The 68,736-nt window shown below is 56.8% G+C and overlaps 1 protein-coding gene across 1 annotated transcript; it reads right to left on the minus strand.

Annotated features, from left to right (window-relative positions):
* Positions 1-16,580: 16,580 nt before the first annotated feature.
* On the minus strand, positions 16,581-32,427 carry LOC140404640 (PHD finger protein 23-like). The gene is given in 7 exon segments (XM_072493251.1): positions 16,581-16,717; positions 17,180-17,415; positions 24,287-24,823; positions 24,826-24,862; positions 25,850-25,942; positions 29,777-29,808; positions 32,013-32,427. Coding segments are annotated over 6 exon segments (918 nt in total). The 5' UTR covers positions 32,032-32,427; the 3' UTR covers positions 16,581-16,717; positions 17,180-17,215.
* Positions 32,428-68,736: the final 36,309 nt, after the last annotated feature.

Here is a 68,736-nt window from a genome sequence, read left to right on the forward strand (position 1 = left end):
GGCTGGGATGAGAGTGTGTGGGGAGTGTAATGTGTGTGCGCGGCTGGGATGAGAGTGTGTGGGGAGTGTAATGTGTGTGCGCGGCTGGGATGAGAGTGTGTGGGGCGTGTAATGTGTGTGTGCGGCTGGGATGAGAGTGTGTGGGGAGTGTAATGTGTGTGTGCGGCTGGGATGAGAGTGTGTGGGGAGTGTAATGTGTGTGCGGCTGGGATGAGAGTGTGTGGGGAGTGTAATGTGTGTGCGGCTGGGATGAGAGTGTGTGGGGAGTGTAATGTGTGTGTGCGGCTGGGATGAGAGTGTGTGGGGAGTGTAATGTGTGTGTGGGGCTGGGATGAGAGTGTGTGGGGAGTGTAATGTGTGTGTGGGGCTGGGATGAGAGTGTGTGGGGAGTGTAATGTGTGTGTGGGGCTGGGATGAGAGTGTGTGGGGAGTGTAATGTGTGTGTGGGGCTGGGATGAGAGTGTGTGGGGAGTGTAATGTGTGTGTGGGGCTGGGATGAGAGTGTGTGGGGCGTGTAATGTGTGTGTGCGGCTGGGATGAGAGTGTGTGGGGCGTGTAATGTGTGTGTGGGGCTGGGATGAGAGTGTGTGGGGAGTGTAATGTGTGTGTGCGGCTGGGATGAGAGTGTGTGGGGAGTGTAATGTGGGTGTGGGGCTGGGATGAGAGTGTGTGGGGAGTGTAATGTGTGTGTGGGGCTGGGATGAGAGTGTGTGGGGAGTGTAATGTGTGTGTGGGGCTGGGATGAGAGTGTGTGGGGCGTGTAATGTGTGTGTGGGGCTGGGATGAGAGTGTGTGGGGAGTGTAATGTGTGTGTGGGGCTGGGATGAGAGTGTGTGGGGAGTGTAATGTGTGTGTGGGGCTGGGATGAGAGTGTGTGGGGAGTGTAATGTGTGTGTGGGGCTGGGATGAGAGTGTGTGGGGAGTGTAATGTGTGTGTGGGGCTGGGATGAGAGTGTGTGGGGAGTGTAATGTGTGTGTGGGGCTGGGATGAGAGTGTGTGGGGAGTGTAATGTGTGTGTGGGGCTGGGATGAGAGTGTGTGGGGAGTGTAATGTGTGTGTGGGGCTGGGATGAGAGTGTGTGGGGAGTGTAATGTGTGTGTGGGGCTGGGATGAGAGTGTGTGGGGAGTGTAATGTGTGTGTGGGGCTGGGATGAGAGTGTGTGGGGAGTGTAATGTGTGTGTGGGGCTGGGATGAGAGTGTGTGGGGAGTGTAATGTGTGTGTGGGGCTGGGATGAGAGTGTGTGGGGAGTGTAATGTGTGTGTGGGGCTGGGATGAGTGTGTGTGGGGAGTGTAATGTGTGTGTGCGGCTGGGATGAGAGTGTGTGGGGAGTGTAATGTGTGTGTGCGGCTGGGATGAGTGTGTGTGGGGAGTGTAATGTGTGTGTGCGGCTGGGATGAGTGTGTGTGGGGAGTGTAATGTGTGTGTGGGGCTGGGATGAGAGTGTGTGGGGAGTGTAATGTGTGTGTGGGGCTGGGATGAGAGTGTGTGGGGAGTGTAATGTGTGTGTGGGGCTGGGATGAGAGTGTGTGGGGAGTGTAATGTGTGTGTGGGGCTGGGATGAGAGTGTGTGGGGCGTGTAATGTGTGTGTGCGGCTGCAGTTTGTCAGCCTCCCGAGTGTCTATCACGGACCCGGCCAATCCCGCACCGTTTTTCATTGGAATCGAGGTTCCACACGGCGCTGGTGCCAGCCCCACAACGGTAGCGGAATCGGTCCAGGTGCGGCGACGGCTCTTCTGTCATCAGAGTCCACAAATTCTGCGTCAACACTTTCTCCGAAGCGGAGAATCCCTCCTCGGGTTGAAAGAGGGATTCGAGCGAGAACCGATTTAATATTAAACACAAACACGAGGGTCAGCTTCGAAGAGGTCCGTCTGCTCCCAGCTCCCTAGTGTTAAAACAAAACTAAAAGCTCGACAAGACAGTAGAAACTGGAAGGATTTGCATTGAGAGGACGCCTTTCCGCGGCACGTCCCCGACACATTTACAGTCAGTGGACTACTTTTGCAAATCAGTGGTCATTGGCGTAATGCAGCCAATCTCTACACTGCAGGCTGGTCCTAATTTGTCGTCTGTACCCCGCGTTTTAGAATCTCCAAGCGGTGGAAATAGTTTCTCTTTATCTAACCTGCCTTTTCCCGTTCATATCTTGAAGACTTCGACCGGATGACCCGTGGGCGTCACGGTAGCACAGCGGTTAGCGCTGCTGCCTCACATCGCCAGGGTCCCGGGTTCGATTTCCGGCCTGGGTCACTGTCCGCGCGGAGTCTGCACGTTCTCCCCGTGAATAATAAATTAAGAGAATAATAATCTTTACTGTCACACGTAGGCTTCAAATGAAGTTACTGTGGAAAGCCCCTAGTCGCCACATTCCGGCGCCTGTTCGGGGAGGCCGGCACGGGAATTGAACCCGTGCTGCTGGTCTTGTTCTGCTTTACAAGCCAGCTGTTTAGCCCGCTGTGCTAAACCAGCCCCTAAAAGCCAGCACTTCTTGCGGGGCGGCACGGTAGCAGAGGTTAGCACTGTTGCTTCACAGCGCCAGGGACCCGGGTTCGATTCCCGGCTTGGGTCACTGTCTGTGCGGAGTCTGCACGTTCTCCCCCGTGTGTGCGTGGGTTTCCTCCGGGTGCTCCCGTTTCCTCCCACAGTCCAAAGATGAGCAGGTTAGGTGGATTGGCCGTGCTAAATTGCCCCCGAGTGTCCAAAAGGTTAGGTGGGGCTACGGGGATAGGGACTAGGTAGGGTGATCTTTCCAAGGGCCGGTGCAGACTCGATAGGGCGAATAGCTCTGCTATTTATCAGGCTCTCAGGAATACCCTCTGCCGCACCTCTGGACAATACTCGGAATGGCCACAAAGCATAAAACTAATGAACCTTGTCTGGTTTGCTCAGCCTTTCCACTTCCCCCCTCGAATTCTGGATCCATTGCGTTCCATATCGCAAAAAGTTGGTATACAGGTGCAGCAGGTGATTAAGAAGGCGAATGGAATTTTGTCCTTCATTGCTAGAGGGATGGAGTTTAAGACTAGGGATGTTATGCTGCAATTGTATAAGGTGTGAGTGAGGCCACACCTGGAGTACTGTGTTCAGTTTTGGTCTCCTTACTTGAGAAAGGACGTACTGGCACTGGAGGGTGTGCAGAGGAGATTCACTAGGTTAATCCCAGAGCTGATGGGGTTGGATTACGAGGAGCGGTTGAGTAGACTGGGACTGTACTCGTTGGAATTTAGAAGGATATGGGGGGATCTTATAGAACATAAGATTATGAAGGGAATAGATAGGATAGATGCGGGCAGGTTGTTTCCACTGGCGGGTGAAAGCAGAACTAGGGGGCATAGCCTCAAAATAAGGGGAAGTACAACAAAGAACAAAGAAATGTACAGCACAGGAACAGGCCCTTCGGCCCTCCAAGCCCGTGCCGACCATGCTGCCCGACTAAACTACAATCTTCTACACTTCCTGGGTCCGTATCCTTCTATTCCCATCCTATTCATATATTTGTCAAGATGCCCCTTAAATGTCCCTATCGTCCCTGCTTCCACTACCTCCTCCGGTAGCGAGTTCCAGGCACCCACTACCCTCTGCGTAAAAAACTTGCCTCGTACATCTACTCTAAACCTTGCCCCTCTCACCTTAAACCTATGCCCCCTAGTAATTGACCCCTCTACCCTGGGGAAAAGCCTCTGACTATCCACTCTGTCTATGCCCCTCATAACTTTGTATACCTCTATCAGGTCCTCCCCTCAACCTCCTTCGTTCCAGTGAGAACAAACCGAGTTTATTCAACCTCTCCTCATAGCTAATGCCCCCCATACCAGGCAACATTCTGGTATATCGCTTCTGCACCCTCTCTAAAGCCTCCACATCCTTCTGGTAGTGTGGCAACCAGAATTGAACACTATACTCCAAGTGTGGCCTAACTAAGGTTCTATACAGTAAATCGGGAAGTAGATTTAGGACTGAGTTTAGGAGGAACTTCTTCACCCAAAGGGTTGTGAATCTATGGAATTCCTTGCCCAGTGAAGCAGTAGAGGCTCCTTCATTAAATGTTTTTAAGATAAAGATAGATAGTTTTTTGAAGAATAAAGGGATTAAGGGTTATGGTGTTCGGGCCGGAAAGTGGAGCAGAGTCCACAAAAGATCAGCCACGATCTCATTGAATGGTGGAGCAGGCTCGAGGGGCCAGATGGCCGACTCCTGCTCCAAGTTCTTATGTTCTTATGTTCTTATATCGTTCTCCCAAGATTCACTCTGCTCTCCTTCAATTCGCAACTGTGAACACTCTTTATTGAAAACTAATAGACGAATGAAAGGTCTGAAATTCTATTGTCTCTTTTCCAAAATGCTAACTGTTATGTTTTTGCAGGCGCGATACACAAAGGTTAATGTTGACGCCATGAGACAGGGTTTTACAATACAGAAACAGGCCATTCAGCCCACCATGGCTGTTCCTGCTCCACACCAGCTGATCCACCCCCCACTCTTCATCTCGTCCCATCTAGTCGCGTTGTGGTAGAGAATAATCGCCAGCGGAGTGCCGCACTGTCAGAGGGGTCAGTACTGAGGGAGTGTCGCACTGTCAGAGGGTCAGTACTGAGGGAGCGCTGCACTGCCAGAGGGTCAGTACTGAGGGAGTGCCGCACTGTCAGAGGATCAATACTGAGGGAGTGCCGCACTGTCAGAGGGTCAGTACTGAGGGAGTGCCGCACTGTCAGAGGGGTCAGTACTGAGGGAGTGCCGCGCTGTCAGAGGGTCAATACTGAGGGAGTGCCGGCACTGTCAGAGGGTCAGTGCTGAGGGAGTGCCGCACTGTCAGAGGGTCAGTACTGAGGGAGTGCCGCACTGTCAAGAGGATCAGTACAGAGGGAGTGCCGCACTGTCAGAGGGTCAGTAACTGAGGGAGTGCCGCACTGTCAGAGGGTCAGTACTGAGGGAGTGCCGCACTGTCAGAGGATCAGTACTGAGGAAGAGCCGCTCTGTCAGAGGGTCAGTACTGAGGGAGTGCCGCACTGTCAGAGGGTCAGTACTGAGGGAGTGCCGCACTGTCAGAGGGTCAGTACTGAGCGAGTGCCGCACTGTCAGAGGGTCAGTACTGAGGGAGTGCCGCACTGTCAGAGGGTCAGTACTGAGGGAGTACCGCACTGTCAGAGGGTCAGTACTGAGGGAGTGCCGCACTGTCAGAGGGTCAGTACTGAGGGAGTGCTGCAGTGTCAGAGGGTCAGTACTGAGGGAGTGCTGCACTGTCAGAGCGTCAGTACTGAGGGAGTGTTGCACTGTCAGAGGGTCAGTACTGAGGGAGTGCTGCACTGTCAGAGCGTCAGTACTGAGGGAGTGCAGCACTGTCAGAGGGTCAGTACTGAGGGAGTGCCGCACTGTCAGAGGGTCAGTACTGAGGGAGTGCCGCCACTGTCAGAGGGTCAGTACTGAGGGAGTGCCGCACTGTCAGAGGGTCAGTACTGAGGGAGTGCCGCACTGTCAGAGGGTCAGTACTGAGGGAGTACCGCATTGTCAGAGGGTCAGTACTGAGGGAGTGCCGCACTGTCAGGAGGGTCAGTACTGAGGGAGTGCTGCAGTGTCAGAGGGTCAGTACTGAGGGAGTGCTGCACTGTCAGAGCGTCAGTACTGAGGGAGTGTTGCACTGTCAGAGGGTCAGTACTGAGGGAGTGCTGCACTGTCAGAACGTCAGTGCTGAGGGAGTGCAGCACTGTCAGAGGGTCAGTACTGAGGGAGTGCTGCACTGTCAGAGGGTCAGTACTGAGGGAGTGCCGCACTGTCAGAGGGTCAGTACTGAGGGAGTGCCGTACTGTCAGAGGGTCAGTACTGAGGGAGTGCTGCACTGTCAGAGGGTCAGTACTGAGGGAGTGCCGCACTGTCAGAGGGTCAGTACTGAGGAGTGCCGCACTGTCAGAGGGTCAGTACTGAGGGAGTGCCGCACTGTCAGAGGGTCAGTACTGAGGGAGTGCCGCGCTGTCAGAGGGTCAGTACTGAGGGAGTGCCGCACTGACAGGGGTCAGTACTGAGGAGTGCGCACTGTCAGAGGGTCAGTACTGAGGGAGCGCCGCGCTGTCTGAGGGTCAGTACTGAGGGAGTGCCGCACTGTCAGAGAGACAGTACTGAGGGAGTGCTGCACTGTCAGAGGGTCAATACTGAGGGAGTGCTGCACTGTCAGAGGGTCAATATTGAGGGGAGTGCCGCACTGTCAGAGGGTCAGTACTGAGGGAGTGCCGCACTGTCAGAGGGTCAGTACTGAGGGAGTGCTGCACTGTCAAAGGGTCAGTATTGAGGGAGTGCCGCACTGTCAGAGGGCCAGTACTGAGGGAGTGCCGCACTATCAGAGGGTCAGTACTGAGGGAGTGCTGCACTGTCAGTTAGTCAGTACTGAGGGGGTGCTGCACTGTCAGAGGCTCAGTACTGAGGGAGTGCTGCACTGTCAGAGGGTCAGTACTGAGGGAGTGCCCCACTGTCAGAGGGTCAGTACTGAGGGAGTGCCGCACTGTTAGAAGGTCAGTACCGAGGGAGTGCTGCACTGTCAATGGGCCAGTACTGAGGGAGTGCCGCACTGTCAGAGGGCCAGTACTGAGTGAGTGCCGCACTGTCAGAGGGTCAGTACTGAGGAGGGAGTGCCGCACTGTCAGAGGGTCAGTACTGAGGGAGTACCGCATTGTCAGAGGGTCAGTACTGAGGGAGTGCCGCACTGTCAGAGGGTCAGTACTGAGGGAGTGCTGCAGTGTCAGAGGGTCAGTACTGAGGGAGTGCTGCACTGTCAGAGCGTCAGTACTGAGGGAGTGTTGCACTGTCAGAGGGTCAGTACTGAGGGAGTGCTGCACTGTCAGAGCGTCAGTGCTGAGGGAGTGCAGCACTGTCAGAGGGTCAGTACTGAGGGAGTGCTGCACTGTCAGAGGGTCAGTACTGAGGGAGTGCCGCACTGTCAGAGGGTCAGTACTGAGCGAGTGCCGCACTGTCAGAGGGTCAGTGCTGAGGGAGTGCTGCACTGTCAGAGGGTCAGTGCTGAGGGAGTGCCGCACTGTCAGAGGGTCAGTACTGAGGGAGTGCTGCACTGTCAGAGAGTCAGTACTGCGGGAGTGCTGCTCTGTCAGAGGGTCAGTACTGAGGGAGTGCCGCACTGTCAGAGGGTCAGTACTGAGGGAGTGCTGCACTGTCAGAGAGTCAGTACTGCGGGAGTGCTGCTCTGTCAGAGGGTCAGTACCCCCCCACTCCAAAACGCTCACTCTGTCACGACCGGCCACTTGGCTGAAGGCGTCGGGAACCCGTTTTGCCTACAGCACTATTCCCCAGCTAGAAATCGCGTCTGCTGGGATTGTAGAAGGGAAACGCTCTGTCCTGGATGAAATGAGGAGCTCGCTCCCTGGGAGGTAAGACTCTCTTGCCAGATCTGATTCATCGCTGATTGTTCCGAGCAGTTTAAACGACTCCCTCCCAAAATGGACATCTTGATATGTATCTCGGCCGGTGCTAATTAGCGGACACCCCAAGTCTATGCCTCCCCTCTCTCCTCTTTTGTTCGTCTCTCAGATTCCTGTTTGCTGCCAATGTCCTGACTGATTTGAGAAACCTCCAGTGCTTGCGCCTAATTACAGGAAGAGAGAGGCTTTGTAAACAAGGCAGGGCGCAGACCTGCAGAGACACACGTTTGCAAAGCTCCCAGGGACATGTGCGTTGCCGCTCGATGTGGTCTGTGCCCACGCCCGCACGAAGCAGGATAAATATAGCCACTGTTGACAAGTTTGTCAATCGTCCCGGCTCCGCTCTCTCAACCATCTGAGGGCCCGTCCCAAGGGCCCACCCCAATTTTCGCCTAATTGGCTCTCATTTGAGTGGGCAAGGTTAGCGATTAAAAGCTGCAGATAAGGGAGGGGTGCAGCGGCTCCCAGTTCTCAACATTGAGGGCCATCATGTCCTGCGATGGGAACTACCCGACATGGTTCATTCCGAGTTCTGGGTGCCTCGTGCTATTTTTAATCGCCCAGTGACTGCTGCCAAGTTAAATAAATGTCAGTGATCCTTAAAGCCAGGGCAGGTCAGCCTGCTTATCTCATTGAGAGGGGGGTGGGAGGAATCAGATAAACCTGGCCTGGCCCATCGTGGGGAAAGGATATGCCGATTAGCAGCAAAAATAGGAAGGCAGATAATTAATGATCTTTATCAGTGTCACAGGTAGGCTCACATTAACGCTGCAGTGTAGTTAACTGTGAAAAGCCCCTCGTCGCCACATTCGGGCGCCTGTTCGGGTACACAGAGGGAGAATTCAGAATGTCCAATTCACCTGGCAAGCATGTCTTTCGGGACTTGTGGGAGGAAACCGGAGGAAACCCACGCAGACTCCGCACAGACAGTGACCCAAGCCGGGCATCGAACCCGGGTTCGCTGGCGCTGTGAAGCCACAGTGCTAACCGCTGTGCTACCGTGTATTTGAATGGGTGTAAATTGAGAGAGGCGGATACTCAGCGAGACCTTGGTGTCCTTGTGCATCAGTCAGTGAAAGTAAGCGCGCAGGTACAGCAGGCAGTAAAGAAGGCAAATGGTATGTTGGCCTTCGTAGCGAGAGGATTTGAGTATAGGAACAGATTGTATCGGGCATTGGTGAGGCCACACCTGGAGTATTGTGGGCAGTTTTGGTGTCCCTATCTGAGGAAGGATGTTCTTGCGATGGAGGGAGAGCAGCGAAGGTTTACCAGCCTGATTCCTGGATGGCGGGACTGTCGCATGAGGAGAGACTAAGTCGGTTAGGGTTATATTCATTGGGGTTTAGAAGAGTGAGAGGGGATCTCATAGAAACTTATAAAATTCTGACAGGATTAGACAGGGTAGATTCAGAAAGAATGTTCCCGATGGTGGGGGAGTCCGGAACTAGGGGGTCATAATAAACCTTTTAGGACTGAGGCGAGGAGAAATTTCTTCACCCAGAGAGCTGTGAATCTGTGGAATTCACTCCCACAGAATGTAGTTGAGGCCAGAACCTTGTGTAATTTCAAGAGGGAATTAGCTCTTGGGGCTAAAGGGATCGAGGGATATGGGGGGGGGGGGGGGGGGGGGGGAAAGAGGTGGGATCAGGGTATTGAGTCGGGGGGGGGGGGCGCGGTGTTTGGTTTCTTTGTTTGGGTTGGCTAGGAAAGGTGGGGTGCGGCAGGGAGAGTTGGGGGGGGGGGGGTTTGTTGGGGGCAGGGGTGTGTAGGGAGGGTGTGGTTGTTTCCTGTTGCTGCGGTTGGCTTGTGTGCCTTCAATAAAATGTTTTTTTATTTGATCGAAAGAGTCTGCTGGCTTCCCAGATCCCAACTCGCTGCGCTCCGAGGGCCAGAGAGCCAGTTCACAGATAGGCCGACGTTTCCATTCCGGTACTGGGCATCACACTGCACTGTCAGAGGGACTGACATTAAAAACAGAGACCCCCGCCCAGCGTCCAAACGCCCCCCCCCCCCCCCCCAACCAACACCGGCTGCAGTGCGTGGGATTTGCTGTCCCCCCCCCCCCCCCCCCAACCCTCAAGTGACCCTGCCTCCACCCCACCTCCAGGCAGCGCGTCCCAGACACCCACCACTCTCCGGGTGACGAGCGATTTTTCTCACCTCTCCTGTGCCTCTCGTTGCAAATCACCGTAAATCTGTGGTTGATCCTGAAACTTGGTGGACAGGGTTTTGGCGGGGGATGGGGATTATATTAACACCCGCGCTGTTTTTGATTCTCGAGGTTGTCGGGCTGCGTTACCAGCAGGCTTACGCAGGGACGTTGAAGGAAATCTCCTTTAGATCAGTGGAAACAGGGTGCGAACGCCGGCTGAAGTGTGCGACTGTAATTCCCTCAGCCCAGCGGTCTGCCTTCAGTCCCCCCCCCCCAAGCACAAGAGCACCAACCCCGCTCAAGACCCAAAGTCAACCCCAGCCGATGCTCTACCGCCATCGTACCGGAGGCATCGCTGCAGAGCCTCATGCGAGTGTCCCTTCAAGGAAGGTCTTTGTCTTATCACATGGTTTCAGTGATGTCATTGTGGGGTGGAGCTGGGCTGTGGCTCTGTGAGCTGCTTTTTGGTTTCACTTTCAGATTTGACTGCTGTGGACTCGGACAGGAGGAAGAAGTGTTTTGGTCCCTCTCTTGCTCTCTCTAGTTTCATTTTAAAGAGTTCCAAGAAAAAAAAAACATTGATTATAGCTACCTGCAAAAGATAGAGTTTGCTATCCAGAAGGAGTTAAATCTGGTGAGGCGGGGTCAGAATCTCAGAGAAAACCAGTCTTATTCAAGTGAGAATACAGAGTGTTGGGCCAGGCCCTTGAAAAGGGGTTTTTTGGTTTATGGGATTTTGTTTCTGAATTGGAACAGTTAAAGGGGAATTCATCAAGTGTTATAACATAGATTACTGTAGCTCTGGGGTGCCCTTATGTTTGTAATTGGTTAAAATTCTTGCTGTTTGTTTATATATCTATGTTAACTAAGTTCTTAGAATAAAGCTTGTAGTAATTAAAGTGTCTGGGAAGACTGTTGAATCAGGCCTAAAGGGACAGCTCTCCGAACCAAATTCAACATCAAAGTTATAGGTCAGATGAACTCCATAATATACACTTTGGAGTTTTAAAATCCTGGCCCGTAAGAAGTGTCGGGCGGGGGACTTGCTTGCGTTGTTCCCCATTCATCCGCTGCCCTCGTCCATCTGCGTGGACAGGTTTTAAAGGTGCTGCCTCAGGAGCCTTGGTGAGTTCCTGCAGAGCATCTTGTAGACGGTACAGACGGCTGCCACTGTGCGTCGCTGGTGGAGGGAGTGAATGTTTGTGGACCGGTTGAGGACTCTGGGTCCGTACTCGTTGGGAGTTTAGAAGGATGGGGGGGGGGGGGGGGATCTTATTGAAACTTACAGGATACTGCGAGGCCTGGATAGAGTGGACGTGGAGAGGATGTTTCCACTTGTAGGAAAAACTAGAACCCAGAGGACACCATCTCAGACTAAAGGGACGATCCTTTAAAACAGAGATGGAGGAATTTCTTCAGCCAGAGGGTGGGGAATCTGTGGAACTCTTTGCCGCAGAAGGCTGTGGAGGCCAAATCACGGAGTGTCTTTGAGACAGAGATAGATAGGTTCTGGATTAATAAGGGGATTCCGAGGTTATGGGGAGAAGGCAGGAGAATGGGGATGAGAAAATATCAGCCATGATTGAATGGCGGAGCAGACTCGATGGGCTGAGTGGCCTAATTCTGCTCCGATGTCTTATGGTAAGGGGAGAAATCAGGCGGAATCTGCTTTGCCCTGGATGATGTCGAGCCTCTTGAGTGTTGTTGGAGCTGCGCTCATCCAGGCAAGTGGAGAGTATTCCATCACACTCCTGACTTGTGCCTTGTCAATGGTGGTCAGGCTTTGGGGGGGGGGGGGGGTCAGGAGGTGAGTTACTCCCTGTAGGATTCCCAGCCTCTTACCTGCTCTGGTAGTCACAATATTTTTATAGAACATAGAACAGTCGAGCACAGTACAGGCCCTTCAGCCCACGATGTTATGCCGAACATTTATCCTAATCTAAGATCAACCTAACCTACATCCCTTCAATTTACTGCTGTCCATGTGCCTGTCCAAGAGTCGCTTAAATGTCCCTAATGACTCTGACTCCACCACCTCTGCTGGCAGTGCATTCCACACACCCGCCACTCTCTGTGTAAGGAACCTACCTCTGACATCTCCCCCATACCTTCCGCCAATCCCCTTAAAATTATGTCCCCTCGTGACAGCCATTTCCGCCCTGGGGAAAAGTCTCTTGCTATCCACTCTGTCCATGCCTCTCATCACCTTGTACGCCTCTCATCACCTTGTACACCTCTATCAAGTCACCTCTCTGCCTTCTTTGCTCCAGTGAGAAAAGCCCTAGCTCCCTCAACCTTTCTTCATAAGACATGCCCTCCAGTCCAGGCAGCATCCTGGTAAATCTCCTCTGTACCCTCTCCAAAGCATCCACATCCTTCCTATAATGAGGCGACCAGAACTGGACACAATATTCCAAGTGTGGTCTAACTAGTTTTATAAAAACCTCACAGCTCTTGAACTCAATCCCCCTGTTAATGAAAGCCAACACACCATACGCCTTCTCAACAACCCTATCAACCTGGGTGGCAACTTTGAGGGATCTGTGTACGTGGACCCCAAGATCCCTCTGTTCCTCCACACTTCCAAGAATCCTGCCTTTAACCCTGTATTCAGCATTCAAATTCGACCTTCCAAAATGAATCACTTCACATTTATCTAGGTTGAACTCCATCTGCCATTTCTCAGCCCAGCTCTGCTTCCCGTCAATGTCCTGTTGTAACCTGCAACAACCCTCAACACTATCTACAACTCCCCCAACCTTCGTGTCATCGACAAACTTACTAACCCACCCTTCCACTTCCTCATCCAAGTCATTTATATGGCTGGGTCCAGTTCAGTTTCATCGCCAATGGATGTTGATATGTTGCCCAAATCCCTTTATCCCTCACACAAACACATACAGCCCACTCTTAATCTTGAATGTGACCACTTGTCCCAAAGTAAACCCCACATCCTCGCAACTATCTAACTTGTGGAAGATGTGCATCTCCTGAGACATTCAATCTCGAGGTAATCTTTGTCACATGGCGGGAATCTTATCAATGTCCAAGGATAACAAAATTCAGATCTCAGGATTACTCCCACCCTCTGACGGAAGGACTTGGGTAGCAGGGTCATTCGAGGCCTCAGGAGGCTGGTCGGCCCTTGCGCGAGATGGCCACGCTCAGGGTTACCCTCCACGGCCAACGGCAGAACCAGCGGATTTTCCGTGGCGATGAGGGAAGGGGACAACTGCCGCTTCCAGATGCAGGATCCTTTCGGGAGGAGTGGGCTGCCTCCAAGCACAGCACACATGAGGAAGGCAACGGGAATCCGCTTCCAATTCTCCTTCCTTGTCACGCTGCCCGTTGGGTGCGGGAAAACGGGAGGTTCCTACAAGCAGCTGAAAGTGCCAGACCGCAAGGTGTGGGGAAAATGGGGAAGAGGACTTTCTGATAAACCAGATCATGGTTACGATGCAAGGTTGCCGAGTATTCAACAACCTCTCGCGATGAAACAGGCGGAAACAATATTAACAAGCCAGTTACAAAAAAAAACATTTTATTTTCTTCAAAAATGGTGAATTATTTGTCCACATCTTACAGTCCCCTTCGGGAAAAACACTTATTTACACCAGCACATTTGCAAAAAAAAAAAAAAAAAAAAAAAAACGTTTTAGTCCACATTCCAGGTAGGGGGTCAGGCGGGTTCTCCGCGTTGGGGTTCAAAAGTGGTTCACCCTCCCAACGTGGGGGTGGGGGAGCGCACCCGGGCTGCCAGCAAAAGGCGTTTGTGCCCCCCCCCGCCCCGATTTCCCCTGTCGGAGGAAAGGGGGCCCGGTCACCCACTGCTCACGCGAGCAGCTCACGCCCAGTATTGATGGGCCAGAAGGGGCGCACGGTACCCCAAGTATTGACGACCCCCCCCCCAAGCCCCTCCCTTATCCAGTGGCATTCGGATGAACTCTAACAACCCACGTTCGCGTGGTCAGTGCGGCTGGAGTTCCACCTAGGCAGCGTGGGTGAGCCGACGGAGTCCATGCGGCTCCAACACACACACACACACACAAACAACGTGGTCCCCTTAACCCTGTAACCCAGACCACCGAGCGCCTCACTCGCCAAGAATGGACCTAAACTCAGAACGCTACATTATCAAAACAGCAATAAAAAGGCAGACAGGCCAATATACAATCTCTCCCCCCCCCCCACCCCCCCAAGGCAGCTTCATCGCAGCAGTACAGAGGCAGGGCTCAGCGTCCACACTGCCGGGAGTTCGCTGCCGGGCTATTCCCCCCCTCATTCTGCACAGGCACAAAGTTGAAATATTTACAAGATGTGCATCACTGCAATTTCGACAGTTATCGCTTCAGATTGCTGGAGTACATCGAGTCCTGAGTAATTGAATTTTTAAAACTGATTTGTTTCAAACCCGCTTTCTGTCGCTGCCCCTTTACCTGGACTGCCGCACGGTGCACAGACACACAGCACCGGCTCAGTGGAATGTTTCATCTCTCTCCTCCCCCAAAGGCACAGCTGGATGGAACTATGTTCTGCAGAACTGCTCCACAATGCTGAATATTAAAAAGGGAGGTGTATTGGCAATCCTGCCTCGGGTGCTGGGTTAACGCCACAGATGTTGACCATCCTCGGCTCCACACCCAAAAGTAGATATTGTGTGCATCCGTCTGTCTCTGCGCTCTCCCCCGCTGTCTCTGCGCTCTCCCCCGCTGTCTCTGCGCTCTCCCCCTGCTGTCTCTGCGCTCTCCCCCTGCTGTCTCTGCGCTCTCCCCCTGCTGTCTCTGCGCTCTCCCCCTGCTGTCTCTGCGCTCTCCCCCTGCTGTCTCTGCGCTCTCCCCCTGCTGTCTCTGCGCTCTCCCCCTGCTGTCTCTGCGCTCTCCCCCTGCTGTCTCTGCGCTCTCCCCCTGCTGTCTCTGCGCTCTCCCCCTGCTGTCTCTGCGCTCTCCCCCTGCTGTCTCTGCGCTCTCCCCCGCTGTCTCTGCGCTCTCCCCCTGCTGTCTCTGCGCTCTCCCCCTGCTGTCTCTGCGCTCTCCCCCTGCTGTCTCTGCGCTCTCCCCCCTGCTGTCTCTGCGCTCTCCCCCGCTGTCTCTGCGCTCTCCCCCGCTGTCTCTGCGCTCTCCCCCGCTGTCTCTGCGCTCTCCCCCCGCTGTCTCTGCGCTCTCCCCCGCTGTCTCTGCGCTCTCCCCCGCTGTCTCTGCGCTCTCCCCTGCTGTCTCTGCGCTCGCCCCCGCTGTCTCTGCGCTCTCCCTCCGCTGTCTCTGCGCTCTCCCTCCGCTGTCTCTGCGCTCTCCCCCGCTGTCTCTGCGCTCTCCCCCGCTGTCTTTGCGCTCTCCCCCGCTGTCTTTGCGCTCTCCCCCCGCTGTCTCTGCGCGCGCCCCCCGCTGTCCCTGCGCTCTCCCCTGCTGTCTCTGCGCTCTCCCCCCGCTGTCTTGGCGCTCTCCCCCGCTGTCTTTGCGCTCTCCCCCCGCTGTCTCTGCGCTCTCCCCCCGCTGTCTCTGCGCTCTCCCCCCGCTGTCTCTGCGCGCGCCCCCGCTGTCCCTGCGCTCTCCCCTGCTGTCTTTGCGCTCTCCCCCTGCTGTCTCTGCGCTCTCCCCCTGCTGTCTCTGCGCTCTCCCCCCGCTGTCTTGGCGCTCTCCCCCGCTGTCTTTGCGCTCCTCCCCCCCCGCTGTCTCTGCGCTCTCCCCCTGCTGTCTCTGCGCTCTCCCCCTGCTGTCTCTGCGCTCTCCCCCGCTGTCTCTGCGCGCGCAGGGTGGCAGATTTCATTCCCTAAAGGACATTAGTGAACCAGATGGGTCCTGACCACAATCAATGGTTTCATCACAAATCTTTTTCAATTGAATTCAAATTCCACCATCTGCTGGTTTGGGGGGATTGGAACCCGGGTCCCCAGTGCATAACCCTGCGTGTCTGGGTTACTAGTGCAGTGACAATAACATTACGCCTCCGCCACCCGGTCTGTGTGTGTGTGCGCGTCTACCCGTCTGTCTGTGCTCTTGTCTGTGTGTGCAGGCGTGTGTCAGAAGGACCATTCGACAGGGGCTGGCCCTGTCCTCAAATCCGTGCGGGGCAGCATCCAGCAGGGGCCAGCAGAGAGCCAGTCTGAGCAACCTTGGGAGCTCCGACACCAAAGGCAACAGGCACAGTGGAGGGATCGGAGCCTCAGAACCCTCCTGCTGCTTTGAACACTATATCCAGATGGTTCACTGAGTGGCCGAGGGGAGTGGAGGAGGGCGGGGAGTGGGGAATGCTCCCCAGTTGCGTCATTAAGCGCCTAGCTTTCTCCTTTTAGAATATTCAGCTCTGTGGTAATTCTGTGCACGCAGTTCCCCGCTCACGTACATGGCTTCCAGACTCCAACGGCATTTAAGAAAAACACACATTACACAGACAGGTTTAACACGTCCTTTCATCAAACCGCAATCTCCACGTTGCTTCTTGCCAGGCCTCCTGGTTAAACTGTGTTCCACTTCTCACAGACGTCGTACGCGCTCTGGTGACCGGGCAATCTCCAGTGTTGCTCACCGAGGCGGCGAGGATAAAGACGCTGTACTCTTTCGTGACTCGCTGGGAAAAAAAAAAACACTCCCGTGACAGGACACGGTGAGGCGGGCGGGCGGGGTCGCAGAACCGGCCGGGCGCCCCTTTAAAACGGGCGCCCGCTTACATTCAGCCAGTCTTCTTCCCCCTCTGGCCTCAGATCAAACCTCTGACTCGATCGACAGTCTCAAACATGCTTTCTCAGGCACTCCACAAGATGCGAGCGCCGCGGTCCACGGTGCTCGAGGCGGCGGCGGCGGAGGAGGAAACGCAAAATGCTCCACAGCTGCAGCGGAGAAAGTCGCATTTCTTCATTGGAGACGCTGGGACACAGGGCCACGCGGGAGGGCATCGCACGCCGCAGCACCTTGCTCACCCACAGTGCAGCCACGCCCACCCCGCCGAGTATCGACCCAATTCTCTCAAAGGCGATTTTTCTTTTAAATTGAAAAGCAAAGAAAAACGTTCAGAAATACGGGTAATCGTTTATTCGGTTAGCAGTCCCGTCTTCACTTGGCTGTTACGGAGGCTCCAACACTCTGAGCCGCCGCGTCCGAATCTGCCCGACACTCCCGAACGGGGCCCCCTGGCACCGACGAACCCTCGAAAAAGAAACGGGAATCCGTTGAACACTCTAACGAAAGGCAGCGCCGATCGTCTTTTTCGTCCCGTCCCCCCACCAATCCTCGTTTGCGAGGGCGGAGTGGAGCTTCCGGGGGGGGGGGGGGGGGGGGGGAGGTCACGCCTCCCAACCCGTCATCAAGTTTGGTCAACCCCCTTCCCGTACGTCACCCAGATCCATTTGATCCAGAGCCAGAGGGGCAGCGGCGGGACCCCCAGGCTGGGTGGAACCCACTCGGAAAGACAGCCATTCAGCCACCTCTTTACCAGGCGAACAGTTCTCCGCTCCGCCACTGATTGATGATCTCATTCCCCCAATGTATCTTCCTCGACTGTCCAGCTGCTTCCTCGTTTCACGCCTGCTTTCTTGTGCCCCCCCCCCACCCCTCCCCCCCACCCCCCACCCACCCCACCCCCCCGCAGTTTTTTCTGATTCTTTTTACCTCACTCAAGACGAGTCACAGTGCGAGCTGTCTCCATCAGGGGCTTTTCTTCCGCCCCGGGTTGGCCTTCCGCCCTTCCCTGCATTTCTCGCAGAAGAAGACGTCGGGGACTTTGGACTTGCGGATTTTAGCGCAGGACAGGTGGATCCAGGTGTTGCACTGGTTACACTCGATCATCGGTCGGCCCGCGAAGGGCTTCTGGCAGTAACACGTCACCAGGCCCCAGGAGTCGTCATCTGGGAGGAGAGGCAAAGACACAGAGAGAGAGAGACGGCAAAGGTCAGTCCCCAGTCAAACTAAGAGTCGCCATTCAATCCCGACAGTGCTGAAGGATGCCATTCGGCCCATTTAGTCTGCACAGGCACTCTGAACGAGTCCCCGCCCTATCCCGGTAACCACACCTAACCTGCATATCCTTGGGTACTAAGGGCCAAATTTTAACACAGCCAATTCAGCTAACCGGGGAGTGGGGAGAATGTGGGACTCGCTCCCACGGGGAGTGGGGAGAATGTGGGACTCGCTCCCACGGGGAGTGGGGAGAATGTGGGACTCGCTCCCACGGGGAGTGGGGAGAATGCGGGACTCGCTCCCACAGGGAGTGGGGGGAATGCGGGACTCGCTCCCACTGGGAGTGGGGAGAATGTGGGACTCGCTCCCACGGGGAGTGGGGAGAATGTGGGACTCGCTCCCACGGGGAGTGGGGAGAATGTGGGACTCGCTCCCACGGGGAGTGGGAAGAATGTGGGACTCGCTCCCACGGGGAGAATGTGGGACTCACTCCCACGGGGAGAATGTGGGACTCACTCCCACGGGGAGAATGTGGGACTCACTCCCACGGGGAGAATGTGGGACTCACTCCCACGGGGAGAATGTGGGACTCACTCCCACGGGGAGAATGTGGGACTCACTCCCACGGGGAGAATGTGGGACTCACTCCCACGGGGAGAATGTGGGACTCACTCCCACGGGGAGAATGTGGGACTCACTCCCACGGGGAGAATGTGGGACTCGCTCCCACTGGGAGTGGGGAGAATGTGGGACTCGCTCCCACCGGGAGTGGGGAGAACGTGGGACTCGCTCCCACCGGGAGTGGGGAGAACATGGGACTCGCTCCCACCGGGAGTGGGGAGAACATGGGACTCGCTCCCACGGGGAGTGGGGAGAACGTGGGACTCGCTCCCGCCGGGAGTGGCCGGGGTGAATAGTATGGAGACATTTAAGGGGGAAACTGGGTAAACACATGAGGTAGGGAGGAATAGAGGGATCTGCTGAGAGGATGCATTGGATGAATCGCGCCCCTTTTTCAGTTTGCCCACCGAATGCTGCACAGCAAGTTAGTGAGCTGGCATGTCCGTGGGGGTGGGTGGATTAGGAGTCTGGTGACAGTGGGGAAGAAGCTGTTTTTGAGTCTGTTCGTGCGTGTTCTCAGACTTCTGTATCTCCTGCCCGATGGAAGAAGTTAGAAGAGTGAGTAAGCGGGTGGGAGGAGTCTTTGACGATTTCATAGAATTTACAGTGCAGAAGGAGGCCATTCGGCCCATCGAGTCTGCACCGGCTCTTAGAAAGAGCACCCTACCCAAGGTCAACACCTCCACCCTATCCCCATAACCCAGTAACCCCAGCCAACACTAAGGGCAATTTTGGACACTATGGGCAATTTAGCACGGCCAATCCACCTAACCTGCACATCTTTGGACTGTGGGAGGAAACCGGAGCACCCGGAGGAAACCCACGCACACACGGGGAGGATGTGCAGACTCCGCACAGACAGTGCCCCAAGCCGGGAATCGAACCTGGGACCCTGGAGCTGTGAAGCAATTGTACTAACCACTGCGCTACCGTGCTGCCCTCTTTCCCCAGGCAGCGGGAGGTGTAGACAGTCAATGGATGGGAGGCGGGTTCGCCTGACGGACTGGGCTGTATTCACGCCTCTCTGAAGGTTCTTACGGTGTTGGGCCGAGCAGTTGCCATACCAGGCTGTGATGCAGCCAGATTGGTTTTCCGATTGGGCAATGCCGTGAAGGAAGGCACCGCCTGGCAGTGACTCTCTCTGGGTGCCAGGCAACAACCGGGGGAGACTCCGGAAGCTAAAGGCCCTCCTTCCCCTCCCTGGGCAGGTCTGCCGGTGCCATTTCTGCCTTGCTTTCGCCGTGTGTGTTTGATTATTTCGGCACATTTCGGAAAGCTGCTCCGAGACTGTCCGATCGCCGCCAGGTTACGGCGGGGGCGGCAATGGGAGGAAGAGCGGGACTTCGAGAGGTGGGATGTGCTGCCGCCCGATTTTTGTTCCCAAGTCCTTTTTTTTTTTAAGGAAGGTGAACGGTTTGATTTTGAGGTTTGCGTGGGCGGGGAAGGCTCCGTGGGTGAGGAGGGCGTTCTTGTAGGGGGGCGGGGGGGGGGATGTTGCCACTGCCCAGCTTGTTGAATCACTACTGGGCAGCAAACGTGGCGATGGCTAGGAAATGGGTGGAGGAGAGGTCAGTTTGTGGGGGCGGATGGAGGTGGCCTCGTGCTGGGGTACCAGCTTGGGGGGTGCGGATGTTGGCACCCCTTCCTGCTCGCCAGTTCAGTACTGCACGAGCCTGGTGGAGGTATCAGCACTGAGGGTTTGGAACCAGAGTAGGAAAACATGTCGCGGTGGGCGCCAATTTGCGACAACCGTAAGTTTGCGCAGGTGGGGCTGGATGCGTGGATCCGGGGCTGGGGATAGAATACCTCAGGGATTCGTTCGTGGGAGAAAACGTCTGCGGACCTGGAAAAGCTTGAGAAGTACCAGCTCTCAAAGGGGAATCTCCAAGTTAGAGACGTTATTAGGCAGGAGGTGACATCCTTTCCCGCACATCCTTTCCGTCCAAGGAAGACGGGGCTGCGGATGTGTATGGGGAGCTGATGAAGAGGGACACCCTCTGGGTAAAAATGCTTTCCCTCAAATCCCCCCTAAAGTCCTGCCCCTCACCTTGAACTTGTGTCCCCTTGTGACTGACCCTTCAACTATGGGGAACGGCCGCTCCCTCTGCACTCTGCCCATGCCCCTCATAGCATTGGGGAGGGGCAGTCAGGCGAGGAGCTAAAACATGCACTGCAATCCTGTTTGTCATCAAATCACGGCGGCCGCCCCCCTCCCCTATCACGGACCTTCCTTTACTTTCCTGCCCTCCTCCACAATCGCAATGTTCAAAAGCGGACAAATCTACAACTTCCCCAGCTCTGACACACGGTCGCGTTATCTGAAACGTTAACTCGGGTTCCTCTCTATGCAGACGCTGCTGGACCAGCTGAGCGTTTTTAGCACCTGCAGTTTCTCTTAACGAAACGTTACGACCTCCCACCACCCGCGATCTTCCAGTCACCAGCCAGGTAAATTTTAAGCATTTCTTCACTAAAAGGAACCCGCTCCCAAAAGGGGATCACGTTCGCAGTTCCCTAGGCCCCTTCCATCTGAAATATCGTCCGGTCGCTGGGGTCGTTACACGGGCCCTATCCACCCTCCAATGCCCACCCTGTGCTAAATTTGGGCCAGCTTTGCGAAGCGAATGCACATTTGCCCCCCCCCCCCCCGGTGAAACAATTCAAATTCCTTGTGCTGCCCCAGATACTTTCAAGCCTGTGGGTCACTTCTGGAGGTGTGTACTAGTCGGGGGACAAGTATCCTAGAATCCCGACAGTGCAGAAGGAGGCCATTCGGCCCATTGAGTCTGCACCGAGCCTATGAAAAAAGTACCCTACCTAGGCCCACTCCCCCTGCCCTATCCCTGTAACCCCACCTAATCTCTAACCACTAAGTGACAATTTGGCGGCCAATCCACCCAACCTGAACATCTTTGGACTGAGGGGAGAATCCGGAACACCCGGAGGAAACCCACGCAGACACGGGGAGATTGTGCAAACTCCACACACAGTCACCCGAGGTCGGAATCGAATCCAGGTCCCTGGAGCTGTGAGGCGACCGGTGCAGGGTCAGGGCGTGGGAGAAAACCTACTCACACCGTTTTTTAATACTGCCGGGACTACATGTACGGGATGTCAAGGCCCCCCAAGGGCTCAGCTCCTCTAAATTTTGTGGGCCAATGGCGCAATGGATAAAGCGCCCGACTACGGATCAGAAGGTTTCAGGTTCGACTGATGGCTCGGGGTACAATTTTCACAGAAGGCAGAGGGTCGCAGTGGAAGGGTGTTTTTCTGAATGGAAGGTTGTGAATGATGGGTGTTCCACAGGGATTGGTGCTGGGGCCTCTGCTGTTTGTAGTGTACATAAACGATTTGGAGGAAAATGTAGCCGGTCTGATTAGTAAGATCACGGATGACACCAAGATTGGTGGAGTGGCAGATAGTGTTGAGGATTGTCGGAGGATGCAGTAGGACACAGATAGGTTGGAGACTTGGGCAGAGAAATGGCAAATGGAGTTTAATCCGGACAATGTGAGGTAATGCATTTTGGTCGGTCTAACATAGAGGGGAAATATACCGTAAATGACACAACTCTTAGAAATATCGAAAGTCAGAGAGAGCTGGGCGTGCAGGTTCATAGATTTTTGACGGCGACAACACAAGTGGACAAGGTAGTCAAGAAACCAAATTCACCAAAGAGAAGGAATTGGTCGATGTTGAGTCTGGAGAAGGGTGTGTAGATAGCCTGGGTCACATTGAGATCCAAAAAGACGAGGTGTTGGGCGTCTTGAAAAATATTAAGGTAGATAAGTCCCCAGGGCCTGATGGGATCTACCCCAGAATACTGAAGGAGGCTAGAGAGGAAATTGCTGAGGCCTTGACAGAAATCTTTGGATCCTCACTGTCTTCAGGTGATGTCCCGGAGGACTGGAGAATAGCCAATGTTGTTCCTCTGTTTAAGAAGGGTAGCAAGGATAATCCAGGGAACTACAGGCCGGTGAGCCTTACGTCAGTGGTAGGGAAATTACTGGAGAGAATTCTTCGAGACAGGATCTACTCCCATTTGGAAGCAAATGGACGTATTAGTGAGAGGCAGCATGGTTTTGTGAAGGAGAGGTCGTGTCTCACTAACTTGAGAGTTGTTCGAGGAGGTCACAAAGATTGATGCAGGTAGGGCAATGGATGTTGTCTATATGGACTTCAGTAAGGCCTTTGACAAGGTCCCTCATGGTAGACTAGTACAAAAGGTGAAGTCACACGGGATCAGGGGTGAGCTGGCAAGGTGGATACAGAACTGGCTAGGTCATAGAAGGCAGAGAGTAGCAATGGAAGGATGCTTTTCTAATTGGAGGGCTGTGACTAGTGGTGTTCCGCAGGGATCAGTGCTGGGACCTTTGCTGTTTGTAGTATATATAAATGATTTGGAGGAAAATGTAACTGGTCTGATTAGTAAGTTTGCAGACGACACAAAAGTTGGTGGAATTGCGGATAGCAATGAGAACTGTCAGAGGATACAGCAGGATTTAGATTGTTTGGAGACTTGGGCGGAGAGATGGCAGATGGAGTTTAATCCGGGCAAATGTGAGGGAATGCATTTTGGAAGGTCTAATGCAGGTAGGGAATATACAGTGAATGGTAGAACCCTCAAGAGTATTGAAAGTCAGAGAGATCTAGGTGTACAGGTCCACAGGTCACTGAAAGGGGCAACACAGGTGGAGAAGGTAGTCAAGAAGGCACACGGCATGCTTGCCTTCATTGGCCGGGGCATTAAGTATAAGAATTGGCAAGTCATGTTGCAGCTGTATAGAACCTTAAGTTAGGCCACACTTGAGTATGGTGTTCAATTCTGGTCGCCACACTACCAGAAGGATGTGGAGGCTTTAGAGAGGGTGCAGAAGAGATTTACCAGAATGTTGCCTGGTATGGAGGGCATTAGCTATGAGGGGCGGTTGAATAAACTCGGGTTGTTCTCACTGGAACGAAGGAGGTTGAGGGGCGATCTGATAGAGGTCTACAAAATTATGAGGGGCATAGACAGAATGGATAGTCAGAGGCTTTTCCCCGGGGTAGAGGGGTCAATTACTAGGGGGCATAGGTTTAAGGTGCGAGGGGCAAGGTTTAGAGTAGATGTACGAGGCAAGTTTTTTTACACAGAGGGTAGTGGGTGCCTGGAACTCGCTACCGGAGGAGGTGGTGGAAGCAGGGACGATAGTGACATTTAAGGGGCATCTTGACAAATACAGGAATAGGATGGGAATAGAGGGATACGGACCCAGGAAGTGTAGAAGATTTTAGTTTAGTCGGGCAGCATGGTCGGCACAGGCTTCGAGGGCCGAAGGGACTGTTCCTGTGCTGTACTCTTCTTTGTTCTTTGTTCATACAGAATGCTTGCCTTCATTGGACGGGGCATCGAGTATAAAAACTGGCAAGTCATGCTAGTTGTCCAGAACCTTGGTACGGCCGCACTTGGAATATTGCGCACAATTCTGGTCACCACACTATCAGAAGGATGTGGAGGCTTTGGAGAGGGTGCAGAGGAGGTTTACCAGGATGTTGCCTGATCTGGAGGTTGCCTGGTCTGGAGGGGGTTAGCTATGTGGAGAGGCTGAATAGACTCGGACTGTTTTCATTAGCGAGACGGAGGTTGAAGGGTGACCTGATAGAGGTCTACAGGTTTATGAGAGGCATGGATAGAGTGGATGGGCAGGCACTCTTTCCCAGGGTGGAGGGGTCAGTCACCAGGGGGCACAGGTTTAAGGTCCGTGGGGAAAAGTTTAGAGGAGATGTGCGAGGCAGGTGTTTTTTATACAGAGGGTGGTGAGTGCCTGGAACACGTTGCCAGGCGAGGTTGTGGAAGCAGATACATTAACGGTGTTCAAAAGGCATCTCGACAAACACATGGATAGGACGGGTATAGAGGGATACGGCACAAGGGTTTTGGCCAAGGTTGGTATCATGACCGGTACAGGTTCGGGAGGGCCGAAGGGACTGTCCTGTGCTGTATTGTTCTTTGAATTCAACACCTCAGCGTTGTGCTAAAACATCAACGAAAGCTGACATTCGAGCGAGCAGACAGAGGGCAGTTTCGAACAGATTTCCACCTGCGAAATTTCAGTGGGATACCAAGGGAAAACGGAAAGCCTCTAAGCCGCCAAACTCCCACCAGGGCAATTCTGTTTGAGACCCCAAATATTCCAGAAATATTTCATCAAAACTGACCTGATTCCACCATGATGTCTTCGTCCATTATGCGGGTTTCGCCTTCACTGGAACTCGTCCCCCCGTCCTGGCTGTTCCCCATGCTGAGGGACTCTTTGATTTCCATTTGATAGTTCTCGGGGTAAGCAGCGGCCACCTCCGGCCTCAGCGGCTCCGGGAGGAAACTAGCCTTCACCACCTCCTCGTCCGAGTCCGTCTCGCTCAGCGAGGCCTTGACCTTCTTCTCGGCCCTGCCTTTCTTCAGCTTCCACTTTTTCCTCCGCTTGATGCGGGAGAAACCGGACTTCTCCCCGTCCGGCGGGCCCCGCTGCTTTTCCGCTTCGGGGCCCCAGCGTTTGTTGCGCTTCTCTTTCTTTGGCTCGGGGGCTGGGTAGAGGGAGTCCTTGAGCTTCAGCCGGTCGAGGAGCCCGCCCGCTGGCTTCAGCGGGTGGAACCCGTTCCGCTTGGAGCTCGCTTTCTTCACAAAGTCCTGGATGGTGTCGAAGTCGACGGACTGGGTGGAATCCCAACTGTCGCTGTCCAGCACGCTCTCCGTGGGACGGGCGAGTTCGAGCTCGACGGGGTCCAGTCACATTCCTGTGAGAATTCGGAGAGGGCAGAGGGGAGTCACACTGGTAAAGTACGGCAGGTCACAGAATCGGGGAGGGACATGAATGTGAGCATTCCCTGCAGTGTTCACCTCGCGCAGGGGGCACAGGAACTAGGGAGCAGGAGGCGGCCCCGCAGCCACCCGGCGCTGCACTTCTACATCAACCAACCCCGACTCCCTTACAGCCCAAAAACCTAGCGATCAATCCCAGTCTTTTTTATTTTATAAATTCAGAGTACCCAATTAAGGGGCAATTTAGCGCGGCCAGTCCACCTACCCGGCACATCTTTTGGGTTGCGGGGGCGAAACCCACGCAGACACGGGGAGAATGTGCAAACTCCACACGGACAGTGACCCGGGGCCGGGATGGTACCTGGGCGCCGTGAGGCAGCAGGGCTAACCCACTGCGCCGCCCTCTCAATCCCAGTCTTGAACAGGCTGGATGACTCAGCACCCACTGCTCCCCGGGGCAAAGAATTCCAGGAGTTGGCAACCGCCCAGTGTTGCCTCCGAAACAGATACGATCACACATCAGTACAGACACCACCCTGTCTGGGATTGAGCCATGGTTCACCGCACCCGCACCACCCCTCCCCCCGCCTACCCGAAAACCGCCAGCCCTCAAATAACACAAAACCCTCTTGTCCTGCGCGGGTGCATAAGCCTAGCGGCCGGCGCCGCCTGGTGCAGGGGGCAAGGCTGCAGGGATCGCAGGGCCCCAGGTCGGACAAAGGCTGGTGGCCAAATTGCCCGATCTCAGCCAGGCAGCGCGATGGTCAGTTTCTTTACCCAGAGAGTGGAACGGTTCGAGTTGAACAGTACAGGGGCATCTAAGGAGAAACTAGCCCGCTCTACCATTCAATTAATTTGTGAAACATGGCCTCTCCGCATTTATCAGCCTGTTTGAACCATCTCAAAGACTCAGCTGGGAGCTAACGGAATCGGGTACCGTGGCCAGGTAAACAGTGCCTCACCTCTCTGCAGGGTGGGATGTAGCCGGTGTAAGCCAGGACAAAGTTGCAGAACTGATTGAAGTCTTCCACGGTGCGTTTACGCTTCTCGGCCGGCTGCAAGGTCGCACAGGGGCGAAACAGGAAGAAAACAGGGTGAATGCCGGGACATCCGACAGAGCTCGCTGCGCCCACCGGGACAGCCACAGAGACGGATACGGGTCAGATAATCTACAGTTGCAGAGAGATCCCTTCGCCCCCCCCCGCGTCTGACATTCGCAAAACAAACTGCACGGCGTTCAAACTCCTGTTTTTTTTTTTATTCTTCCCGGAGAATGCCCGATGCTGCCCATCCCCCACGGTCCTCGCTGGGTGGCTGGCTCGGCCATTCTAGAGGGTAGTTAAGAGTCATCCACACCACTCTGGTCACACGTTAGGCCAGACCAGGTAAGGGCAGCAAATTTCCTTCCCTCACGGACATTAGTCCACAGGTTCCATGGTCACCATTACTGAGACTAGCTTTTAGTTCCAGATTTATGAGCTAACCGGGTTTAAATCCTCATTGTTGCCTTGCTGGGATTCAGACTGGAGTCCGTGGAGCAGGTTCCGAGCCTCTGGATTAAGAGTCTGGGCACATTACCACTAAACTACCCAAACCCGCCAAAATAGAAGGTACACAAATCTGTTTTTTTTGTCCAATTAAGGGGCAATTTAGCGTGGCCAATCCACCTACCCTGCACATCTTTGGGTTGTGGGGGGTGAGACCCACGCAGACACAGGGAGAATGTGCAAACTCCACACGGGCAGTGACCCGGGGCCGGGATCGAACCCGGGACCTCGGCGCCGTGAGGCAGCAGTGCTAACCATGCCACCCAGGAATGCAATAGTTTTGGGGATTCAATTGTAAGAGAAATATATAGGTGTTCCTGTGGCTGCAAACGAAGACTCCAAGATGGTACCTTGCCTCCCTGGTGCTAGGATCAAGGGTGTCCCGGAGCGGTTACAGGACATTCTGGAGGGTTAGGGCGAACAGCCAGCATTAGCAGTTGTGGTACAGATTGGTACCAACGACGGGTTAAAAAAAGGGATGAGGCCCAAAAAACAGAATATAGGGAGTTACGTGGCTGAAGAGATGGTGCGAGGGAGAGGGTTTCAGGCTCCTGGGGCATTGGAACCGGTTCTGGATGAGGTGGGACCTGTACAAACTGGACGGATTACACCTGGACGGAACCGGGACTGATGTCCAAGGGGGAGTATTTGCGAGAGTGGCTGGGGAGGGTTTAAACTAAAATGGCTGGGGAGTGGGAACCTATGTAAGGAGTCAGAGGTGGGGGAAACACGGACAAGAACAAAAGTCAGAAAGGGGAATAAGAAAAGTGACTGGGCCAGATTCAAACAGGGCCACAGTAAAAGAATATTGGGAGCGAGACAAGTAACGTTAAAAAGTACCTTAACGCGCGGAGCATTTGCAATAAAGCGGATGAATTAAATCGGGCAAATAGATATGAACGGGTATGATAATAGTCGGGATTACGGAGACATGGCTGCAGGGTGACCAAGGATGGGAACTGAATGTCCAGGGTATTCAGTATTTAGCGAGGACAGACAAAAAGGAAAAGGCGGTGGGGTGGTATTGCAGGTTAAAGAGGAAATTAACGCAACAGTGCGGAAAGATATTAGCTCTAACAATGAGGAATCTGTATGAATAGAGCTGAGAAACACCAATGGCAAAAAACATGAGTGGGTATCGTGGTGGAAATGGCATTGAGCAGGTAATTAGAGACGCAGGGGGCAAAGGAACATCTGTAATTATGGGTGATTTGAATCTGCGTAGAGATTGGGCAAATCAAATTAGTCACAATACCGTAGAGGAATTATTCCTGGAGTGTGTACGGGATGGTTTTCTGGACCAATACATTGAACAACTAGAGAGGAGGCCATCCTAGACTGGGCACTGTGTAATGAGAACGGAATCATTGGCAAGCTAGTTGTGGGAGACCCCTCGGGGATGAGCGACCACAGTATGATAGAATTCTTCATCAGGATGGAGAGTGACGCAGTCGATTCTGAGCCTTGGGTCTGAGATCTCAATAAAGGAGACTACGATGACGTGAGGCGCGAGTTGGCTATGGCGGTTTGGGGAATGTTACTTAAAGGGATGACAGTGGATAGACAACAGCCAACATTCAAAGAGCGCATGAGGGAACTGCAACAATTGTTTATTCCTGCCTGGCACAAAAGTAAAACGGGAAAGATGACCAAGCCATGGCTTACAAGGGAAATTAAGAGATCGATCCAAGGGTGATGCTGCTTGCTGTACCTGTACGAGCAACTAAATACATACTTTGGTTCTGTCTTCACAAAGGAGGACACAGAAATGTTGGGAAACACAGAGTTCAGTGAGGAGGAGGAACCGAAGGAGATCAGTATTAGTAAAGAAGTGTTGTTGGGGAAATTGAGACCCAGAGTACTTCAGGAAGTGGCTGTGGAGATAGTGGATGCATTGGTGGTCATCTTCCAGGATTCTACAGAATCTGGAACAGTTCCTGCAGATTGGACGGTAGCTAATGTAACCCCACTATTTAAAAAAGGTCGAGAGAAAACAGGGAATTATGGACCAGTCAGCCTGACGTCGGCAGTGGGGAAAATTCTAGAATGCATTATCAAAGATTCAGTAGCAGAGCACTTGGAAAACAGTGACAGGATCGGACAGAGTCAGCATGGATTTCTGAAAGGGAACCATGCTTGACAAATCTACTGGAATTCTTCCGAGGATGTAACTGGTGGAGTTGATGAGGGGGAGCCAGTGGATGTGGTATACTTGGGCTTTCAGAAGGCTTTAGACAAAGTCCAGCATACCCGATTAGCGTGCAAAATTAAAGCGCATGGGATTAGGGGTAGTGTATCGAGATGGATGTAGAAAACAGGTTGGCAGACAGGAAACAGTCGGAATTAACGAGGCTTTTTCCAAATGGCAGGCAGTGAGTGACTTTGCGGAACTCGCAAAGCTGGGCGGGAGGGCGAGCTGTGAGGAGGATGCAAAGTGATTTGGACAAGTTGAGTGAGTGGGCAAACGAATGGCAGATGCAGTAAAATGCGGATAAATGTGAGGTTATCCACTTTGGCAGCAAAACAGCAAGGCAGATTACCCGAATGGCCATAAATTAGGAGAGAGGAATGTGCAACGAGACCTGGGTGTCCCCGTACACGTGTCGCTGAAGGTAAGCGTACAGGTACAGCAGGTAGTATTAGAGGCAAATGGTATGGGCTTTAAGAAACAAATTTAGAGTACCCAATTATTATTTTTTCCCAATTAAGGGGCAATTTAGCGTGGCCAATCCACCTACCCTGCACATCTTTGGGTTGTGGGGATGAGACCCACGCAGACACGGGGAGAATGTGCAAACTCCACACGGTCAGTGACCCAGAGCCGGGATCAAACCCGGGTCCTCAGCGCCGCAGTCCCAGTGCTAACCATTGCGCCGTATGCCGCCCCCCCTGCAAATGGTATGTTGGCCTTCATATCGAGAGGATTCGAGTACAGGAGCGGGGATGTGTTGCTGCAACTATACAGGAGCCTTGGTGAGGCCTCACCTGGAGTATTGTGGGCAGTTTTGGACTCCTTATCTGAGGAATTATGTTCTTGCTGTGGAGGGAGTGCAGCGAAGGTTTACCAGGCTGATCCCTGGGACGGCAGGACTGACGTACAAGGAGAGATTGAGTCAGTTAGGATTGAATTCGCTGAAGGTCAGGAGAATGAGGGGGGATCTCATAGAAATCTTTAAAATTCTAACAGGACTGGACAGGGTAGATGCAGGAAGGATGTTCCCGATCACGGAGAGTCCAGAACAAGGGGGTCACAGTCTGAGGATACGCGGCATTGAAACTGACTGTCATGGACCAGACACAACAGAAAACGACACGGTGACATCAAATACAGCTGGCACTCACCTGGGAATCCACCCCAACAGACTGCAGTGCATCTGAAAGAGAGGGAGAACCCATTAGAGCACTGGAAGGTTTGCTGTCAGCCCTATTTACACCACGCCCGTCACAACTGCCCGCTCCCGTGACAGTTCAATCTCAGTGGCTGGCAGACCATTCCCTCACAGCCTCCATTCAAACTCTCAGCCCCAGCTCCCGACCTCACAGCCAACATCTCTCTCCTCTCACTCTTCACCCACCACACACCCTTCTTTCTCTACCTCCCCCCATCCCAAACACAAGATTGAGAGTGCCGCACTGTCAGAGGGTCAGTACTGAGGGAGTGCTGCACTGTCAGAGGGTCAGTGCTGAGGGAGTGCTGCACTGTCAGAGGGTCAGTACTGAGGGAGTGCAGCACTGTCAGAGAGTCAGTCCTGAGGGGAGTGCTGCACTGTCAGAGGGTCAGTACTGAGGGAGTGCCGCACTGTCAGAGGGTCAGTACTGAGGGAGTGCTGCAGTGTCAGAGGGTCAGTACTGAGGGAGTGCCGCACTGTCAGAGGGTCAGTACTGAGGGGAGTGCCGCACTGTCAGAGGGTCAGTACTGAGGGAGTGCCGCACTGTCAGAGGGTCAGTACTGAGGGAATGCCGCACTGTCAGAGGGTCAGTACTGAGGGAGTGCCCGCAATGTCAGAGGGTCAGTGCTGAGGGAGTGCTGCACTGTCAGAGGGTCAGTGCTGAGGGTGAGCTGCACTGTCAGAGGGTCAGTACTGAGGGAGTGGTGCACTGTTAGGGGAGGAGGGGTGGGGAGGGGGAGGAGGGGTGGGGAGGGGTGGGGAGGGGGAGGAGGGGGTGGGGAGGGGGAGGAGGGGTGGGGAGGGGGAGGAGGGGTGGGGAGGGGGGAGGAGGGGTGGGGAGGGGGAGGAGGGGTGGGGAGGGGGAGGAGGGGGTGGGGAGGGGGGAGGAGGGGGTGGGGGAGGGGGAGGAGGGGTGGGGGAGGGGAGGAGGGGGTGGGGAGGGGGAGGAGGGGTGGGGGAGGGGGGAGGAGGGGGTGGGGAGGGGGAGGAGGGGTGGGGAGGGGGAGGAGGGGTGGGGGAGGGGGAGGAGGGGTCAGAACGGCAGACTCCAACACCTTCCCCGAACACCCCTCCCCCTCTTTTTTCCTCCCCCCATTCCCCCCCCCTCCTCCACCCCTGTTCCTCCGTTCTCCCCTCCTGGGCCTGTCCGTTCCCCGCGGACTGGGGAGGGAGCGACGGACCCAGGGGAAGGGGGCCCCCAGCCCCACCCCCCCGCTGCCCCTGCCCACCCCCCCGGCTCCCCCCTCTCCCTCCCACAGGCCCCCCACCCCCCGCGGCTCCCCACCCCTCCCCCCACCGCCCCGGCTCCACCCTCCGGCCCCCCACCCCCCCGCAGCTCCCCACCCCCCCCCAGCTCCACCCTCCGGCCCCACCCCACCCCCACCCCACAGGCACCCCCCACCCCCCAGCTCCCCCCCACCCCCCCGCTGCCCACCTCCCCACCCCCCCCCCCCAGCTCCCCCCCCCCCCGACCCCGGCTCCCCCCTCTCCCTCCCACAGGGCCCCCCACCCCACAGGCACCCCACCCCCCGCTGCCCACCTCCCCACCCCCCCCAGCTCCCCACCCCCCCCGGCTCCCCCCTCTCCCTCCCACAGGCCCCCCACCCCCCGCGGCTCCCCACACCCTCCCCCACCCCCCCCAGCGCCACCCTCCGGCCCCCCCACCCCCCCAGCTCCACCCTCCGGCACCCCCCACCCCCACCCCCACCCCCCCAGCTCCCCACCCTCCACCCCCCCAGCTCCCCACCCTCCACCCCCCCAGCTCCCCACCCTCCACCCCCCCAGCTCCCCACCCTCCACCCCCCCCAGCTCCCCACCCCTCCACCCCCCCAGCTCCCCACCCTCCACCCCCCCAGCTCCCCACCCTCCACCCCCCCAGCTCCCCACCCTCCACCCCCCCAGCTGCCCACCCCCCCGGCTCCCCCCTCTCCCTCCCACAGGCAACCCCACCCCCCAGCTCCCCCCACCCCCCCCGCTGCCCACCCCCCCGGCTCCCCCCTCTCCCCCTCCCCACAGGCCCCCCCACGGCTCCGCCCCCCCCACTGCCCACCTCCCCACCACCCACCCCGGCTCTCCCCCCCTCCCTCCCACAGGCCCCCCCCACCCCCCCGCGGCTCCCCACCCTCCCCCCCCAGCTCCCCCCACTGCCCACCCCGGCTCCCCCCCCCGGCCCCTCCCCCCCCGCTCACCCTCCGCCATCTTCAGCATCCTTCCCGCCGCCGCCGCGGCCACAACAGCGACACCCGACCCCACCGAGCCCGCGGGAGCGCGCGCGGGCGGTTGCGGGCACGCGGACTCGGGCACGCGCTTCCTCCGGTCTTGGCGCGCGCGCGCACCCCCCGTCTCCCCCGGAGCGCGCTTCTCTTCCCCCTCCCCCCTGTCCGGGCGCTCTGACTGTCTCCGCGGGGACGCGACGCGCTCTCTCGGCGGCGCGCGCGCGCGGGGACGCGCTCTCCCTCTCTCGGCGGCGGGCGCGCGCTCCTTCCTCGCGCCCTTTTCCCCCCCCTCGGCGGCCGTCTCCGCCGTGACGTCACAGCCCAGCCCGGACCCGCCCACTGGCCGAGGAGGGGGGGGAGCTGGAACCTCACATCCCCTCCCCCCTGAACAATAGACGGGATCCTCACTCCGGAGCCTCTCCGTCACAGTTTTACCAATTGCAGTCTGTGTCTGTAAAAGTCACAGACCCGGCGCGGGAGGGGAGGCGGATTGGGAAGGTCCTCGGGCCTGAATCACCCCCCCCTGCCGCCTTGGTGCGGTCCCCCTGTCAATCAAGGCGGTGCGTGCGTCAGTGCGTCAAGACGTCGGTGCGTGCGTCAGTTCGTGCGCACGTCGGTGTGCCAGTGCAGAGCTACGTCGGTGCGTGCGTGCGTCCATGCGTACGGACGTCGGTGCGCGGCTACGTGCCGAGGGCCGTGCCTCCTCGACGTCGCTCCGTTGAGCTGTTGGAGGAGGAGGAGGCGCCGCCATCTTGGTAATGGAGCTCGTTGCACCAAGATGGCCGCCGGCAATGGCTGGGTTGGAAGGCCCATTTCAATCACCCCCCCACCACCACCACCATCACCCCAGCCTGCCTCCCCCTTTTTTTGGGGGGGGGAAACAAATAATTGGATGCTCTAAATTTATTTTTTTAAAGTTAGAATTGGGGGTTTGATTGTTTGACAGGCTGCCCTTGTCGTTTGACGGACCGAGCCGAATATAAAGGGTATGCAGGTGGCACTGGGGCGATACTGGAGAACATGGAAATTAGGAGCTGAAATCGGCAATTTAGCCCTTCGAGCCTGCTCCGCCGTCCAATCAGGTCACGGCTAATATCTTCCTGGGCTCAAAACCACCTCCTCACCTGTCCCCCATATCTCTAACCCTCTTGAAACCATTGAATGGTTCGGACTACACCGCCCTATGGGGCAGCGAGTTCCACAAATTCGCCACCCTCTGCGAGACATAGTGCCTCCTCACCTCAGTTTTAAATCTACCGTCTCCTCTCAAACCATATCTGTGACCTTTTGCTCCATCTAGCTTTCCCCGCAAGGAGGAACATTTGATCTACGTTTACTTTCGTGGTTTCTGAAGACAACGAACCCGGGGTCGCAGAAATCAAGACCTGCCTTCGAGTCCTCATTACAGAGCTACCATCGGAATTTAACACCGCCTGCTTCCCCGTGAGATGGTGGGAAGAGTTTGGAGACAAAGTCCTTTGGAGAGGCAGTAGCAGTGGATAAGCTGTGGAGAATCTGAGGTTTAGAGTGGATAATGAGGCCAGCAGTGTTGGTCAGTGAGTAAGATTCCAGGACGGAGCTGAAGACATTTTATTTTTAAAATAAACTTAGAGTACCCAATTCATTTTTTGCACTTAAGGGGCAATTTAGCGTGGCCAATCCACCTACCCTGCACATCTTTTGGGTCGTGGGGGCAAAACCCACGCAAACACGGGGAGAATGTGCAAACTCCACACGGACAGTGACCCAGAGCCGGGATCGAACCTGGGACCTCGGCGCCGTGAGGCAGCAGTGCTAACCCACTGCGCCACCGTGCTGCCCGAGCTGAAGACATTTCGAATTCTGGCCAAACAACCGTTCTTGTGTTCAGCGGTAAATTTAAATTGGCACCAGCGATTCGCTGCACTGTCTCATAGGAACAGGAAGCCATTCAGCCCATCAAGCCTGCTCCACCATTCAGTAAGGGCATGGCTGATTGAGCACTTCAATGCCTTCTACTCCCACGATCCCCAGAACCTGTTACATTATTGTTAATCAGAAATCTATCAATTTCTGCTTTAAACATACTCAATGACTGAGCTTCCACAGCACAGCCCTCCGAGGTAGAGGGTTCCAAAGATTCACAACCATCCAGTCAAGACATTTCTCCTCATCTCGATCCTAAGTGGGTTCTCCCTTATTTTGAAATTGTACCCTCCGTTCCTAGACTCCAAACCAAGGGAAACATCTTACCTGCATCAACCCCATCTATTCCTTCAGGTATTCTGTAGGTTTCAATGAGATCCCCTCTCATTCTTCGAAACTCTAAAGAATACAGGCCTATGGGGGGGGGGGGGGGTACGGTGGCACAGTGGGTAGCACTGTTGCTTCGCAGCGCCAGGGACACAGGTTCAATTCCCGGCTTGGGTCACTGTCTGTGCAGAGTCTGCACATTCTCCCCGTGTCTGCGTGGGTTTCCTCCGGGTGCTCCGGTTTCCACTTCAAGTCCCGAAAGACGTGCTGTTAGGTGAATAGGACATTCTGAATTCTCCCTCTGTGTACCCGAACAGGCGCCGGAGGGTGTCGACTGGGGTTTTTTCACAGTAACTTCACTGCAGTGTTAATGTAAGCCTACTTGTGACACTAATAAAGATTATTATACTTTGCCCTAGTCTCTCTTCATAAGACAATCCCGCCATCCCCAGAACACGTCTGGCGAATCTTCGCTGCGCTCCCTCTATGGCAATAATATCCTTTCTGTGGAAAGGGGACCAGATCTGCGGAAAGCATTCCAGGTGAGGTCTAGCCAAGCTCCTATACAATTGAAGCAAGGCCTCACTCCTGTACTCGAAACCTCTTGTGACAAAGGCTAACATTCCATTAACCTTCCTAATAGCTCGCTGCTTCTGCATGCTAGCCTTCAGTGACTTATGGAGAAGGACACCCAGGTCCCTCTGTACCCCTGTTATATTAATATATATATATTACTCTTTTGAACCAGTCAAGTTGTTGAAATGAGCAGTAACCTTCTTGTAAAGATAGACTAATTCATTTAGTAATATAAATTAATATTGTGCTCAACTGGTAAAACAAATAAACAATTGTAGGTATAACTAATTAAATTATACAATACTTTGATGACTAATAAGTTCTCCAGCTTTCCCATGTCTGTTCTCTCTACACTACTGATACACACTCCTTCAGAAAGAGCGGGAAAGCTATTGATCTAGGTCCTGATAGTGAGACATCTAGTGTTCAATTGCCTGTACTACTCCATTTGGCCCACACATCCAACTCATTGGTAATCACTCGGGATTTAGTGACAGGGTGAACAGTGGACTCCATCACGGTCTCTGAACCGGTAGCCCGTCTAAAGGAGGAGTTAATTAGACTATCCTGCAGCCTGCCAACGCACTGATATTGATCTAGCTTGGTACCTTCCAATTGTGTGTGTGAAGCAGGGGAGTTTAAGTTAATTGAGACTGCCACTCTGCTCTTTGACTCAGAGCTGACCTGAACCCTGTCTCTCCCTCCGAGGATGCTGGCAGGCCCTGTGTTTTTCCGTCATTTTCTGGTTCTATTGCCGATCGGAACGCCTTCGAACCCTGCGACAGATCATCATTTAGGTCCGGTTGTGGTTCGCACATTTGAAAGACACGTTTGAAACACAGCGAGCTGGTACTTAATCAAGCCTTGATTGCGTTATCCAGTGTCTAATGACTGGAGAAGTAAGCCCTAAACATCTTCCGTCTCACAGCGCGTACCGCTTCCAAGCTGCCACCCACCATTTATGAGGCTGATCGATTCCAACCAGGTTCATTGAAATATCTGCGCTGATATTTGGGCTTATATTTTCCGTAGCGAGCTTGCATTTTGCTCCGATGTGCTTGTCGCCTTGATAAAAACCCTAACCATCAAAATGACCAGAATTACCCTCGAGCTGCACTTTTCTGAGATGCTGAATGTCCTGTTGGAGTCACTCTGTCAAGCTACAGTGATTGCAGGGGATGCCCAACTATGTTGACACTTGAGGATCTCCCAAGGCCATCAATTTTGATCCCCTTCCTTTAGAAAGAATATATTTACACACCCAGACAGGGAAAGGATGGTGGACAGGGAAGAAAATAAGGGTAAAGGATCTCTGATGCACCAGGTTGCCTCCCGGTTAAAGTCTTTCAGGAGTTCAAGCTTTCGTTTCAATAACTTCTTCCTTCTAAGCTCAAGGTGATTTTCTCTGGCAAGGCTGTCTACTTTCTCTGTAGATTCAAGGTCATTTCACCTACACAGTAAAGATGTGCCTGGGGCAGCACGGTGGCGCAGTGGTTAGTGCCGCTGCCTCACGGCGCTGACGACCCGGGTTCGATCCCGGCCCCTGATCACTGTCCGTGTGGAGTTTGCACATTCTCCCCGTGTCTGCACGGGTCTCACCCCCACAACCCAAAGATGTGCAGGGTAGGTGGATTGGCCGTGCTAAATTGCCCCTTAATTGGGGGGGAAAAATGAATTGGGTACTCTAAATTTATTGTTTTTAAATAGTAAAGATGTACCAGGCAGTCACTGGCCTCAGAACAATAAAGCAGTCCTTTACTTCAGCAGCGAGAGAGTTCCTTCTTCCTCCAAGGCCTAATCACTTCTGCCCGGCTTTGCAGAAGCATCACGCAGGAACCAATCAGTGACTGTTGCCAGGCAGAACACTGTCAGGCAGAACACTGTGCCAGGCCAACCCACAGGTTGCCAACCAACTAATTGAATCTACTTCCTCCAAAGCTATTTCTTAAGACTCGCCCGGCGCCACCAAGTGTTTTCTAACCTCTCCAGGAATACAGATCCTAGGAACACACTGTCCTGATGAGCAGGCCGCTTCAGCTCGTGTCCTCTGCTTAAAGGCGCATTCCGGGTCCATGGACCCAACATATTAAAGTAAAAGAAACGGGAACAAAGAGAAATTAAAAGGAAAGACTCGAAACACTTAGCAAAGCTCCATTTTGGGTTATCTTTTTACACAGCCTTCGAAAAGCAGCAGTGGGAGCATCCAGGCAAAACTCACCTGCCCTCACTGGACAACCAACATGGAATGAGTCGTTGAGTTTTACAGCACAGAGAGGGGGCCCTCGGCCATCGTGTCTGTGCTGACCATCACAGGTAGGATTAACTCTCCATCTGTCGGTTCTGCACCAATGCCATTTGGGTTTTGTTTTTTGGCAGCCTGTTGGGGAAATTGTGCAAACAAAGATGGGAAACAGACACCCGGTCGTCGGAAGGTCGAGGGACATCTCTTCCACTCCTGTGTGAGGCCCGGGAGATGTTAGGAAATTGGATCGAAGGCGCGGTGGGCAATTTAGGCGCCAACAGCCTGCGGGCGGGGTTTAATAAGGCCAAGGCGGCACTGTTTCGGAACAAGGCCTGGTTTGGGGTGCAGTCCCCGGCTAAACCTTGGGTGACGTTCAAGGGCGGGAAACATGATGGAGGGGGAGGAGGCGGACAACTTTGTTCCCATCAAAAAGAGGGGCGGAGGGGAGTGTGGGAGGGACATTTTGAATGAGGGGAGGGGAGGGGAGGAAACTGGTGAGGACTTTCCGGCTGGGTTTAGGGGAAGCTGGAGGGGGCGGCCATTTTGGATGGGCCCAAGCAATCGGGCAGCCGGATGCTTTGGTGGGATCTGTGCCAGGTGGGGGATGGTGGACCTTAGCGGAGGGGGGGGGGGCGGGGGGTGGTCAGAAGCACCTGGTAAGTAAAGTAACGTGGAACGTGCGAGGTCTGAATGGTCCGGTTAAACCGCCTCGAGCGTTCGCACATCTAAAAAGCTCAAGGGGAGTTCAGTATGAGTGTGGGGAGAAGGCCAGTTGGCTGCTAGTCCATCAGTAGAGGCGGCAGGCGGCTGCACGGGAGATTGTGCCGGTGAGGGGATCGGGAGGAGAGTTGGGTTTGAGACCAGCATTCCCATTTATTGTTCCAGGTGGAATTTGGGTGGAAGTCCTGTGCAGGAAGGTTTATCCAGATCGGCCATCTTGATGGGAGTCGGACCTTGGGTGGGCTGAATAGATCAAGGCGGATTCAATTAATAAAATCTGGAATCGACAGCAAGTCTCGTCGCCATGGCAACTACCACCAATTGTCAGAAAAAAACACCTGGTTCACCAACACCCCCCTTTGGGGAAGGAATTCTGCCGTCCTTGCCCGGCCTGGCCTACAGGTGACTCCAGGCCCCGCGGCTATGTGGCTGACGCTAACCTGCCCTCCGAAGTGGCCGAGCGAGATCACTCAGGGTCCAGGGCACTTAGGGATGGGCAGCCAACGCTGGCCCAGCCACACCCCAGGAACGAACGGAGGGAGGGCGAGGGGAAATTAGTCGCAGTTAGGAACTCAGCAGATCTTTGGTGCTGAGAATTTGGAACGGGCTACCCCAGGGAGTGGCTGAGGTGAACAATGTCGATGCAGCTAAGGAGGGGAATAAAATTCCTGAAATCTAGGGAACTGGATGAATGCACGAGGGAGAGACCGCGTCACGGATGATGCTTCAGTGGCCAACGGGTCCTGGTGGGAGCCGGAAGTGGGAGATTCTGGTCCAGGGGTAGACTGACCGTTCACAGTGCGCCACTTGGGAAAAGAAGGAGAGGAGGTGAAATAGGACGGAAAGGGAGCATGTACGGGAGGCCTAGGCAAGTAGGCCGAACTGAGCCGTTACGTCTGTCAGAAGCACCTCTATGCTCTACACGCCGTGAATTAAGTATGTTTTGAAGTTGTTAGCCCGACAGCCATTTTGTGCAGCACAATATCCCACAAACACCAACTTGCTGGGCGGCGGGGGGGGGGGGGGGGGGGGGGGGGGGTGGGTTAATCTGATGCCGGTGTCGACTAAGGGATGGCGATCCGGACACCGGGGTAATTCTCGTCTCTCCCTTTGAACGGCGCCACGGGGGAACTTTGATGTCCACCTGAACTGAGAGACTTGGGCCAGATTTTTCCGGGATCTTCCAATCCTGCTGGAGGTGGCCCACCCCCCCCCCCCCCCCCCCCCCTAGCGGGGTGGGGGCTCCCCGGCGAGCAACGCCGAAGGGATGTGGGAAGAGGGTAGCCAAAGCTCCCGGCCTTGTTCTGGCACTTGTACAACCTCCAGGAACCATCGCAGCCGTGTCTGTCGGAGTGTGACACCAGGGGGAGCTGTTGCGCCACCTACGACGATCCACGGCGGCAGGGAAGCGGGGACCAGCTGGACACACGGAGACCGCCGTGGAGCAGAGCATGAGGAACGGGCTTAGCCCTGAAATCGACCGAGAGCGACTCGCTGAGGGTGCACCGCCAGACGCACACTAATCCAACAGGAACACCTGCATTTGTACGGCACCTTTTCATGGCCTCAGGGCGTCCCGCCACGGGCTTACAGCCTTTTCCGAGCGTGGGCGCCATTCGAACGAAGGAACCGCAGCAGCCAATCGGTGCACAGCAAGATCCCACCGACAGCGACGGCCGGGTAAATTCGCACCTTTGAACTGTTGGCGGCGCTCAGCAGAAACACCCCGCTCCCCCCCCCCCCCCCCCCCCAAAAAGGCAGCACCGTCGACCACCGCCCGCCATCAGCCAAGATTACCCGCTTCGGTTTCCAGAGCGGGTCTCGAACCTACCAGCTTCCGGCTCGACGGAGGGGAGAGCGGGACCCCGCTAAGTCGCAGCTGCCGCCGTTCAGCCCCTCCGATCTGTTCCGCCCTTTGTTCCGACCATCGTTTGGCACCGACTCCATTTCCCTACCTTGCGCTCCCGTACCCTTCGATCCTCTCCACCAAACACGGCTCAGTCTTAAAAGCCCCCAGCTCTCCCAGCACCCACGGGCAGAGTGAAGGAAATTCCACGTTTGCACCCCGGGTAGGAATATTGCCAAATTCTGTTCCCAAATGTCTCGGCTACCGTTTTACGATCATGTCCCTTTTGATCTTGATTTCCCCGTCTCCCTCAGACAGAAATATTTTCCCGTATGTATCAAACCTTCATCCCCATTTTCAACATCGTAAACATCTCGCCCTCAATCTCCCAAACACGAAGGAATGCATTATCACCACCAAATCTAAATATCCAGCCCGTCTGCAGAACTGAACCTCGGAACCCTGACGATTCCGAATATTTTCCACTGACGGGCGTTACGATCTCAGACCAGACCCCAACAGTGGCTAGGATTCTCGACCCAAAACCCCAATAATTTATTTTAATTTTGTAAGACAGGCGCGAGTTTGAGCAAAATAGAGATCTGCTTATTAAAAAACAAACCTTATTGCTCAAACAGTATTAAAATATCTTTAACCTTACATCAGTAAATAGCTTACAATTACCCTTTAAACAATCTATTCAATACAGAGAATACAGTACCCTTAACTGCTATCTATATTCCCACTTAAACAACAGGGAAATAAACCATCTCGGCTCTCAATCCAACTTAAATATCAATGGCACAGAGGAAGACCTACTTTGCGCAGTTATTCTTTAAGAAAGAGATCTCTTGACACTGTTCTACAGAACATATCTGACTCCCGTCCGAACCCCAAATGAAATCTGGCTTCCAAAGCTGTTTTCAAATGGCTTGTTTCAGCTCCCCCCACCCCATCCTCAGACAAGTCGGCACTGCTTTAAATACACTTAATGGGCGGGATTCTCCGACACCCCCCCCCCCCCCCCACCCGCCAGGTCGGAGAATCGCCGGGGGTCGGCGTGAATCCCGCCCCCCCCCCTCCAAATTCTCCGGCCCCCCAAAAATCGGCCCGAAATGAGTCGCGCCGCCCGCACCGGAGAATGGCGGGGTCCGGCGCGACTCAACGGGCCCCGGGGCTGCCTGAATTCTCAGGCCCGCGATGGGCCGAAATCCCGCCCGTCTTGTGCTAGTCCCGCCGGCGTAAATTGGAGTAGGTCCCTTACTGGTGGGACCTGGTGGCGCGGGCAGCCTCCGGGGTTCTTGGGGGGGCCGGGCCTCGGGGGGTGCCCCCACGGTGGCCTGGCCCGCGATCGGGGCTCACCGATCCGCGGGCGGGCCTGTGCTGTGGGGGCACTCTATCCTTCCGCACCGGAGGCTGTACCGGTCCGCCATTTCCGGTGCAGAAGCGAAGCCCTCTGCGCATGCGCGGGGATGACGCCAGCACACGCTGGCGCTCCCGCGCTTGCGCCAACTCGTGCCGGCCGGCGGAGGCCCTTCCCCGCCGGTCGGCGGGGCGCAAACCACACCGGGGCGGGACTAGCCCCTGAAGGTGCAGCAGATTCCGCACCTTTGGGGCGGCCCGACGCCGGAGTGTTTCACGCCACTCCGTCCCACCGGAGTTGCCCGCCCCGCCGAGTACAGAAGAATCCCGCCCACTATCTTCTGACAAGCCTATAGTGAGGACAAACTGCCTTACTTGGTCTCAGCTTCAGGCTGAATCACAATGCTTTCTCAAAATGCCTGACGCCTTAGCTCCACCCAGCAGTGACATCATCTCACCAAGCTGAACTCCCCGGGGAATCCCCTTAATCAAAACAAAATTGCATCAGCCCAAGCTTTTTCCAATGGCTAATTGCACCCCTGGCTCCTAAAACCTTTGTTGTTTTTCAAACCCAGAGCCTCTTAATAAACATGACAGCGGCAGTCAAACACACCCTAACCCCCCCTACTTCACCAAATGCACATATCTCTGAAATTTCTACATTCATCACACAGGACATACATTATGAAAAATCCCTATTGGCCGGGTACACATTGAACCACCATCCTGGTTTGAAAGAGGCAGACCGAATTGCAAAATTTGCAATTGGCAGGAGGAATATTAATCCACTGTTGTCTTGCAGAATGCATAGCAACACAATGTTCCATTGAAGTGCCCACCAAACCAATATTCCCACAGAACAATATGCACATTCGCTCAAAGATCTCGGTCACCCGGGTAACGTAATAGGGGTCTTTATAAAAATGTGCCACTTGTTCCAAAATATATCAACGATACCCGAACTCCGTAGGACTTCCCCATTTCCCCAAACGACATCCAAGTTATATAATGGTTATCGCGCATTACAGGGATGATACTCGAGACTGGGAAACTTCTTTTCCTGGTCCGATGAAGATATTTAAAACTGCCACCATGGAGGTTTTCTGCACTACCCTGGCTCTAAGACTTAGTTAGAGGTTTGTTTCATGTAATCTTGACCTCTAGGCATCGAGCAGGTAAACTGGGTCCTCTTTCTAAGACTGCTAGATGCTAACTGCTTCCCTGGCTTCTGATCGCCTGACCAATTATACCTTTGTTCCGCTTTGATTATCCCTTCTGGGTATTCGGCTGTCTGCCTCAATCTACTTCCTTGACTGGACATTTATATATGTATACCTCACTGATCTCCCCAATTGCCTATAAGCTGCTTCTTCTCACAAGCTATTAATGTGGGGATGGGATGGAGGTGTTGACCTTGGGTCGGGTGCTCTTTCCGGGAGCCGGTGCGGACTCAACGGGCCGAGTGGCCTCCTTCTGCACTGTGAATTCTATGATAATCTATGATTAATCTAGGACAAAGGTTCGGCACAACATCGTGGGCCGAAGGGCCTGTTCTGTGCTGTATTTTTCTATGTTCTAATGCCTGATTTTTAATCTTAATCTTCATATAGGGAGAGACATATCTCATTTGGGGCCTTTTGAATCCTGGCTACTGCTGTCTCTAGGCAGATTTCTACATATTTCTGGCCATCTTGCATCCGATTATGTTTTGTTAAATTCGTTTACTGCTGTTGCTAGGTAGATTCATGACAGGAAGAACACAACTAGAGACCGTCAATATCAGATAGCCACCAAGAGGTCCAAACAGGAATTCAGGGGAGCTTTTGTTCATAGACAGGATGTGGGTGCCGCTGGCTACTCCAGCATTATTGCCCATCCCTAATTGCCCTCGAGAAGATGGTGGTGAGCTGCCCTCTTGAACCACTGGAGCCGCTGTGGTGTAGGTAAACCCACAGTGAAGTTAGAGAGGGAATTTCAAGATTTTGACCCAGCGACAGTGAAGGAACGGCCGATATATTTCCCAGTCAGGGTGGTGAGTGACTTGGAGGGAAACCTCCAAAGAAAAAAAAATTACAGCACAGGAAACAGGCCCTTCGGCCCTCCCAGCCTGTGCCGATCCAGATCCTTTATCTAAACGTGTCGCCTATTGGTGGGGTTCCCAGGTATCTGCTGCTCTTGTCCTTCTAGATGGTAGAGGTCGTGGGTTTGGAAGGTGCTGCCTCAGGAGCCTCGGTGAGTTGCTGCAGTGCATCTTGTAGATGGGACACACGGCTGCCGCTGTGCGTCGGTGGGGGAGGGAGTGAATGTTTGTGGAAGGGGGAGCAATCAAGCGGGGCTGCTTTGTCCTGGATGGTGTCGAGCTTCTTGAGTGTTGTTGGAGCTGTGCTCATCCAGGCAAGTGGAGAGCATTCCATCACACTCCTGACTTGTGCCTTGTGGATGGTGGACAGGCTTTGGGGGGGGTCAGGTGATGAGTTACTCCCTGCAGAACTCCCAGCCTCTGACCTGCCCTGGTAGTCACCGTATTTATATGGCCGGGTCCAGTTCAGTTTCTGATCAATGGTAACCCCCGGAATGTTGATAGTGGGGGTTACCATTAACGAACATGGAACTCACTGCCACAGGAAGTGGTTGAAGTGAATGAATTAATTTAAGGGGAAGTTAGACGAACAGATGAAGAGGAAGGAGATGGATGGTAGATTTAGATGAGGAAAAGTGACAGGAGGCTGTCGTGCGCTGGAAGCCCAGCATGGACAGGCTGGGCCGACTGACCTGATTCTGTGCTGAATATCATACCTAAACAGTCACCCAATATCCACATTCACAGGACTAATATTTACCCCAAATCCCTTCAATAAGATGTGCCTAACATCCCTCGTTCATGGTGTCTGTACACCCAATATCTGAGTGAAAAGGGTGGCCCCGTGTTCCATTGCAGAAACCCGACCTATAAACCCGGCACGTCACAAACTGAAACTCGTGTTTAAAGGGGAGACGATGAATGGGAAAATGGCTAAGGTCTGGAAAGCAGGGAGTGACTGGTGTTTTTTTTAGCCGAGACGGAAGTACACAGTCCCCTGGGCCCGGTACTGGGCCTCTGTTCCTCTTCATCAATATTAACCAGCTGGATTGCCCCCCTCGCATTGCTGGGCTGATGGGCGGAGTGGCCGCCCAGTTTTTGGCCAGTCCTCCACACTTTCGGGGGCTAGGTGGACGGCACGGGTTGGCACCGCGCCAGCCGGCACTGAAGGGACTGCGCGAGTCCACGCATGTGCCAACGGGCCGGCGTGGTCCCGCGCCTGCGCAGACCGGCCTTCGTATTCTGGCGCGTGCGCGGGGTGTTGCCTTCTCTGCGCCGGCCACGGCGGAGCCCTGCAGGGGTCGGCGCGGAAGGAAGGAGTGCCCCCCCCCCCCCCCCCCGGGGATTGTCCGACCCGGCCGGGGGGGGGGGGGGGGGGGGGGATCGGAGAATCCCGCTGAAAGTGTTTGAACTGGAGAGTTTGAACGAAAAGCCTGTCACAGCAGACGTTGGACTGATCCAGACAGGTTTTGTTTATAGGCATTTCTGATAATCACTGATGTGCAAAGTTGCTCAATTCAGTGGGTCCAGAATGAAGGAACGGGAAATTCCCAGCACAATGTGTTCCCGTGTGGAGTAACCCACCCACGCTGGGCGCTCTACTGAAGCTCCCCGGACCTTGTCTGAATCTGCAACCTTCCCCTCTCTCGGCCACTGAGTGTCTGGTTTCGCACATACCTGCCCACACATGGCCGTCACCGCCCCCCCGAAAGCACTAGCAGGGGTTAGAATCGGAGAACGGTTATAGCTGGGAGGCCATTCGGCCCATCACGCCCATGCTGGCCCGCTGCGAGACAAACCGCCCCTCGCCGCCCCTGCCTTTTCCCACCGAGCCCGACAAAAGTTTCCCTTCAGCGAGTGATTGAACAAGACGCGATCGAATCTGTCCCCAGCACGCTCTGCAGAGCTCCCTTGCTGCAGAGTCTTTAGCCCTGTGCTAAACCACCCCCTAATCTTTGAACGGGAAATCCTGTTTGACAAACCTACTGGAGTTTTTCGAGGATGTGACGAGTAGAAGAGACAAGGGAGAACCAGCGGATGTGGTATATTTGGAAATTTTCAGAAAGCTTTCGATAAAGTCCCAACAGAAGAGATATTAGCGTGCGATATTAACGCGCGTGGGATTGGGGGCAATGTATTGGCATGGATTGAGAATTGGCTAGCAGATCGGAAAGAGAGGAGGAATAGAACATAGAACGGTCCAGCACAGAACAGGCCCTTCGGCCCTCGATGTTGTGCCGAGCATTGTCCAAAACCAAGATCAAGCTATCCCACTCCCTGTCATTCTGATGTGCTCCATGTGCCTATCCAATAACCGCTTGAAGCTTCCTAAAGTGTCCCAACTGCACTATCACAGCAGGCAGTCCATTCCACACCCTAACCACTCTCTGAGTAAAGAACCTACCTCCTATATCTCCCACCCCGAACCCTATAGTTATGCCCCCTTGTAACAGCTACATCCACCCGAGGGAATAGTCTCTGAACGTCCACTCTATCTATCCCCCTCATTATCTTATAAACTTCTATTAAGTCACCTCTCGTCCTCCTCCGCTCCAAAGAGAAAAGCCCTAGCTCCCTCAACCTTTCCTCATAAGACCTATCCTGCAAACCAGGCAGCATCCTGGTAAATCTCCTCTGCACCCTTTCCAATGCTTCCACATCCCTCCTATAGTGAGGTGACCAGAACTGTACACAATACTCCAAATGTGGAGTATTGTTCTTTTTTCCCCGTATGGGATCCCGCTGAATCAGTGTTTGGGCCCGAGCTATTTGCAACATACATCAATACATATAGGCTTGCATCCTGGGATCCGGAAAGAAGTAACGACAGAGACAGTGCATGTATTGGATGAGATTTTCCAAACATCCTTGATTGTGGAGAGGTACTGGAGGTTTGGGAAACTGCCAATGTGAGACCCCAAATCGAGAAGGGAGGGAGGCAGAACGAGGGTAACGAGAGGCCGATTAGCTTATCAACTATTGTTGGAAAAATGTTGGAATCAATTTTTACAAATGTTTCCAATTAAGGGGCAATTTATCATAGAATCATAGCATTTACAGTGCAGAAGGAGGCCATTCGGCCCATCGAGTCTGCATCGGCTCTTGGAAAGAGCACTCTACCCAAGCCCCCAACCTATCCCCATAACCCAGCAGCCCCACCCAACACTGAGGGCAATTTTGGACACTATGGGCAGTTTATCGCGGCCAATCCACCTAACCTGCACATTTTTGGACTGTGGGAGGAAACCGGAGCCCCCGGAGGAAACCCACGCAGACACGGGGGAGGACGTGCAGACTCCGCACAGACAGTGACCCAAGCCGGGAATCGAACCCGGGACCCTGGCGCTGTGAAGCAACTGTGCTAACCACTGCGCTACCGTGCCGCCCAATCCACCTACCCTGCACATCTTTGGGTTGTGGGGGCGAGACCCACGCAGACACGGGGGAGAATGTGCAAACTCCACACGGACAGTGACCCAGAGCCGGGATCGAACCTGGGACCTCGGCGCCGTGAGGCAGCAGTGCTAACCACTGGGCCGCCGTGCTGCCTAGGAATCAATTATTAAGGAAGTGATATCAGCAGGTTCGGAAAACCATAATCTAATCCAGCAGTGTCTGCATGGCTTCGCGAAAGGGAAATTGTGTCTGCCTGATGTATTTGAGCTTCTTCGAGGAAGCCTCAATCAGAGTGAATAGAGGGGACCCAGTAGATGTGTTGTACTCCGACTTCCAGAAGGTGTTCAACAAAGTTCCTCACAAAAGGTTAAGTCTTAAGATAAGAGCCCATGGTGTTGGAGGTGGTATAATGACATGGACAAAGAATTGGCCAATGGGCAGGAAACAGCGAGTGGGGATAATAATAATCTTTATTATTGTCACAAGTAGGCTGACATTAACACTGCCATGACGTTACTGTGAAATGCCCCTAGTCGCCACACTCCGGCGCCTGTTCGGGTACACAGAGGGAGAATTCAGAATGTCCAATCCACCTAACAGCACGTCTTTCGGAGTGTCCGGAGCAAGCCCAGGCAGAGACGGGGAGAACATGCAGGGGCCGCAGACAGTCACCCGAGTCCGGAATCGAACCTGGATCCCTGGCGCTGTGAAGCAACGGTGCTAACCACTGTGCTACCGTAGCCTGCACGTCTTTGGACTTGTGGGAGGAAACGGGAGCGCCCGGAGGAAACCCACGCAGACACGGGAGGGAGAACGTGCAGACTCCGCACAGACAGTGACCCGAGCCGGGAATCGAACCCGGGACCCTGGCGCTGTGAGGCCACGGTGCTAACCGCTGTGCTACCGTGCCGACCATGGAGGGAAGGAAGCGAATGCACTGCAGCCAAATTTGCAGATCGACACAAAAATGTTGGCCCTCGTTTCTTGCTCCGACTGGACACGGTACTAGTGAGGTCACAGCGGGAGCACTGGAGGGCTCCTGATTTAAGGGAAAGATATTATTTTATTGGAGGGGGGTTCAGAGAAGGTTCACTAGGGTGATCCCCGGTATGGAGGGACTGCTGTACGAGCAAAGGTTAAACAGGTTGGGACTCTACTCAATGGAATTGGGAAGAATGAGAGGTGATCGCATTGAAACTTAGAGGATTCTTAAGGGGCCTTTGGCAGGGTGAACGCTGGAGAGGATGTTGCCGCTCGTGGGAGAGTCTGGGACCAGAGGGCGGAGACTCAGAATAAAGGGGAGCCCATTTCAGGCTGAGATGAGGAGGAACGCCTTCCCTCGGGAGGGTTGGGAGCCTTTGGAATTCCTCGCCTCAGACAAAGCTGTGGGGTATATTTAAGGCTGAGCTAGATAGATTCTTGATCAGCGAGGGAATGCACGGCTGTGAGAAAAGGGCAGGGAAGTGGACGCGAGGAAGGTCGAGTTGAAGAGCAGAACAAGGGGCCGAATGGCCCTCCTCTTTCGGCGCCAGGGTGCAGAAGGGAGCCGGGATATTGATGTTACTGTGAGCAGCGCGGCGTTGGGGTCGCGGTGTGGGAATGGAATGTGTGAGATAGAATCATGTTATCTTCCATCTCCTCAGCGTGCCGTCAGGAGCTGTGCTTGACTGCAGTCAGGACAGCTGCCTCAGCGAACACTGCAACAGCCAAGGCACCAAGACCCCCCGCGGACAGGTGGGCAAACTAGCCCAAAGGTATTCGGATCGCTAAGCGTCCTTCGCGGCCAATGGAATGCCCTCCAGGTTGCACTCACTGCCGAGGGAACGCGGCAGCTAATGTTCGTGCAGCAAGCTGCCACGGACAACACAGCAATGACCATTTGGCCCTGACGGTGGGGTGGGGTGAGGCGTGCAGGTTGCGATGGATGCCGTGTAGAGGTGTCTGGGGCATATCCGGGTTGCTGCAGGGATCGCGGAGTGGCTTGGAGGGTGTTACGGTCTGAGTCAGCGTGAGGGACATCGGAGTGTGAGGGCCGGTTTAGCTCAGGGGGCCGGAGGGCTGGTTCATGACGCAGAGCGAGGCCAGCAGCGCGGGTTCAATTCCCCGTACCGGCGTTGCCTATTTATAAAAGCCCCGCCTTCTCCACCCTGCCCCTGTGAGGTGTGGTGACCCTCGGGTTAAATCAGAGCTAAACCCCCCCCCCTCTCTCAAAGGGTGATGCAGCCTGTGGGCGTCTGGGACTATGGCAACTTTTACTTTGACTGTGTTACTGTGTGGGGTCTGTCGGGATGTGGGAGAGTGTGAGAGGGGACTGTGTGTGTTTGTGTGTGAGAGAGAGGGGGGGAGTGTGTGTGTGAGAGGGGGGAGACTGTGTGTGAGAGAGGGGAGGGTGTGTGTGAGAGAGAGGGGCGAGTGTGTGTGTGAGAGAGGGGAGACTGTGTGTGAGAGAGAGGGGAGACTGTGTGTGAGAGAGGGGAGTGTGTGTGTGAGAGGGGGGAGACTGTGTGTGAGAGAGAGGGGAGGGTGTGTGTGAGAGGGGAGTGTGTGTGTGAGAGAGAGGGGAGTGTGTGTGAGAGAGGGGGAGTGTGTGTGTGAGAGAGAGGGGAGTGTGTGTCTATGTGAGAGGGGGGAGTGTGTGTGTGAGTGAGGGGGGAGTGTGTGTGAGGGAGAGGGGAGCGGCTGTGTGTGAGGGAGAGGGGGAGTGTGTGTGGGAGAGGGGAGTGTGTGAGGGAGAGGGGAGTGTGTGTGGGAGAGGAGAGGGGAGTGTGTGAGGGAGAGGGGAGTGTGTGTGGGAGAGGGGAATGTGTGTCTATGTGAGAGGGGGGAGTGTGTGTGTGTGAGAGATGGGCGAGTGTGTGTGAGAGGGGAGTGTGTGTGTGAGAGGGGAGTGTGTGTGAGGGAGAGGGGGAGTGTTTGTGTGAGAGAGGGGAGTGGGTCTGAGGGAGAGGGGGCAGTCTGTGTGTGAGAGGGGGAGACTGTGTGTGAGAGAGAGGGGAGACTGTGTGTGAGAGAGGGGAGTGTGTGTGTGAGAGAGGGGAGTGTGTGTGTGAGAGGGGGGAGACTGTGTGTGAGAGAGAGGGGAGGGTGTGTGTGAGAGGGGAGTGTGTGTGTGAGAGAGAGGGGAGTGTGTGTGAGAGAGGGGGAGTGTGTGTGTGAGAGAGAGGGGAGTGTGTGTCTATGTGAGAGGGGGGAGTGTGTGTGTGAGTGAGGGGGGAGTGTGTGTGAGGGAGAGGGGAGCGGCTGTGTGTGAGGGAGAGGGGGAGTGTGTCAGGGAGAGGGGAGTGTGTGTGGGAGAGGGGAGTGTGTGAGGGAGAGGGGAGTGTGTGAGGGAGAGGGGAGTGTGTGAGGGAGAGGGGAGTGTGTGTGGGAGAGGGGAATGTGTCAGGGAGAGGGGAATGTGTGAGGGAGAGGGGAGTGTGTGTCTATGTGAGAGGGGGGAGTGTGTGTGTGTGAGAGATGGGCGAGTGTGTGTGAGAGGGGAGTGTGTGTGTGAGAGGGGAGTGTGTGTGAGAGAGAGGGGAGTGTGTGTGAGAGAGGGGGAGTGTGTGTGTGAGAGAGTGGGGAGTGTGTGTGAGGGAGAGGGGAGCGGCTGTGTGTGAGGGAGAGGGGGAGTGTGTCAGGGAGAGGGGAGTGTGTGTGGGAGAGGGGAGTGTGTGAGGGAGAGGGGAGTGTGTGAGGGAGAGGGGAGTGTGTGAGGGAGAGGGGAGTGTGTGTGGGAGAGGGGAGTGTGTGAGGGAGAGGGGAGTGTGTGGGAGAGGGGAGTGTGTGTGGGAGAGGGGAGTGTGTGTGTGAGAGATGGGCGAGTGTGTGTGGGAGAGGGGGGAGTGTGTGTGAGAGCAAGGGGGAAGTGTGTGTGTGAGAGAAGAGTGTGTGTGAGGGAGAGGGGAATGTGTGTGTGAGGGAGTGGGAAGTGTGTGTGTGGGAGAGGGGAGCGGCTGTGTGTGAGGGAGAGGGGAGTGTGAGGTGAGGGAGAGTGGAGTGTGTGTGAGAGAGAGGGGAGTGTGTGTGAGGGAGAGGGGGAGTGTGTGTGAGGGAGAGGGGGAGTGTTTGTGTGAGAGAGGGGAGTGGGTCTGAGGGAGAGGGGGCAGTCTGTGTGTGAGAGAGGGGAGTGTGTGTGGGAGAGAGGAGTGTGTGTGGGAGAGGGGAGTGCGTGTGTGAGAGAGGGGCGAGTGTGTGTGTGAGAGAGGGGGGAGTGTGTGTGAGAGCAAGGGGGGAGTGTGTGTGAGACAGGGGGAGTGTGTGTGAAGGAGAGGGGAGAGTGCGTGAGAGAGGGGTGTGTGTGTGAGAGGGGAGTGTGTGGGAGAGGGGAGTGTGTGTGTGAGGGAGAGGGGAGAGTGTGAGGGAGAGGGGAGTGTGTGACGGAGAGGGGAGTGTGTGAGGGAGAGGGGAGTGTGTGAGGGAGAGGGGAGTGTGTGAGGGAGAGGGGAGTGTGTGTGAGGGAGAGGGGAACGGCTGTGTGAGGGAGAGGGGGAGTGTGTCAGGGAGAGGGGAGTGTGTGTGAGGGAGAGGGGAGCGGCTGTGTGTGAGGGAGAGGGGAGTGTGTGTGAGGGAGAGGGGAGAGTGTGAGGGAGAGGGGAGTGTGTGAGGGAGAGGGGAGTGTGTGAGGGAGAGGGGAGTGTGTGAGGGAGAGGGGAGTGTGTGTGAGGGAGAGGGGAGTGTGTGTGAGGGAGAGGGGAACGGCTGTGTGAGGGAGAGGGGGAGTGTGTCAGGGAGAGGGGAGTGTGTGTGAGGGAGAGGGGAGCGGCTGTGTGTGAGGGAGAGGGGAGTGTGTGTGAGGGAGAGGGGAGTGTGTGAGGGAGAGGGGAGTGTGTGAGGGAGAGGGGAGTGTGTGAGGGAGAGGGGAGTGTGTGTGGGAGAGGGGAGTGTCTGTGGGAGAGGGGAGTGTGTGTGGGACAGGGGAGTGTGTGAGGGAGAGGGGAGCGGCTGGGTGTGAGGGAGAGGGGAGTGTGAGGTGAGGGAGAGGGGAGTGTGTGAGAGAGAGGGGAGTGTGTGTGAGGGAGAGAGGGGAGTGGGTGTGAGGGAGAGAGGGGAGTGGGTTTGAGGGAGAGGGGGAGTGTGTGAGGGAGAGGGGAGTGTGTGTGAGGGAGAGGGGAGCGGCTGTGTGTGAGGGAGAGGGGAGTGTGTGTGAGGGAGAGGGGAGTGTGTGAGGGAGATGGGGAGTGTGTGAGGGAGAGGGGAGTGTGCGAGGGAGAGGGGAGTGTGTGAGGGAGAGGGGAGTGTGTGTGAGGGAGAGGGGGAGTGTTTGTGTGAGAGAGGGGAGTGGGTCTGAGGGAGAGGGGGCAGTCTGTGTGTGAGAGGGGGAGACTGTGTGTGAGAGAGAGGGGAGACTGTGTGTGAGAGAGGGGAGTGTGTGTGTGAGAGAGGGGAGTGTGTGTGTGAGAGGGGGGAGACTGTGTGTGAGAGAGAGGGGAGGGTGTGTGTGAGAGGGGAGTGTGTGTGTGAGAGAGAGGGGAGTGTGTGTGAGAGAGGGGGAGTGTGTGTGTGAGAGAGAGGGGAGTGTGTGTCTATGTGAGAGGGGGGAGTGTGTGTGTGAGTGAGGGGGGAGTGTGTGTGAGGGAGAGGGGAGCAGCTGTGTGTGAGGGAGAGGGGAGTGTGTGAGGGAGAGGGGAGTGTGTGTGGGAGAGGAGAGGGGAGTGTGTGAGGGAGAGGGGAGTGTGTGTGGGAGAGGGGAATGTGTCAGGGAGAGGGGAATGTGTGAGGGAGAGGGGAGTGTGTGTCTATGTGAGAGGGGGGAGTGTGTGTGTGTGAGAGATGGGCGAGTGTGTGTGAGAGGGGAGTGTGTGTGTGAGAGGGGAGTGTGTGTGAGAGAGAGGGGAGTGTGTGTGAGAGAGGGGGAGTGTGTGTGTGAGAGAGTGGGGAGTGTGTGTGAGGGAGAGGGGAGCGGCTGTGTGTGAGGGAGAGGGGGAGTGTGTCAGGGAGAGGGGAGTGTGTGTGGGAGAGGGGAGTGTGTGAGGGAGAGGGGAGTGTGTGAGGGAGAGGGGAGTGTGTGAGGGAGAGGGGAGTGTGTGTGGGAGAGGGGAGTGTGTGAGGGAGAGGGGAGTGTGTGGGAGAGGGGAGTGTGTGTGGGAGAGGGGAGTGTGTGTGTGAGAGATGGGCGAGTGTGTGTGGGAGAGGGGGGAGTGTGTGTGAGAGCAAGGGGGAAGTGTGTGTGTGAGAGAAGAGTGTGTGTGAGGGAGAGGGGAATGTGTGTGTGAGGGAGTGGGAAGTGTGTGTGTGGGAGAGGGGAGCGGCTGTGTGTGAGGGAGAGGGGAGTGTGAGGTGAGGGAGAGTGGAGTGTGTGTGAGAGAGAGGGGAGTGTGTGTGAGGGAGAGGGGGAGTGTGTGTGAGGGAGAGGGGGAGTGTTTGTGTGAGAGAGGGGAGTGGGTCTGAGGGAGAGGGGGCAGTCTGTGTGTGAGAGAGGGGAGTGTGTGTGGGAGAGAGGAGTGTGTGTGGGAGAGGGGAGTGCGTGTGTGAGAGAGGGGTGAGTGTGTGTGTGAGAGAGGGGGGAGTGTGTGTGAGAGCAAGGGGGGAGTGTGTGTGAGACAGGGGGAGTGTGTGTGAAGGAGAGGGGAGAGTGCGTGAGAGAGGGGTGTGTGTGTGAGAGGGGAGTGTGTGGGAGAGGGGAGTGTGTGTGTGAGGGAGAGGGGAGAGTGTGAGGGAGAGGGGAGTGTGTGACGGAGAGGGGAGTGTGTGAGGGAGAGGGGAGTGTGTGAGGGAGAGGGGAGTGTGTGAGGGAGAGGGGAGTGTGTGTGAGGGAGAGGGGAACGGCTGTGTGAGGGAGAGGGGGAGTGTGTCAGGGAGAGGGGAGTGTGTGTGAGGGAGAGGGGAGCGGCTGTGTGTGAGGGAGAGGGGAGTGTGTGTGAGGGAGAGGGGAGAGTGTGAGGGAGAGGGGAGTGTGTGAGGGAGAGGGGAGTGTGTGAGGGAGAGGGGAGTGTGTGAGGGAGAGGGGAGTGTGTGAGGGAGAGGGGAGTGTGTGTGAGGGAGAGGGGAGTGTGTGTGAGGGAGAGGGGAACGGCTGTGTGAGGGAGAGGGGGAGTGTGTGAGGGAGAGGGGAGTGTGTGTGAGGGAGAGGGGAGCGGCTGTGTGTGAGGGAGAGGGGAGTGTGTGTGAGGGAGAGGGGAGTGTGTGAGGGAGAGGGGAGTGTGTGAGGGAGAGGGGAGTGTGTGAGGGAGAGGGGAGTGTGTGTGGGAGAGGGGAGTGTCTGTGGGAGAGGGGAGTGTGTGTGGGACAGGGGAGTGTGTGAGGGAGAGGGGAGCGGCTGGGTGTGAGGGAGAGGGGAGTGTGAGGTGAGGGAGAGGGGAGTGTGTGAGAGAGAGGGGAGTGTGTGTGAGGGAGAGAGGGGAGTGGGTGTGAGGGAGAGAGGGGAGTGGGTTTGAGGGAGAGGGGGAGTGTGTGAGGGAGAGGGGAGTGTGTGTGAGGGAGAGGGGAGCGGCTGTGTGTGAGGGAGAGGGGAGTGTGTGTGAGGGAGAGGGGAGTGTGTGAGGGAGATGGGGAGTGTGTGAGGGAGAGGGGAGTGTGCGAGGGAGAGGAGTGTGTGAGGGAGAGGGGAGTGTGTGAGGGAGAGGGGAGTGTGTGTGGGAGAGAGGAGTGTGAGGGAGAGGGGAGCGGCTGTGTGTGAGGGAGAGGGGAGTGTGTAAGGGAGAGGGGAGTGTGTGAGGGAGAGGGGAGTGTGTGAGGGAGAGGGGAGTGTGTGAGGGAGAGGGGAGTGTGTGAGGGAGAGGGGAGTGTGTGAGGGAGAGGGGAGTGTGTGTGGGAGAGGGGAGTGTGTCAGGGAGAGGGGAGTGTGTGAGGGAGAGGGGAGTGTGTGAGGGAGAGGGGAGTGTGTGAGGGAGAGGGGAGTGTGTGAGGGAGAGGGGAGCGTGTGTGAGGGAGAGGGGAGTGTGTGTGAGAGAGGGGAGTGTGTGTGAGAGAGGGGAGTGTGTGTGGGTGAGGGGAGTGTATGAGGGAGAGGGGAGTGTGAGGGAGAGGGGACGGTGTGAGGGAGAGGGGTGCGTGTGTGAGGGAGAGGGGAGTGTGTGAGGGAGAGGGGAGTGTGTGAGGGAGAGGGGAGTGTGTCAGGGAGAGGGGAGTGTGTGTGGGAGAGGGGTGTGTGTGTGGGACAGGGGAGTGTGTGAGGGAGAGGGGAGTGTGTGTGGGAGAGGGGAGTGTGTGAGGGAGAGGGGAGTGTGTGTGAGAGAGCAGAGTGTGTGAGGGAGAGGGGAGTGTGTGAGGGAGAGGGGAGTGTGTGTGGGAGAGGGGAGTGTGTGTGGGAGAGGGGAGTGTGTGTGGGAGAGGGGAGTGTGTGTGGGAGAGGGGAGTGTGTGTGGGAGAGGGGAGTGTGTGTGGGAGAGGGGTGTGTGAGGGAGAGGGGAGTGTGTGAGGGAGAGGGGAGTGTGTGTGAAGGAGCGGGGAGTGTGTGAGGGAGAGGGGAGTGTGTGAGGGAGAGGGGAGTGTGTGAGGGAGAGGGGAGTGTGTGTGGGAGAGGGGAGTGTGTGTGGGAGAGGGGAGTGTGTGAGGGAGAGGGGAGTGTGTGAGGGAGAGGGGAGTGTGTGTGGGTTTAGAGGGGAGTGTGTGTGGGAGAGGGGAGTGTGTGTGGGAGAGGGGAGTGTGTGAAGGAGAGGGGAGTGTGTGTGGGAGAGGAGTGTGTGCCAGGGAGAGGGGAGTGTGTGAGGGAGAGGGAAGTGTGTCAGGGAGAGGGGAGTGTGTGTGGGAGAGGGGTGTGTGTGTGGGAGAGGGGAGTGTGTGAGGGAGAGGGGAGTGTGTGAGGGAGAGGGGAGTGTGTGAGGGAGAGGGGAGTGTGTGTGAGAGAAGGGAGTATGTGAGGGAGAGGGGAGTGTGTGTGGGAGAGGGGAGTGTGTGAGGGAGAGGGGGGTGTGTGTGGGAGAGGGGAGTGTGTGTGGGAGAGGGGAGTGTGTGAAGGAGAGGGGAGTGTGTGTGGGTTTAGAGGGGAGTGTGTGTGGGACAGGGGAGTGCGTGTGGGAGAGGGGAGTGTGTGAGGGAGAGGGGAGTGTGTGTGGGACAGGGGAGTGTGTGAGGGTGAGGGGAGTGTGAGGGAGAGGGGAGTGTGTGAGGGAGAGGGGAGTGTGTGTGGGTGAGGGTAGTGTGTGAGGGAGAGGGGAGTGTGTGAGGGAGAGGGGAGTGTGTGAGGGAGAGGGGAGCGGCTGTGTGTGAGGGAGAGGGGAGTGTGTCAGGGAGAGGGGAGTGTGTGAGGGAGAGGGGAGTGTGTGAGGGAGAGGGGAGTGTGTGAGGGAGAGGGGAGCGTGTGTGAGGGAGAGGGGAGCGTGTGTGAGGGAGAGGGGAGTGTGTGTGAGAGAGGGGGGAGTGTGTGTGAGGGAGAGGGGAGCGGCTGTGTGTGAGGGAGAGGGGGAGTGTGTCAGGGAGAGGGGAGTGTGTGTGGGTGAGGGGAGTGTGTGAGGGAGAGGGGAGTGTGTGAGGGAGAGGGGAGTGTGTGAGGGAGAGGGGAGTGTGTGTGGGAGAGGGGAGTGTGTGAGGGAGAGGGGAGTGTGTGGGAGAGGGGAGTGTGTGTGGGAGAGGGGAGTGTGTGTGTGAGAGATGGGCGAGTGTGTGTGGGAGAGGGGGGAGTGTGTGTGAGAGCAAGGGGGAAGTGTGTGTGTGAGAGAAGAGTGTGTGTGAGGGAGAGGGGAATGTGTGTGTGAGGGAGTGGGCAGTGTGTGTGTGGGAGAGGGGAGCGGCTGTGTGTGAGGGAGAGGGGAGTGTGAGGTGAGGGAGAGGAGTGTGTGTGAGAGAGAGGGGAGTGTGTGTGAGGGAGAGGGGGAGTGTGTGTGAGGGAGAGGGGGAGTGTTTGTGTGAGAGAGGGGAGTGGGTCTGAGGGAGAGGGGGCAGTCTGTGTGTGAGAGAGGGGAGTGTGTGTGGGAGAGAGGAGTGTGTGTGGGAGAGGGGAGTGCGTGTGTGAGAGAGGGGCGAGTGTGTGTGTGAGAGAGGGGGGAGTGTGTGTGAGAGCAAGGGGGGAGTGTGTGTGAGACAGGGGGAGTGTGTGTGAAGGAGAGGGGAGAGTGCGTGAGAGAGGGGTGTGTGTGTGAGAGGGGAGTGTGTGGGAGAGGGGAGTGTGTGTGTGAGGGAGAGGGGAGAGTGTGAGGGAGAGGGGAGTGTGTGACGGAGAGGGGAGTGTGTGAGGGAGAGGGGAGTGTGTGAGGGAGAGGGGAGTGTGTGAGGGAGAGGGGAGTGTGTGAGGGAGAGGGGAGTGTGTGTGAGGGAGAGGGGAACGGCTGTGTGAGGGAGAGGGGAACGGCTGTGTGAGGGAGAGGGGGAGTGTGTCAGGGAGAGGGGAGTGTGTCTGAGGGAGAGGGGAGCGGCTGTGTGTGAGGGAGAGGGGAGTGTGTGTGAGGGAGAGGGGAGAGTGTGAGGGAGAGGGGAGTGTGTGAGGGAGAGGGGAGTGTGTGAGGGAGAGGGGAGTGTGTGAGGGAGAGGGGAGTGTGTGTGAGGGAGAGGGGAGTGTGTGTGAGGGAGAGGGGAACGGCTGTGTGAGGGAGAGGGGGAGTGTGTCAGGGAGAGGGGAGTGTGTGTGAGGGAGAGGGGAGCGGCTGTGTGTGAGGGAGAGGGGAGTGTGTGTGAGGGAGAGGGGAGTGTGTGAGGGAGAGGGGAGCGGCTGTGTGTGAGGGAGAGGGGAGTGTGTGACGGAGAGGGGAGTGTGTGAGGGAGAGGGGAGTGTGTGAGGGAGAGGGGAGTGTGTGAGGGAGAGGGGAGTGTGTGTGAGGGAGAGGGGAACGGCTGTGTGAGGGAGAGGGGGAGTGTGTCAGGGAGAGGGGAGTGTGTGTGAGGGAGAGGGGAGCGGCTGTGTGTGAGGGAGAGGGGAGTGTGTGTGAGGGAGAGGGGAGAGTGTGAGGGAGAGGGGAGTGTGTGAGGGAGAGGGGAGTGTGTGAGGGAGAGGGGAGTGTGTGAGGGAGAGGGGAGTGTGTGAGGGAGAGGGGAGTGTGTGTGAGGGAGAGGGGAGTGTGTGTGAGGGAGAGGGGAACGGCTGTGTGAGGGAGAGGGGGAGTGTGTGAGGGAGAGGGGAGTGTGTGTGAGGGAGAGGGGAGCGGCTGTGTGTGAGGGAGAGGGGAGTGTGTGTGAGGGAGAGGGGAGTGTGTGAGGGAGAGGGGAGTGTGTGAGGGAGAGGGGAGTGTGTGAGGGAGAGGGGAGTGTGTGTGGGAGAGGGGAGTGTCTGTGGGAGAGGGGAGTGTGTGTGGGACAGGGGAGTGTGTGAGGGAGAGGGGAGCGGCTGGGTGTGAGGGAGAGGGGAGTGTGAGGTGAGGGAGAGGGGAGTGTGTGAGAGAGAGGGGAGTGTGTGTGAGGGAGAGAGGGGAGTGGGTGTGAGGGAGAGAGGGGAGTGGGTTTGAGGGAGAGGGGGAGTGTGTGAGGGAGAGGGGAGTGTGTGTGAGGGAGAGGGGAGCGGCTGTGTGTGAGGGAGAGGGGAGTGTGTGTGAGGGAGAGGGGAGTGTGTGAGGGAGATGGGGAGTGTGTGAGGGAGAGGGGAGTGTGCGAGGGAGAGGAGTGTGTGAGGGAGAGGGGAGTGTGTGAGGGAGAGGGGAGTGTGTGTGGGAGAGAGGAGTGTGAGGGAGAGGGGAGCGGCTGTGTGTGAGGGAGAGGGGAGTGTGTAAGGGAGAGGGGAGTGTGTGAGGGAGAGGGGAGTGTGTGAGGGAGAGGGGAGTGTGTGAGGGAGAGGGGAGTGTGTGAGGGAGAGGGGAGTGTGTGAGGGAGAGGGGAGTGTGTGTGGGAGAGGGGAGTGTGTCAGGGAGAGGGGAGTGTGTGAGGGAGAGGGGAGTGTGTGAGGGAGAGGGGAGTGTGTGAGGGAGAGGGGAGTGTGTGAGGGAGAGGGGAGCGTGTGTGAGGGAGAGGGGAGTGTGTGTGAGAGAGGGGAGTGTGTGTGAGAGAGGGGAGTGTGTGTGGGTGAGGGGAGTGTATGAGGGAGAGGGGAGTGTGAGGGAGAGGGGACGGTGTGAGGGAGAGGGGTGCGTGTGTGAGGGAGAGGGGAGTGTGTGAGGGAGAGGGGAGTGTGTGAGGGAGAGGGGAGTGTGTCAGGGAGAGGGGAGTGTGTGTGGGAGAGGGGTGTGTGTGTGGGACAGGGGAGTGTGTGAGGGAGAGGGGAGTGTGTGTGGGAGAGGGGAGTGTGTGAGGGAGAGGGGAGTGTGTGTGAGAGAGCAGAGTGTGTGAGGGAGAGGGGAGTGTGTGAGGGAGAGGGGAGTGTGTGTGGGAGAGGGGAGTGTGTGTGGGAGAGGGGAGTGTGTGTGGGAGAGGGGAGTGTGTGTGGGAGAGGGGAGTGTGTGTGGGAGAGGGGAGTGTGTGTGGGAGAGGGGTGTGTGAGGGAGAGGGGAGTGTGTGAGGGAGAGGGGAGTGTGTGTGAAGGAGCGGGGAGTGTGTGAGGGAGAGGGGAGTGTGTGAGGGAGAGGGGAGTGTGTGAGGGAGAGGGGAGTGTGTGTGGGAGAGGGGAGTGTGTGTGGGAGAGGGGAGTGTGTGAGGGAGAGGGGAGTGTGTGAGGGAGAGGGGAGTGTGTGTGGGTTTAGAGGGGAGTGTGTGTGGGAGAGGGGAGTGTGTGTGGGAGAGGGGAGTGTGTGAAGGAGAGGGGAGTGTGTGTGGGAGAGGAGTGTGTGCCAGGGAGAGGGGAGTGTGTGAGGGAGAGGGAAGTGTGTCAGGGAGAGGGGAGTGTGTGTGGGAGAGGGGTGTGTGTGTGGGAGAGGGGAGTGTGTGAGGGAGAGGGGAGTGTGTGAGGGAGAGGGGAGTGTGTGAGGGAGAGGGGAGTGTGTGTGAGAGAAGGGAGTATGTGAGGGAGAGGGGAGTGTGTGTGGGAGAGGGGAGTGTGTGAGGGAGAGGGGGGTGTGTGTGGGAGAGGGGAGTGTGTGTGGGAGAGGGGAGTGTGTGAAGGAGAGGGGAGTGTGTGTGGGTTTAGAGGGGAGTGTGTGTGGGACAGGGGAGTGCGTGTGGGAGAGGGGAGTGTGTGAGGGAGAGGGGAGTGTGTGTGGGACAGGGGAGTGTGTGAGGGTGAGGGGAGTGTGAGGGAGAGGGGAGTGTGTGAGGGAGAGGGGAGTGTGTGTGGGTGAGGGTAGTGTGTGAGGGAGAGGGGAGTGTGTGAGGGAGAGGGGAGTGTGTGAGGGAGAGGGGAGCGGCTGTGTGTGAGGGAGAGGGGAGTGTGTCAGGGAGAGGGGAGTGTGTGAGGGAGAGGGGAGTGTGTGAGGGAGAGGGGAGTGTGTGAGGGAGAGGGGAGCGTGTGTGAGGGAGAGGGGAGCGTGTGTGAGGGAGAGGGGAGTGTGTGTGAGAGAGGGGGGAGTGTGTGTGAGGGAGAGGGGAGCGGCTGTGTGTGAGGGAGAGGGGGAGTGTGTCAGGGAGAGGGGAGTGTGTGTGGGTGAGGGGAGTGTGTGAGGGAGAGGGGAGTGTGTGAGGGAGAGGGGAGTGTGTGAGGGAGAGGGGAGTGTGTGTGGGAGAGGGGAGTGTGTGAGGGAGAGGGGAGTGTGTGGGAGAGGGGAGTGTGTGTGGGAGAGGGGAGTGTGTGTGTGAGAGATGGGCGAGTGTGTGTGGGAGAGGGGGGAGTGTGTGTGAGAGCAAGGGGGAAGTGTGTGTGTGAGAGAAGAGTGTGTGTGAGGGAGAGGGGAATGTGTGTGTGAGGGAGTGGGCAGTGTGTGTGTGGGAGAGGGGAGCGGCTGTGTGTGAGGGAGAGGGGAGTGTGAGGTGAGGGAGAGGAGTGTGTGTGAGAGAGAGGGGAGTGTGTGTGAGGGAGAGGGGGAGTGTGTGTGAGGGAGAGGGGGAGTGTTTGTGTGAGAGAGGGGAGTGGGTCTGAGGGAGAGGGGGCAGTCTGTGTGTGAGAGAGGGGAGTGTGTGTGGGAGAGAGGAGTGTGTGTGGGAGAGGGGAGTGCGTGTGTGAGAGAGGGGCGAGTGTGTGTGTGAGAGAGGGGGGAGTGTGTGTGAGAGCAAGGGGGGAGTGTGTGTGAGACAGGGGGAGTGTGTGTGAAGGAGAGGGGAGAGTGCGTGAGAGAGGGGTGTGTGTGTGAGAGGGGAGTGTGTGGGAGAGGGGAGTGTGTGTGTGAGGGAGAGGGGAGAGTGTGAGGGAGAGGGGAGTGTGTGACGGAGAGGGGAGTGTGTGAGGGAGAGGGGAGTGTGTGAGGGAGAGGGGAGTGTGTGAGGGAGAGGGGAGTGTGTGAGGGAGAGGGGAGTGTGTGTGAGGGAGAGGGGAACGGCTGTGTGAGGGAGAGGGGAACGGCTGTGTGAGGGAGAGGGGGAGTGTGTCAGGGAGAGGGGAGTGTGTCTGAGGGAGAGGGGAGCGGCTGTGTGTGAGGGAGAGGGGAGTGTGTGTGAGGGAGAGGGGAGAGTGTGAGGGAGAGGGGAGTGTGTGAGGGAGAGGGGAGTGTGTGAGGGAGAGGGGAGTGTGTGAGGGAGAGGGGAGTGTGTGTGAGGGAGAGGGGAGTGTGTGTGAGGGAGAGGGGAACGGCTGTGTGAGGGAGAGGGGGAGTGTGTCAGGGAGAGGGGAGTGTGTGTGAGGGAGAGGGGAGCGGCTGTGTGTGAGGGAGAGGGGAGTGTGTGTGAGGGAGAGGGGAGTGTGTGAGGGAGAGGGGAGCGGCTGTGTGTGAGGGAGAGGGGAGTGTGTCAGGGAGAGGGGAGTGTGTGAGGGAGAGGGGAGTGTGTGAGGGAGAGGGGAGTGTGTGAGGGAGAGGGGAGCGTGTGTGAGGGAGAGGGGAGTGTGTGTGAGAGAGGGGGAGTGTGTGTGTGAGAGAGGGGGGAGTGTGTGTGAGGGAGAGGGGAGCGGCTGTGTGTGAGGGAGAGGGGGAGTGTGTCAGGGAGAGGGGAGTGTGTGTGGGAGAGGGGAGTGTGTGAGGGAGAGGGGAGTGTGTGAGGGAGAGGGGAGTGTGTGAGGGAGAGGGGAGTGTGTGTGGGAGAGGGGAGTGTGTGAGGGAGAGGGGAGTGTGTGGGAGAGGGGAGTGTGTGTGGGAGAGGGGAGTGTGTGTGTGAGAGATGGGCGAGTGTGTGTGGGAGAGGGGGGAGTGTGTGTGAGAGCAAGGGGGAAGTGTGTGTGTGAGAGAAGAGTGTGTGTGAGGGAGAGGGGAATGTGTGTGTGAGGGAGTGGGCAGTGTGTGTGTGGGAGAGGGGAGCGGCTGTGTGTGAGGGAGAGGGGAGTGTGAGGTGAGGGAGAGTGGAGTGTGTGTGAGAGAGAGGGGAGTGTGTGTGAGGGAGAGGGGGAGTGTGTGTGAGGGAGAGGGGGAGTGTTTGTGTGAGAGAGGGGAGTGGGTCTGAGGGAGAGGGGGCAGTCTGTGTGTGAGAGAGGGGAGTGTGTGTGGGAGAGAGGAGTGTGTGTGGGAGAGGGGAGTGCGTGTGTGAGAGAGGGGCGAGTGTGTGTGTGAGAGAGGGGGGAGTGTGTGTGAGAGCAAGGGGGGAGTGTGTGTGAGACAGGGGGAGTGTGTGTGAAGGAGAGGGGAGAGTGCGTGAGAGAGGGGTGTGTGTGTGAGAGGGGAGTGTGTGGGAGAGGAGAGTGTGTGTGTGAGGGAGAGGGGAGAGTGTGAGGGAGAGGGGAGTGTGTGACGGAGAGGGGAGTGTGTGAGGGAGAGGGGAGTGTGTGAGGGAGAGGGGAGTGTGTGAGGGAGAGGGGAGTGTGTGTGAGGGAGAGGGGAACGGCTGTGTGAGGGAGAGGGGGAGTGTGTCAGGGAGAGGGGAGTGTGTGTGAGGGAGAGGGGAGCGGCTGTGTGTGAGGGAGAGGGGAGTGTGTGTGAGGGAGAGGGGAGAGTGTGAGGGAGAGGGGAGTGTGTGAGGGAGAGGGGAGTGTGTGAGGGAGAGGGGAGTGTGTGAGGGAGAGGGGAGTGTGTGAGGGAGAGGGGAGTGTGTGTGAGGGAGAGGGGAGTGTGTGTGAGGGAGAGGGGAACGGCTGTGTGAGGGAGAGGGGGAGTGTGTCAGGGAGAGGGGAGTGTGTGTGAGGGAGAGGGGAGCGGCTGTGTGTGAGGGAGAGGCGAGTGTGTGTGAGGGAGAGGGGAGTGTGTGAGGGAGAGGGGAGCGGCTGTGTGTGAGGGAGAGGGGAGTGTGTCAGGGAGAGGGGAGTGTGTGAGGGAGAGGGGAGTGTGTGAGGGAGAGGGGAGTGTGTGAGGGAGAGGGGAGCGTGTGTGAGGGAGAGGGGAGTGTGTGTGAGAGAGGGGGAGTGTGTGTGTGAGAGAGGGGGGAGTGTGTGTGAGGGAGAGGGGAGCGGCTGTGTGTGAGGGAGAGGGGGAGTGTGTCAGGGAGAGGGGAGTGTGTGTGGGAGAGGGGAGTGTGTGAGGGAGAGGGGAGTGTGTGAGGGAGAGGGGAGTGTGTGAGGGAGAGGGGAGTGTGTGTGGGAGAGGGGAGTGTGTGAGGGAGAGGGGAGTGTGTGGGAGAGGGGAGTGTGTGTGGGAGAGGGGAGTGTGTGTGTGAGAGATGGGCGAGTGTGTGTGGGAGAGGGGGGAGTGTGTGTGAGAGCAAGGGGGAAGTGTGTGTGTGAGAGAAGAGTGTGTGTGAGGGAGAGGGGAATGTGTGTGTGAGGGAGTGGGCAGTGTGTGTGTGGGAGAGGGGAGCGGCTGTGTGTGAGGGAGAGGGGAGTATGAGGTGAGGGAGAGTGGAGTGTGTGTGAGAGAGAGGGGAGTGTGTGTGAGGGAGAGGGGGAGTGTGTGTGAGGGAGAGGGGGAGTGTTTGTGTGAGAGAGGGGAGTGGGTCTGAGGGAGAGGGGGCAGTCTGTGTGTGAGAGAGGGGAGTGTGTGTGGGAGAGAGGAGTGTGTGTGGGAGAGGGGAGTGCGTGTGTGAGAGAGGGGCGAGTGTGTGTGTGAGAGAGGGGGGAGTGTGTGTGAGAGCAAGGGGGGAGTGTGTGTGAGACAGGGGGAGTGTGTGTGAAGGAGAGGGGAGAGTGCGTGAGAGAGGGGTGTGTGTGTGAGAGGGGAGTGTGTGGGAGAGGGGAGTGTGTGTGTGAGGGAGAGGGGAGAGTGTGAGGGAGAGGGGAGTGTGTGACGGAGAGGGGAGTGTGTGAGGGAGAGGGGAGTGTGTGAGGGAGAGGGGAGTGTGTGAGGGAGAGGGGAGTGTGTGTGAGGGAGAGGGGAACGGCTGTGTGAGGGAGAGGGGGAGTGTGTCAGGGAGAGGGGAGTGTGTGTGAGGGAGAGGGGAGCGGCTGTGTGTGAGGGAGAGGGGAGTGTGTGTGAGGGAGAGGGGAGAGTGTGAGGGAGAGGGGAGTGTGTGAGGGAGAGGGGAGTGTGTGAGGGAGAGGGGAGTGTGTGAGGGAGAGGGGAGTGTGTGAGGGAGAGGGGAGTGTGTGTGAGGGAGAGGGGAGTGTGTGTGAGGGAGAGGGGAACGGCTGTGTGAGGGAGAGGGGGAGTGTGTCAGGGAGAGGGGAGTGTGTGTGAGGGAGAGGGGAGCGGCTGTGTGTGAGGGAGAGGGGAGTGTGTGTGAGGGAGAGGGGAGTGTGTGAGGGAGAGGGGAGCGGCTGTGTGTGAGGGAGAGGGGAGTGTGTCAGGGAGAGGGGAGTGTGTGAGGGAGAGGGGAGTGTGTGAGGGAGAGGGGAGTGTGTGAGGGAGAGGGGAGCGTGTGTGAGGGAGAGGGGAGTGTGTGTGAGAGAGGGGGAGTGTGTGTGTGAGAGAGGGGGGAGTGTGTGTGAGGGAGAGGGGAGCGGCTGTGTGTGAGGGAGAGGGGGAGTGTGTCAGGGAGAGGGGAGTGTGTGTGGGAGAGGGGAGTGTGTGAGGGAGAGGGGAGTGTGTGAGGGAGAGGGGAGTGTGTGAGGGAGAGGGGAGTGTGTGTGGGAGAGGGGAGTGTGTGAGGGAGAGGGGAGTGTGTGGGAGAGGGGAGTGTGTGTGGGAGAGGGGAGTGTGTGTGTGAGAGATGGGCGAGTGTGTGTGGGAGAGGGGGGAGTGTGTGTGAGAGCAAGGGGGAAGTGTGTGTGTGAGAGAAGAGTGTGTGTGAGGGAGAGGGGAATGTGTGTGTGAGGGAGTGGGCAGTGTGTGTGTGGGAGAGGGGAGCGGCTGTGTGTGAGGGAGAGGGGAGTGTGAGGTGAGGGAGAGTGGAGTGTGTGTGAGAGAGAGGGGAGTGTGTGTGAGGGAGAGGGGGAGTGTGTGTGAGGGAGAGGGGGAGTGTTTGTGTGAGAGAGGGGAGTGGGTCTGAGGGAGAGGGGGCAGTCTGTGTGTGAGAGAGGGGAGTGTGTGTGGGAGAGAGGAGTGTGTGTGGGAGAGGGGAGTGCGTGTGTGAGAGAGGGGCGAGTGTGTGTGTGAGAGAGGGGGGAGTGTGTGTGAGAGCAAGGGGGGAGTGTGTGTGAGACAGGGGGAGTGTGTGTGAAGGAGAGGGGAGAGTGCGTGAGAGAGGGGTGTGTGTGTGAGAGGGGAGTGTGTGGGAGAGGGGAGTGTGTGTGTGAGGGAGAGGGGAGAGTGTGAGGGAGAGGGGAGTGTGTGACGGAGAGGGGAGTGTGTGAGGGAGAGGGGAGTGTGTGAGGGAGAGGGGAGTGTGTGAGGGAGAGGGGAGTGTGTGTGAGGGAGAGGGGAACGGCTGTGTGAGGGAGAGGGGGAGTGTGTCAGGGAGAGGGGAGTGTGTGTGAGGGAGAGGGGAGCGGCTGTGTGTGAGGGAGAGGGGAGTGTGTGTGAGGGAGAGGGGAGAGTGTGAGGGAGAGGGGAGTGTGTGAGGGAGAGGGGAGTGTGTGAGGGAGAGGGGAGTGTGTGAGGGAGAGGGGAGTGTGTGAGGGAGAGGGGAGTGTGTGTGAGGGAGAGGGGAGTGTGTGTGAGGGAGAGGGGAACGGCTGTGTGAGGGAGAGGGGGAGTGTGTCAGGGAGAGGGGAGTGTGTGTGAGGGAGAGGGGAGCGGCTGTGTGTGAGGGAGAGGGGAGTGTGTGTGAGGGAGAGGGGAGTGTGTGAGGGAGAGGGGAGCGGCTGTGTGTGAGGGAGAGGGGAGTGTGTCAGGGAGAGGGGAGTGTGTGAGGGAGAGGGGAGTGTGTGAGGGAGAGGGGAGTGTGTGAGGGAGAGGGGAGCGTGTGTGAGGGAGAGGGGAGTGTGTGTGAGAGAGGGGGAGTGTGTGTGTGAGAGAGGGGGGAGTGTGTGTGAGGGAGAGGGGAGCGGCTGTGTGTGAGGGAGAGGGGGAGTGTGTCAGGGAGAGGGGAGTGTGTGTGGGAGAGGGGAGTGTGTGAGGGAGAGGGGAGTGTGTGAGGGAGAGGGGAGTGTGTGAGGGAGAGGGGAGTGTGTGTGGGAGAGGGGAGTGTGTGAGGGAGAGGGGAGTGTGTGGGAGAGGGGAGTGTGTGTGGGAGAGGGGAGTGCGTGTGTGAGAGATGGGCGAGTGTGTGTGGGAGAGGGGGGAGTGTGTGTGAGAGCAAGGGGGAAGTGTGTGTGTGAGAGAAGAGTGTGTGTGAGGGAGAGGGGAATGTGTGTGTGAGGGAGTGGGAAGTGTGTGTGTGGGAGAGGGGAGCGGCTGTGTGTGAGGGAGAGGGGAGTGTGAGGTGAGGGAGAGTGGAGTGTGTGTGAGAGAGAGGGGAGTGTGTGTGAGGGAGAGGGGGAGTGTGTGTGAGGGAGAGGGGGAGTGTTTGTGTGAGAGAGGGGAGTGGGTCTGAGGGAGAGGGGGCAGTCTGTGTGTGAGAGAGGGGAGTGTGTGTGGGAGAGAGGAGTGTGTGTGGGAGAGGGGAGTGCGTGTGTGAGAGAGGGGCGAGTGTGTGTGTGAGAGAGGGGGGAGTGTGTGTGAGAGCAAGGGGGGAGTGTGTGTGAGACAGGGGGAGTGTGTGTGAAGGAGAGGGGAGAGTGCGTGAGAGAGGGGTGTGTGTGTGAGAGGGGAGTGTGTGGGAGAGGGGAGTGTGTGTGTGAGGGAGAGGGGAGAGTGTGAGGGAGAGGGGAGTGTGTGAGGGAGAGGGGAGTGTGTGAGGGAGAGGGGAGTGTGTGAGGGAGAGGGGAGTGTGTGTGAGGAAGAGGGGAACGGCTGTGTGAGGGAGAGGGGAACGGCTGTGTGAGGGAGAGGGGGAGTGTGTCAGGGAGAGGGGAGTGTGTGTGAGGGAGAGGGGAGCGGCTGTGTGTGAGGGAGAGGGGAGTGTGTGTGAGGGAGAGGGGAGAGTGTGAGGGAGAGGGGAGTGTGTGAGGGAGAGGGGAGTGTGTGAGGGAGAGGGGAGTGTGTGAGGGAGAGGGGAGTGTGTGTGAGGGAGAGGGGAGTGTGTGTGAGGGAGAGGGGGAACGGCTGTGTGAGGGAGAGGGGGAGTGTGTCAGGGAGAGGGGAGTGTGTGTGAGGGAGAGGGGAGCGGCTGTGTGTGAGGGAGAGGGGAGTGTGTGTGAGGGAGAGGGGAGTGTGTGAGGGAGAGGGGAGCGGCTGTGTGTGAGGGAGAGGGGAGTGTGTCAGGGAGAGGGGAGTGTGTGAGGGAGAGGGGAGTGTGTGAGGGAGAGGGGAGTGTGTGAGGGAGAGGGGAGCGTGTGTGAGGGAGAGGGGAGTGTGTGTGAGAGAGGGGGAGTGTGTGTGTGAGAGAGGGGGGAGTGTGTGTGAGGGAGAGGGGAGCGGCTGTGTGTGAGGGAGAGGGGGAGTGTGTCAGGGAGAGGGGAGTGTGTGTGGGAGAGGGGAGTGTGTGAGGGAGAGGGGAGTGTGTGAGGGAGAGGGGAGTGTGTGAGGGAGAGGGGAGTGTGTGAGGGAGAGGGGAGTGTGTGTGGGAGAGGGGAGTGTGTGAGGGAGAGGGGAGTGTGTGGGAGAGGGGAGTGTGTGTGGGAGAGGGGAGTGTGTGTGTGAGAGATGGGCGAGTGTGTGTGGGAGAGGGGGGAGTGTGTGTGAGAGCAAGGGGGAAGTGTGTGTGTGAGAGAAGAGTGTGTATGAGGGAGAGGGGAATGTGTGTGTGAGGGAGTGGGCAGTGTGTGTGTGGGAGAGGGGAGCGGCTGTGTGTGAGGGAGAGGGGAGTGTGAGGTGAGGGAGAGTGGAGTGTGTGTGAGAGAGAGGGGAGTGTGTGTGAGGGAGAGGGGGAGTGTGTGTGAGGGAGAGGGGGAGTGTTTGTGTGAGAGAGGGGAGTGGGTCTGAGGGAGAGGGGGCAGTCTGTGTGTGAGAGAGGGGAGTGTGTGTGGGAGAGAGGAGTGTGTGTGGGAGAGGGGAGTGCGTGTGTGAGAGAGGGGCGAGTGTGTGTGTGAGAGAGGGGGGAGTGTGTGTGAGAGCAAGGGGGGAGTGTGTGTGAGACAGGGGGAGTGTGTGTGAAGGAGAGGGGAGAGTGCGTGAGAGAGGGGTGTGTGTGTGAGAGGGGAGTGTGTGGGAGAGGAGAGTGTGTGTGTGAGGGAGAGGGGAGAGTGTGAGGGAGAGGGGAGTGTGTGACGGAGAGGGGAGTGTGTGAGGGAGAGGGGAGTGTGTGAGGGAGAGGGGAGTGTGTGAGGGAGAGGGGAGTGTGTGTGAGGGAGAGGGGAACGGCTGTGTGAGGGAGAGGGGGAGTGTGTCAGGGAGAGGGGAGTGTGTGTGAGGGAGAGGGGAGTGTGTGTGAGGGAGAGGGGAGAGTGTGTGAGGGAGAGGGGAGTGTGTGAGGGAGAGGGGAGTGTGTGAGGGAGAGGGGAGTGTGTGAGGGAGAGGGGAGTGTGTGAGGGAGAGGGGAGTGTGTGTGAGGGAGAGGGGAGTGTGTGTGAGGGAGAGGGGAACGGCTGTGTGAGGGAGAGGGGGAGTGTGTCAGGGAGAGGGGAGTGTGTGTGAGGGAGAGGGGAGCGGCTGTGTGTGAGGGAGAGGGGAGTGTGTGTGAGGGAGAGGGGAGTGTGTGAGGGAGAGGGGAGCGGCTGTGTGTGAGGGAGAGGGGAGTGTGTCAGGGAGAGGGGAGTGTGTGAGGGAGAGGGGAGTGTGTGAGGGAGAGGGGAGTGTGTGAGGGAGAGGGGAGCGTGTGTGAGGGAGAGGGGAGTGTGTGTGAGAGAGGGGGAGTGTGTGTGTGAGAGAGGGGGGAGTGTGTGTGAGGGAGAGGGGAGCGGCTGTGTGTGAGGGAGAGGGGGAGTGTGTCAGGGAGAGGGGAGTGTGTGTGGGAGAGGGGAGTGTGTGAGGGAGAAGGGAGTGTGTGAGGGAGAGGGGAGTGTGTGAGGGACAGGGGAGTGTGTGTGGGAGAGGGGAGTGTGTGAGGGAGAGGGGAGTGTGTGGGAGAGGGGAGTGTGTGTGGGAGAGGGGAGTGTGTGTGTGAGAGATGGGCGAGTGTGTGTGGGAGAGGGGGGAGTGTGTGTGAGAGCAAGGGGGAAGTGTGTGTGTGAGAGAAGAGTGTGTGTGAGGGAGAGGGGAATGTGTGTGTGAGGGAGTGGGCAGTGTGTGTGTGGGAGAGGGGAGCGGCTGTGTGTGAGGGAGAGGGGAGTATGAGGTGAGGGAGAGTGGAGTGTGTGTGAGAGAGAGGGGAGTGTGTGTGAGGGAGAGGGGGAGTGTGTGTGAGGGAG

This window comes from Scyliorhinus torazame, chromosome 31 (genome assembly GCF_047496885.1).
Source record: "Scyliorhinus torazame isolate Kashiwa2021f chromosome 31, sScyTor2.1, whole genome shotgun sequence".
NCBI lineage: Eukaryota > Metazoa > Chordata > Chondrichthyes > Carcharhiniformes > Scyliorhinidae > Scyliorhinus > Scyliorhinus torazame.